This window comes from Seriola dumerili, unplaced genomic scaffold (genome assembly GCF_002260705.1).
Source record: "Seriola dumerili isolate Sdu_G_001 unplaced genomic scaffold, Sdu_1.0 BDQW01001125.1, whole genome shotgun sequence".
Classification (NCBI taxonomy): Eukaryota; Metazoa; Chordata; class Actinopteri; order Carangiformes; family Carangidae; genus Seriola; species Seriola dumerili.
Genome location: NW_019175380.1, coordinates 1,131,642 through 1,201,501, shown reverse-complemented (window position 1 = coordinate 1,201,501; position 69,860 = coordinate 1,131,642). Strand labels below are relative to the sequence as shown.

Genomic DNA, 69,860 nt, shown 5'->3' with positions numbered 1-69,860 from the left:
TCTTAAAGTAAAAGTGCCTAAATCTGACAGTATTCTACACGGTATTAGAAGTATGCAGAAGTAAAGAAGGACTGGCTCTCTACAGCAATGCAGTAACTGTACACAGTGTCTTATTGTTGTGTGTTTTCTTCTGCAGGAGACCAGAAGCTCTTGATTCTTAGAAACCAGAGGGACTTCGTAGAATCGCAGACCGCTCGCTCGGCCTCCCTCTCATTTCCTCCGTGGTCACTTTTTCCATGTGTTGTAATGATCCACTCACTCGACCACAATCACCCAGCAGCGTCCCCTCCTTCCTCTGACCGGCCAGAACAACACAACAGCTCAGGCTACAAAGCTTCCACATTAGGTTCAGAATGGGTTTAATTGAACAGGACAACATGCTGCCTGTAGGTTTTAGTGCTTCACCACCAGGAGATCATGGGATGTAAATCAGTGCTCGTTGCTTTGATGTCTTTTCTCTCAGTGTTTCTGATGCTGCTTCCTCTGTTTATTCCAGACAAACCTCTGAAAACACGAATCTTACATTCCTGTAGAGCAGAGGGTTTCGTTCCAGGAAAGGTGTGTCCGACTTGTGCAGCTGAGGACGTCAAAATATCAGAAAACTCCTCATTAACTGGCAGTTAAGTTCAGATACAAACAGGCAGGACAGATGCATTTAAATAAATGTTGTATGATTCACACCACAGTCTCTGTCCCTGCAGAGAGGCTGCTGTGATGCTGATTACACCGGTTACTGACACACTGTCTGTCAGCCGGGATTTAAACACTGACAAACTGACTCTTACAATGAATTTAGACACACTCACACTTTCACACCTGGTCTGTGTGATTACAACAGGGAGATAAGACGTCTAGACCGGCAGGGTATTAACACGCATTAGTCAGTGTTTGCTGTGTGTTTCACATTATTACTGCTGCTGTGGAAAACTCAGGGTCAAGCTGATGATGTGTGAAGTGTTTTTGTGTACTTGAAGCTGATGTCATCACGTTTCAGTCTGGACAGATAACGCACACACACACACACACACACACACACAGTCGTTGGTTGGAGGCTGAGCTGCAGCAGGTTGACCTCCACACAGACCACAGGGAGGAATTGACTGGTCAGTGTGATTGATCACACAGAGGGCAGAGCGATTGTTGTGGTGTTTGTCCTGACAGAAGGAACAGGAGCGTGTGTGCTGGTTGAACTGTCCGTCAGACACTCACAGGCCTGTTTGTTATAAACGTGTTCGCGCTGCAGGAATGTCACATGATTTAACGAACAGTATTTAAACTTAATGACGAGGTCAGTCCATGTAAAAATCTCTCTCAAAAAAAAGAAAAACGTGTATGACGCGTGGTTTTATGACCCGTACAGAAAAACCACATGAATTTCACATGTGCAAAAAATCACATGTGAAATGTGCGGAACATGTGCAGATGGGAAATGTGGTTTTGGAACTTTTTTTTTTTTTTGGTGTAATGTGTGAAGCCCTTTTAAATTCCCATGTGAAAGCCACACATCAACCTACGTGACATCTGTGGGAATCCCAACATTTCACTTCACATGTTCACGTTCTGTTTCACATGTAGAACTGGCATTCACACACACAGCTAAAAACATGTTGTTTTGAACATGTGAATTTTAATAGACACATGTGAAAAACAAATGTGAAATGTTTCAGATCACATGGGAAATATTGCTCTGTTTGTGTATGTGCACACTGCCTCGTGTGTGTGTGTGTGTGTGTGTGTGTGTGTCTTAATGAGTAACAGTGAAATCAGAAGCACAGGAAGCAACTGCTGCGTCTACACTGCTGCATTTAAAGGTATCTACGCACAAACTCCAGGGCTTCGGTGCCTGTGGTGCTGTCGACAAACAGCTGGCAGGAGTCCCAGATCTTTATGGCAGATTAATTAGGCAGTAATATCAGCCTAGAGTCAGTACTGCTGGATAACCACCATGTGGTTATTGTGCACGTGTGTGTGTGTGGTTGGCTTTTATTATCAGCCTCTGTCTGAGTCTGTGGAGGGAAAATGTGTGTGGTTTAAAGAAAAAAAGAAAAAAGTCTGTCTCATTGGGCTGAAAGAGATCTCTCTTAGTTCTGGCAGACAACCACACACACACACACACACACACACGGAGTGACCACCTGACACCTGTCCCTGTCTAGCTGTAGTTGAGTTGTGTGTTGCTGTGGAGAGGAGACAGAGAGGCGGAGCACCTGACAGGCGGACATGCTGATGAGGCAGATGTAGGAGCGGCCGCTCGGACAGCTGGAGCAGTGATGAAAAGCAAACCTCTGTAAAGAGAGAGGATTACAAGACGATATTTCAGCACATCACACGAGTTCACAGAGAATTGATGGAGCAATCCTTGGTGTTGTGACTGTGAAAAGGTTAGAGGAGTGACCGAAGACAAACACACCAACAATATAGTTTAGACAACATCTTTTTTTATTGAAATTAATACAAAAAATATCATTTGAATGTGTTTTTACACACATAAGCATTTCTTTCAGCCTGCATGTGCTGTCTGTAGTTAAGGTATGTCCCCTCTGAGAATCACCATCCTGTTGTGGTGGGGGTTTGCCTGCCCCTATGACCCTTGGAGCTGTGTTGTCAGGGGCAACAGCTCCTGTTTTGGTGTCCACAATGATTCAAAGACCTCCATGCATCAGTATCTTCAGGAAAGAGCTATATCTTCCAAAGGGCCCCCTCCTGGAGCAAGGCCTGGGGATCTCACTGCCAGCTGGGTGGTGGTTAGAAAGTACCAATTGTATATAGTGGGCTCACATTTAGGGCCTGGGGCTGGACTCCATGAGACCCTGCCGGAGTGCAACACTACTCAGGATCCCCTCATTGTGTCCTGTTTTGCCGGAGCTGTTGGGGTATCTGGAAGTCTTTGAGTGTTGGTCCTCCGGCCTCTGCACAGATCTGCTGGGACACCTGATGTGAACTTGACTTTGGACGCTCACATTCACGCCTGAGGTCAATTTAGAGTCGCCAGTTTACCTGAACTAACATACACTGTAAAAAAACATTTACATTTGTAAAAGAAAAAATTGTAATTGTAAAAAAAAACGGTCAAATGACTGGCAGCAGCAGCTTCAAAACAAAAACTAAAATTAAAGTAAAATATCTTAATTCAGATAAAGTGTAAAAAAAATAAATTTACAGAAAGTTTCATTAATATTTCAACAGAGAAAAACTGTTATTTTACAGATTTCTCCTAAATTATTAAGATCAAACACCATCAATAAAGTAACATACACACCACTATTGACTTTATAACACTTTTATTTAATATATTCAGATGTAAATTTACAATATCAACCAATTATTCACAAATAGTTCTTCAGAGCCCCGGGATGATCTGAAGAACTAAAACTTTCTCCATTGGTCTATCTGGCCTGTTAAGGTTCCTATAATGAGGAGGTGATGATGTCACCTCTGAAAGAGGGGGGGCTGTGGAGCATCTGGAGAGAAAAGAAATAAGAAGTGAGGAATATGAGGTCAGAGCGACGTGTCGGACATGTGACTTGTTGTGTTTTCAGTTGATCAAAGTTAGCTCCTACATGTTGTTTACCTGTAAATGTCTTGTTCTGTGTTCAGTTGTTCTGAAAGACACTCAGAGGAGTCGGTGGTTCAATTATTTCCAGTAAGTACATTTTGTTTTAAGCCTGTTTCTTTGCTAGCCAAAATTAGCTTCCCTGTTAGTATCACAGTTCAGGTGAAGATGCACCTTGCTAACTTTCCTGACACTGATCTGGGACCAGGTCAGCAGGCTAAGCAAGTTAACCCAGACACCTTGCTCCTCCTGGGGGACCCCAAAGTGTTCCCACACCAGACGAGTTATATAATCTCTCTGGTGTGTTCTAGTTGTACCTCCGGGTCTCCTACCTGCTGGACATACCCTGAAAACCTCCAAAGGAAGACGCCCAGAAGGGTTTCTGATCGGGCTGTTGAAGGAGCAGCGTCTCCACTCCGAACTCTCTCTGGATCCTTACCCTCTCCCCAGGAGTGAGCCCAGCCTCCCCAGGGAGGAAACTCATTTCTTGTATCCACAATCTCATTCCTTCTGACACCACCCAGGTCTCATGACCACTGGTGACGTAGATCTACCAGTAAATCGAAAGCTTTGCCTCCTGGCTCAGCTCCCTCTTCACGTCAACAGTTTTGGTAGAACACCCGCATTACTGCTGACAGCAATCTGATGTCATGCCTCATTTTACCCTCACTCGAGAACAAGACCCAGAGATACAGACTGAAGACGAAGCTTTATATTCACCAGGACATCTCTGCTGCAACTCTCCTCGACTGTGGGTAGGAACCAGAGAATGAAATGCAGCCCCGGCTCACTCCATCTGTCCGTGTTACTCCCTGTCACTGCCAGGCAGTTAACGTTTCAACAGATTAACACGTGGAGCCACAGTGGAAAAGTCATTTTGCCAGCTGACACCATTTGCCTGGTTGTTGAATAACTCAGGTGAGCGACGGCTCGAGGCCGAAGTGGAACATTTGTGATAAGAGTCAGTCCAGACGGCCAATTCAGACCCACATACAGTAGATGTGTGTGTGCATGTAATATCAGGCTGATAAAAACCTTTCCACTTCACTTTCACTCGCACATATTTACACACTGAACGGTCGGTGGTACTTTACAAAGTGAAAAATGTAGTGAAACTAAAACGAGTGAAATAAAAAAGGGTTTAATGGCTTTAATGGTTTAATTTACATTCCTCTAAAGTCGAAGAGTTCTGGCCATGACACTCTTTATGAGACAGACAGACGGAGAGCGCTCCATTACTAATGCTGCAGATAGCTGGATCTTCACACTGTCCTGTGATGATCTTACATCAGGCTGAGGACGCGACTGTGGTCAGCGCTCACAACACTTATGATAATGCTGTTGTCCTTGGCGACTGGTAAACACTGCTTTGTTTATGGCCTTGTGTCTGGTGAGTCGTTAGTTACACTAGATGTTTTTAATTCATTCATTAATTTAAGGGGTTTGCTGCATTTTTGTTGTGTGTGTGTGTGTGTGTGTGTGTGTGTGTCTCTGTGTCTCTGTGTGTGTGTGTGTGTGTGTGTCTCTGTGTCTCTGTGTGTGTGTGTGTGTGTGTGTCTCTGTGTCTCTGTGTGTGTGTGTGTGTGTGTGTCTCTGTGTCTCTGTGTGTGTGTGTGTGTGTGTGTCTCTGTGTCTCTGTGTGTGTGTGTGTGTGTGTGTCTCTGTGTCTCTGTGTGTGTGTGTGTGTGTGTGTCTCTGTGTCTCTGTGTGTGTGTGTGTGTGTGTGTCTCTGTGTCTCTGTGTGTGTGTGTGTGTGTGTGTCTCTGTGTCTCTGTGTGTGTGTGTGTGTGTGTGTCTCTGTGTCTCTGTGTGTGTGTGTGTGTGTGTGTCTCTGTGTCTCTGTGTGTGTGTGTGTGTGTGTGTCTCTGTGTCTCTGTGTGTGTGTGTGTGTGTGTGTCTCTGTGTCTCTGTGTGTGTGTGTGTGTGTGTGTCTCTGTGTCTCTGTGTGTGTGTGTGTGTGTGTGTCTCTGTGTCTCTGTGTGTGTGTGTGTGTGTGTGTCTCTGTGTCTCTGTGTGTGTGTGTGTGTGTGTGTCTCTGTGTCTCTGTGTGTGTGTGTGTGTGTGTGTCTCTGTGTCTCTGTGTGTGTGTGTGTGTGTGTGTCTCTGTGTCTCTGTGTGTGTGTGTGTGTGTGTGTCTCTGTGTCTCTGTGTGTGTGTGTGTGTGTGTGTCTCTGTGTCTCTGTGTGTGTGTGTGTGTGTGTGTCTCTGTGTCTCTGTGTGTGTGTGTGTGTGTGTGTCTCTGTGTCTCTGTGTGTGTGTGTGTGTGTGTGTCTCTGTGTCTCTGTGTGTGTGTGTGTGTGTGTGTCTCTGTGTCTCTGTGTGTGTGTGTGTGTGTGTGTCTCTGTGTCTCTGTGTGTGTGTGTGTGTGTGTGTCTCTGTGTCTCTGTGTGTGTGTGTGTGTGTGTGTCTCTGTGTCTCTGTGTGTGTGTGTGTGTGTGTGTCTCTGTGTGTGTCTCTGTGTGTCTCTGTGTGTGTGTGTGGTGATTTATGGGACAGGCAGGGAGACTTCCCCTCTCACGGGGCCCAGTGTTTGTTGAGCAGATGCAGAGAGAGGGACACGCCTGGAGCAGCACGGCTCTAATAGATTCTCTGACCTCCTCTAAACTTGCTGACATTGTCGTTTTCTTCTTCCTCTGCCTCCTTCTGCTGTCGAGCCAAAGTCAGATTAACTGTATTTATATTATTCAAAAATCATAAATAACTTTGCTAATATGTCCTGTACAATATCAGATGCTCAAACTCAAAAGAAAATGGCTCTGACGGGAGAAAGAGGGAGAGTTGTTCTACATCAGCTGCAGTTCAAGTGACTCTGTGCCTCAAACCAATCAGTGCAGAAGCAGCTGACTTCATTGATTAGTTATCCAGAGAGAAATGATTCTCATTGCTCATGGCAAATGTTTCATTCTCCATGAATAAAAACAAGGTTTGGATGGTGGGTCCAGGTGGGCGGGGCTTGGTGACTGCTTTGTTGTGACATCACAAAGTTCCAGAAGTCCTGACGGCTGGTTTTAAGGCTCAGTTTCTGAATACAGGCTGTGTGCATTTCTCTGTGGACTGAGGCTTTGATACTTTCACAGTATTAATATAGAAGCTAGAGCTGATCTATAATCACAATATACACGAGCTTTAAAGTGACATTAACATCAGCACAGGAAGTTTTTCTAAATCAAATGTTATTAGATTAATGAACTTGAAGTTACATGTGGAAACACATGTATATGTCACCAGTGTTGAGACTGTGCTTGTTGAAGGTGTGTGGTGTTTGACCAGTGGTGCAGCCAACAGTCCAGCTCATTGTCACATGACAATATGTTGCACACGCATCAGGCCGCAGAGACCTGTTGCCATGGCTACGGGCTGTGACTGACAGCAGAGAGCTTCCTTCGTGGTCACTGTAAGTTGTTCCGCTCCCTGTGCAGTGAGTCTGTGTGTTCAACAGATGTTGTGTTGATTTGTTTTGCAGGTTTCCCTCTGTCTGTCTCTCTGTCTCTCTCTCTGTCTCTCTCTCTCTCTCTCCCTCTGTCTCTCTCTCTCTGTCTCTCTCTCTCTCTCTCCCTCTGTCTCTCTCTCTCTGTCTCTCTCTCTCTCTCTCCCTCTGTCTCTCTCTCTCTGTCTCTCTCTCTCTCTCTCCCTCTGTCTCTCTCTCTCTGTCTCTCTCTCTCTCTCTCCCTCTGTCTCTCTCTCTCTGTCTCTCTCTCTCTCTCTCCCTCTGTCTCTCTCTCTCTGTCTCTCTCTCTCTCTCTCCCTCTGTCTCTCTCTCTCTGTCTCTCTCTCTCTCTCTCCCTCTGTCTCTCTCTCTCTGTCTCTCTCTCTCTCTCTCCCTCTGTCTCTCTCTCTCTGTCTCTCTCTCTCTCTCTCCACCAGCTGCATTCCTGCAGGTCAGAGATAATATGAGATATTTCAGTTCCACTTTACAGTAAGACTACTTACAAAGGATTTATAAATGGTTTATAATCAGGTTATTAATTAATTAATCAGGTTAAATAATGTTTGGTAAGATCAGGTCAGTGCTTACTACTTAGTCAGTACCGTTTATAAAGGCAGCTTTATTGTGAAGTGTAAAACTCATCACCATGTTTAATTATATCATAATTATAACTGGTAAAAGGAGCCTGATAGTAACTCATTAATAACTGAGTTTTACCCATTATAAATACTAGTAACTCATTAATAAATGTCAAGGTAATCAATACTGTCGAGGCCTTAGAGGATGAATCTGGTCATGTGATATGATCATGTGATCTGTCATGATTTGATCTGCCAAATGAAACTTTCTGACCATTAAGATGCTGACGGTGGTTAATTAATTAGTAACTGAACAAATGTGTGATGAGGCAGCAGCTACAGATGAGGCAGAACAGCACAGATACATGTGGGCTCACTGATGGTCTGTTATCTAATGTGTTATAACAGTTAACGAGCTAATTAATAAACTAATTATAAAGTCTTTCTAAGTGTCGTCTTATTGTGAAGCGGTACTGATACTTCCGCCAGTTCTGTCCTGATGAATGATGAAGAAAGACGAGGTGCCACCAGCACCTTTACTTGTGTTTGTGCTTCTTTTCTCTTTCTCCCCACAAACAGAAACAAGGGTGGAGCTGCAGCCGCCGACCTCGAGCTGCAGCCGCCGACCTCGAGCTGCAGCCGCCGACCTCGAGCTGCAGCCGCCGACCTCGAGCTGCAGCCGCCGACCTCCGAGCTGCAGCGTCCTGCGTCCCGTAACCGCGACCGCAGCCCCGAGGAGAGACGCAGTAATGAGCGTAATGATGATGAACGATGAGTAGTAACAGGTACAGAGGGATTTCTACACTGAATCAGACCTTTATCCTCATCTATTGTGGAAAAAGAGAAACACAACATACAGTTCACCCTTCACCCACACACACATTCCTCCCATCACTTTACCCCTGGAAGACGACACAGTGACGGCGGAGGATTGTCTTTCTTGACCTTTACTCCACTGAGGCCAGGAAGTCCAGCTCAGACCAGGACTCAGACCTGTTTTTGAACAACAAGGGGAAGATGTTTTCTCCCTCCCGCCCTCGACCCCTCCCTGCTTCCCTCCTTAAACGTCATTACCCAGCATTACTGCCTCTGATGATTTCCTCTCCTCTAATAATAGTCTCTAATATTATTTCGCTGCCTAATGAACTGGCAAATTACAAACGCTGGAGAAACACAAATGTGGTTTTGTTGAATAAATGCACTTCTTCAAAGAGAGAGAGAGAGCAGAGTGCTGACGGGTGTTATTAGTGCACTTAGATTAGGTTATTCCTGTGTCTGAGGCTTGATGGGCCTCATTACCTCAACAGTCAGGAAATGCCTCTGTGAATGAGCAGAGTTTCCGCCGCCTGACACGACGCCGCTGTGCTTCTGTTTCTGTGACTCCTAGATGCCACTTACTGTATCTCCTCGACACCAGCTGATCACGCTGCACGCTCACTCACAGATGTTCCAGATGTTGTCAGGAAATCAACACGGACAGTTTGCAGGAAATTCTGTCTGTAACATGAGAAATGTAAAGATCAAAGATTTTGAGGACCATGTGTTGAATCCAACACAAAAAAATCTTGTGTGAGAAAAGAACAGCATATTCTACATCTGAGTGAAATTGTCAAGTAAGAATTTCTGAAAGGAGCTATTTGTAAGTTTTTGCTAGTGCCACATAGCTAACATTAGCATTGGCAGCTGTTTTCTTACCAGTGTAGAAGAAACGTTTTGAGTTCAGCATCAAATTTCATTCCTTTACTCGCCAACACCAACTATATCCAACTTTTCTGCCACTGAAGTTAGCATGCTAACCAGCTAGCCTCGGCCCGTCTCGTCATTTTCCGATAGCGACTCACTGAGGTCTACAGTCTGCCCTGAACCAGTAGCTGCTCAGAGGACGTGTCATAAGCTCTTGACTTGTAAACGTAATAATGGCCGAAGCTCTTGTGTAGCGACGATCACCACCACCTGCTCCACCTTCAGCAGCAGAGAAAACTTACAAACAGACAGAAAACCAGCTACACAACAGATCTATCCATTCTTAAGAGAAACAAACAAAACAGAAATAGATTCCAGCAGCTAAAGGTAAAGGAGCTTGAGAGTTGATCCCAGTTCTTTCAGTGTAGCCGTGGAGGCGTCAGAACAAACTGTAAACAATTAATAATGTTATTGTTGGTAAATATGATGGTTAATTACTCATCAGTGTTCCCTCTCTTTCTTTTAGCTCTGCGTCTCCACCAGCTCCTGAGGGAAATATTTAGCTGCTGAATGCTGCACCGCCGCCGGCTGTCAGCCGCTCAGCAGGTGCAGTAGCTCAGAGCTCTGCCTGTGCCTGGAAACAAAGCTGGTGAGAGTGAACCAAACAATAAAGTTGTTGTTGTTGTCTTTCAGTCAGCTGCTCCACAGCGGTTCATCATCTGCATATTTGATTTGTCAAGGTTTTACTCTTCCTGATGCATCCTGGGAGCCGGAGACTGATCCACGAACCCAGGGATCATCAGTGGCCAACCTGCTCCACCATCTGAACCACGGACCCCCAAACCAAACAGCAAAGTAGCTGGAGGTAAAAACCAAAACAGCAAACTGTATAACACAGTGAAGTGCTTCACAGAGCTGCAGAGTCGGGTCAAAACTCGCTACGAGCAAATTCACATTCTCATATAAAATACTGATGATAGAACGGCCGGAAAAAGGATCTGAAAACTTTCAGATTTCAGCCTCCACCTCCACGCAGGTGTCTGTAGCAAACAAAAGGTTTCACTAGTGCATTGATGAGGTCATGATCCCTCACTGGCTTCCCACTGGCCCACACTGTAAACAACAGCTTGCTTTGTCACCGAGCCAAATGAAACTGGCAGAAATGTTCTGAATGATATTTTTCCTGATGCCAGTGATGTGATCGGCTTTAGTTCAACCAGCTAACACTCATTACTACTGTAGAAAGTCTCACACACCGGAGCAGTGGATTAAAAACAGACCTTCATCAGATCAACATTATAAATAACGTTGTGTGCAGGATTTTTTGGTCCTTTAACATAAAAATGGAAGATATAGCATTAGTTAAATAACACAATGATAAAGTAGCAAGTTTCAAAGTGACTGTAAGATTTAACATCCTCTGCTTTGGCTTGTCGGAGCTACGCTGATATTTTCCATCAGGAATCTGTTACTTCCTGTCACCAGCTGATTTACAACCTTCTCTGTTAAACTTTTCATAATTCACCGTTCATGACAAATATGTTGAGTGGAGTTCAGAGAGGACTGGAAGCGTGCAGCGTCTTGTTGAACTCTGCTACAACTTTCCCTGTGGTTGTTTGTGCTGTGAGGGAGGACGGGGTGACGACGGGATCGGGGGGTGATTCAGTATGTTTTAATTTGACAGTAACTTATCATCCCTCCACTCACAGGACTCAGCTGATGAAAGGTGCATTTGCTAAATCGATTTAGGGACAAATCCTGGAGATCAGTGTTTGGCATGTGGGGTGGGATTCAGGAGCACACACACACACACACACACACACACACACACACACACACACCAGGCAGGAGGCTGAAGTAAACGACCTCAAACACCCCCGTCCTTTGTAAGAGAGAGGACACTGCTCGGCTTGTTCTCACTGCCTGCGTTGGGGCAATAATTACGGTGGGGTGATTTCACTGATGCCCCCTCTGAAGATGAAACAACCCCCCCATCGCTTCAGGCTCTGCAGTTTAGGATAAAGTGGGAGTCTTTGCCCTGAGGCGGCAGCTGAAGGTCGTAACTCTCCAGGTAAATCTAAAGTGTTGACACATGAGACGGTTCATCTCTCTGCCCAGATCACTGCTGTCACTCAGGACGGTGTCACACTCTTCAAGCTCCACATCAGTGTCTTATATTGACGGGTCATTAAATATGATGTGAAAGCTCCGGTGTTTGATTTAAAGATCGTGCTATGTGTGGTTCAAACTCGAGTCACCACTAAAACGTATGCAGTCTAATAAATCCTCCTTCATGAAGGTTAAAATACAACACAACGCAGGAGCTCCGGGGGGGGGGGGGGGGTGAAACACCTTGATCATAATAAGCAGCTTTTCAGCGTTTCTGAACGTACTTTTCCTCCAGTAAATAATCATTCCAAGAGTTAATGTACAGGGGAGGCGGCTACACATGATCTCAAACACACAACGGCTGACACGATCTCTGTATTCCATCCGCCTCTCCATCCGCCAGGTGAGATACGAGCTTTCCCCCTCAGGCTCCAGTTCCCATGGAAAGTCTGGTCACGTGTGAACTCGGCCTTAATGACAGGGTGCTGTCTGCGGCCCAAAGCTAAACCCGGACCCACCTTTCTAACCTGGCCGAGGGGCAGGCAGCACACAGGGGGGGTGGGGGGGGGGGTCACCTCACCACGGGGGGCAAAGAATGCAGGTAGAAAAAAGTAAAAACCCCAGTCTCCGTAGAAAATGCCAGAGGTCGTGTTGAGGGTGAAAGACAGAGACAGGGATGAAAGACAATGGACAGGGACAAGTTTACTGTAGCTGTGAAAAGGAGACAGATAAAGGAAGAGGGAGGAGCTTAGCAGGGTGGAGGAGGGTGGGGGGGGTGAAGAGATAAAACAGGAGGAGAAGTGAAAGCAGGAGGAGGAGGGGTTAGAGAAAACAGCATCTGCTAGAACTTAATTATTAACATCAGCTTTTGTCTGTTAGAATAATGTTTACACAGCGTCTGATGTATTAATATTTAATGTGAGGCATCTGGACAGCGGACACTGACACACACACATATACATATATATAATCATTTTCCATATTCTCCCCATTAATTAATCACATTTACTTTCAAATTTCAATCTGTGAAATGTTTGCTTTGTATTTTTTCATTCTCGGTTCTATCTCTGCATTAACTCGATGTATTTATAAACATCATTATTTATTACACGTGGTTCTATTCGGACATTTTTCTGCCGATTTTCTAAAGCATAACTTGTCATGTCAGTGCAGTGTGATGAGTTATGTTGCTGTGTTCATGGACATTTTTTCTAATGGGAGTAAAGGAAATCGATCCAAACACAAACAGAACATAGTAAAAGCAGGAAAGTGAAATGTAGATTATAGATAACTGCCTCAGCCATGCAAACACATGTGCTAGGTCATTTAACTCTGTGTAAGTCTCTCGCTCATTCTCCTCTGCCCCCCCTCATTTCTCTCCTCATAAAATCAAACTCTGATGTTTGAAATCTGCATGAAAACATGGTTTTCATTCGTTGATGTGGGGTTGAATGACAAGTTCTGTGTGACTGTTGTTGATCAGCTGCATGTGAGGCTCTCTGTTCCCAAAGATGGCCTCGTCAGCCTCTCCCTCTGTAGAGCTCAGCCCCCCCCCTTTAATCCGCCTGTTGGCACCAGCTGCAACAGATAAGTGTGCACCACAGAGACATCTACTGAGAGAAGAGGGAGATCATTGTAGCTGCACTGATGGGAAATGTAGGAGTTAAGAGTAATTAACATTCATTCAACTTAAAGCTAAAGTTAGAAACTAGCTAACATTAGTTAGCTAAACTGTAACTTAAAGCTAAAGTTAGAAACCAGCTAACATTAGCCTCCATCAGTAGGTATTTGACACAATCTAATTCAGAAACTCTGAAGGTAAGAAAGTAAAGTTATTAAACAAGCTACATAGTTAGCTACTGCTACTTGCATTTACCTACAGTACTGAGCAAAGCTTTGAGGATGGAGCCACTGATGGAGTGAGGCAGGCAGACGGGACGTTCAGCTAACATCAATGTTAAGAAATGGTTTGGTCCACTTTAATATAACATCCAGTTTCATCGTTATGCTGATGACATACAACTCTATCTACCAACCAGACCCGGTGATCAGTCCAAGCTAACAACCCTCCACAACTGTCTGAAATAAAATGCTGGATGTGCTACAGAAATAGACTTGTAATGATTATTATCACAATTATAATAATTGTTTGCTATTTAAAAATACAATGTATTGACAGTATAGCACATTATCAATTACAACTGAATCTGATTACCCTGAATGACAGACTGGCTGTGTTGTTGTTGTGCAGTGTGTGGTAGCTGATGCTCATTTAGCCCAAAGCTTGGACAAACAACCCAAGTACCATATCTTTTCAAACAGAATGATGATAGCGAGATATCAGACGCTACGAAACCTCTGAAAAACATCTGACAACTAAAGAAAAGGAATATGTGCATGTCTGACTGTGGATTATTGCCACATATTATTTCTATTATTCACTTTGTCTGTGTTTTATTACTCAAGTTTAGCAGCGTTGCAGGTTTTCCACGTGGCCGTGGCAGAGCGTGAGCAGCGGGACATGAAAAGGGGAAATGTTGGCACATGCTGATGAGAGGTGGTGATAGCACTGGGCTTTGGGCCTGCTGCGTCCACAGCCAGCGTTTAGACACAGCTGCCTCCCTTGGCTTCTCTTAACTCGGCCTCCACTGAGCCTGGCTGAGTCAGACTGGAGGGGTTTATACGAGGAGAGATCGGCGTGCTGTAAGACAACACTTCTAATAAACTGGTTGGCCTCTCTGCTGTGTTGGACGGCCGACAGGAGAAGGAGAAAGAGTTTAATGTATTTGTCAGACAAATGTTTTTAGGAACGGCCTGAACATGAAATAACCTCACTGTGCGATCTGGGTGATCAAAACCAGATAATAACCCGATCTGAATCATGCCTGCCGTCTACGTGGCCGAGTGACCGGAGCACAGACACAGTCTGAGTCAGAGTTCATCAGTGTGAAGTGAGTGTGGTCTTATATTTCCAAACTGATGAGTCACTGCAGAGCAAGTGAAGAGCGACTGTGGTGACTCCATTCAGTTCATCTTAGTGAACATTAATCACGTCTGAGACATTAACTTCTCACAAGGGTCATCTCTAAAAACAAACACAAGAAATCATTTATAAAAATACTTAAAAAATATAGAAGCTGCTGTGAACAAGCCTGATTAATGCAACAAATAACTTCCTTTATGATAACCGTGTGTGTGTGTGTGTGTGTGTGTGTGTGTGTGTGTGTGTGTGTGTGTGTGTGCGCGCGTGCGTGCGTGCGTGCGTGCGTGCGTGCGTGCGTGCGTGTGTGTGTGTGTGCGTGTGCGCACCAGGCAAATCCCAGATGGCCCCGTGCTGTCGTGGCCCTCCTTCCTCTTGTCAGTCCAGGCTGTCTGGTTTCCATCTGTTGCTCTCTCCATTTCCTTCCATTTATCCTTCTGTCTCTCTGCATCTTAATAGCTGCAGATAACCAGCTCCATAATGTATTAAACTAAACCTCAATTTCTGCCCTTTTCCCTCCCACCTCCTCCCACAAGCTGTGAGTGAGCCGTCCACTCAGGGTGGCAGGATCTGAGCTCAGTGCAGTTGCTATAAATTTACACACCCAGCTATCTGCTACTATTGTTTGATCAGTGAAGGCCTTTTAGGAGCAGACTTTAAATGTGCATCCAGTCGAAAGGTCTCTGTCCATGTGTTGTTTGATTATAAAGCAGGTCTAGGTTCTATATTAATACTGTGAAAAAATGAAGGCGCTAACTTTAGCGTTAAGTTACAGATAGAATAACTAATGTTAGCTTGTTTCTAACTCTAGCTTTAAGTTACAGATAGAATAACTAATGTTAGCTAGTTTCTATCTTGAACCTTAAGTTACACTTTAGCTCACTAATGTTTGCTAGTTTGTTACATTACTTTACATGTAGCCTAAATACTTTACTTGTACTTTACTTGACTATTTCCATTTTTTCCTACTTAATACTTTCACTTCTACATTTCAGAGGGAAATATTGTTCTTTCTACTGCACTACATTTATGAGTTAAACAAACACTGTACTGTGTTTCCTTTCACCCTGGAGGAAAAGTGGACCCACTTGATAGTCATGGTATAATTATCACTCTGGTCTGCTCTTCAGGAGTGAGCTACAACTGCCCACAGCAGAAAATACACATTTATCAAAAGAACAGTCTCACCCACTGATGCAAAAGGAGCAGAGGAACTTCCGACTGATGACAGCTGTTACATAACTGTCAGACTTATTCTGTTGTCATAACACCCTGTGTTGTTTTGTCCAGTGTTGAAGTGTTAATCTTTCTTTTCTTTTTTTTTCCAGGATGCACATTCGACCTTGTTTCTTAGTTACAAAATAAGCCAAAAAGTCACGTGTCACATTTTCCCCCTGAAGGAATGAGTCCTTAGAAAACCATGTAGCACCTGCCTGAGCTGCATTCAGCTGCATGAGCGTCAGCAGCAGTAAATTCACTCAGCTCCAACACACTGTTCAGACTTCTCAGGGTGTGTGTGTGTGTGTGTGTGTGTGTGTGTGTGTGTGTGTGTGTGTGTGTGTGTGTGTGTGTGTGATGCATCTGTCTGCTTAACAACAGTGTGACCTCATTCCCAAGGTGGACATGAGGCTCAGTTGCATCATGCTCACACTATTCACAGTCATTTGAAATAATTCTCTGTGTTATTATGTGAAGACACAGATATTATGGTGGGTCGAGGTAACACAGCTGCTCCAGGTCTCAATACTGTCGGTCAGGTCGTAGATGAGTCAGTGTGATAGTGATAATGGAGATCATAATGGATGCGAGTGAGACAGAGGCAGTAATAATGACCTCCATGACAGATGAACCTGCCTGTCATCCCGATCTGAGTGAGTCTGGACTCTGTCACTGACCAGGACTGAGTTCAGAGGTCCTTGCTGCAGGCTGCAAGCACATGCATTAACTCAACATACAGAAAATACCTACTGTCTGCCTGTAAAAGGGCTGAGGTTAAACTCCTCAAAAATCCAATTTAATATAATTTTGGACTCAAACTCTCATTTTCTTTTCATCTCTGAAATCCTTGAACATTTAGAATCTGACAAATTACTATTTCACCTCATATCATACTTCTAATAATCTTTCTGAACTCTTTCTGTCAACAGAAAAACCTTTGACAGGTGCAGATATACTTAATGAATCACATTTGGCAAATTAAACCTAAAGTTCTCTTGACTTTCCTGACTTTAGCCTGAGAGAGGAAATCAGAGCGTACAGAGGGACGCCTCCAGGACACAAGGACAACCTGCAAATGTCCCTCAGACAAAGACAAAGACATTCCAACAGACACACACCTTTAAACATGATAACCATGCTCATATATGTGCAAACATACAGCTAACGTCTACACACAGCTGCAGTCTGTGTATCCTGCACATACAAACTAACATGATCATGCTCACACACATGTGCAGACCAACATGGAAACACACACACACACACTCTCATTAATGTCCTCCTCTCCTCGCTCTGCTGGGACATCTGGACCCCTGTGATGTGAAGACAGGGTGGAAAGCTGAACCTGATATTTGGCTCTGTGTATTTCTGTCTCTTTGTGATGTGGACACACATCTGTGTGTCTCTGCCGGCCTATTCATAGAGCGACCGCTCCGGCGGCCCAGAGGGGGCCTCCCATAGGAATCCGTCTTGATGTAAAGACTGACACATGGTGCAAGATTTAGGATGATTGTCGGGCGATCCAGTCCCGCCTCTGAGGCCTCCTGTTGTCTGTTGCCATCTTATATCTCCTGTGTTCCCTTCTTCTCCTCCCTCCCTCCTCTTCACTTTGTTCTCCCGCCTGACTCCGATGTTCCCACACATCCAGACTGTCCTCTGTCCAACTCTCCTACAGGACCGACCCGCGCTGCCAAAAAGATGCCCACCGCTGCCAGACGGGGGAGGTTGTTTTAGAAGAAAGGTCACCCCCCCTCCTCCCCTGTCCTCAGGGGATCATGTGTTGTATCAACATGGTGTCTCAGATCAGTGCCAGCTGCCCAGCCGGGGGCAGGAACCCTCCAAACACCGAACCCGTGGTGCAGAGCAGCGCAGATAGGTGGACTCACAGTGGGACAGCGCCCACAGCTCCCCTCTGCCAACTGTGGAGAAGAAACAACACGGAGACAGAGTCTCCACGCTCCATGCCAGCTTCCTGCCATCAGATTAACGCACTGGCATGCAGTGATGGTACAGACCGGATCCCCAGGCTGTGAAGAGCAGCCATGCACAGCTGTGAGGGCGGCGCTCTCATGAACACACGAGACTTCTTGTGAAATCAGGACAGATGATCAGTAAGTGACTGAAGGGAAGGAAGTATGATCTCTTCCTTTACATGAAGCTACAGATGTGGAACCACATTAAAGCTCCATGTTTCTTCTTCTTCTGTGTTTTATTTGAAGTGTTGATCCATCAGAAGATATAAAAACCATCTCAGTGTAGTTTTACATCTCCTCTCTCAGGCTTCTCTCTGGAGCTCTAGTAACAACAGGTCGGTGAGCCAATCAGAAGAGAGGAGGCTCTGAGCTTCTCTTTCACAGTATTAATATAGAACCTAGACCTGATCTATAATCACACATGGACAGAGACCTGCAGACTGGAGGAGCTTTGAATGCAACGGCCTGTTTCTCATTGAATTTTGTAGCTGTGCAGTGAAGGAGACAGACAGTAAAATCAAATCACACAAGCAGGTATTGATTTCCTCCAGAGGTGGTGGAGCTGCTGACTGGCTGAATGGGAGAGTTATCAATGACAGCTGGCTCCATCACCACCTCAGCACTTTATTAACTCAGCAACACCAACACACTTCCCTTCTCTACCATCTCCCGCCAAAATTTCAGCTTCCTTTCCAGACCTGAGACCGACATAGAGCTGCGAACACAGGCGGGAAACGAAATGAGATCCACATCAAACTCTAAATTTATTTTTGTCATGGACAAGTGGAATTTGGTACCGAAGAAAAAGACTCACCAAGATAAACGACATGAGGTAGTCCAGGAAGAGGCTGGACGTTCATTCCCTCCCAAGAAAGTAAACTCATACATGCAACAACACACACACTGAAATAGACATTACAAGTCTCTTACCTTCTGTGCTCATTTATCAACCACTCAACAAAGCAGCCACTTATGTAACTTCTGTAGCAACACGGTTCTATTTCCAGAGGTGGAGGGAGACAGGAGGGTGTGACCCCTCCCAGGCCCCGGCAGCAGGTGTGGCTGAAGTAAGGAATTATGTCAGAGGCACCCCTCCGTCTGCTGACCACCAGGGGTCAAAGGTCACCCGCTACGGCGAGATACGCTTCCATATTAGTTCTTTAGCAGCAGGTGCAGACGAACCCGAGGGGCCACAATCAACCGGTTCCCCTCTTTTTTATACTTAAAGAGAAACTCCATTCATTTAGAATAAATGTTTTATAAAGGTTGTTGACAGACTGAAAAAAGAATCTGTGTAAAAGACAAGAGGTCCTGATGTGACAAAGCAGTCACCAAGCCCCGCCCACCTGGACCCACCTGGACCCACCTGGACCCACCTGGACCCACCATCCAAACCTTGCAGGATTTGGTTTCTCTGAGTGTTTTTACCTGAAATCTGCTTTATTTTTATTGGATCACTCAGAAAACAGTCAGCCAATCAGAAGAGAGGCTCAGAGCCTCCTCTCTTCTGATTGGCTCACAGACCTGATGTTACTAGAGCTCCAGAGAGAAGCCTGAGAGAGGAGATGTAAAACTACACTGAGATGGTTTTTATATCTTCTGATGGATCAACACTTCAAATAAAACACAGAAGAAGAAGAAACATGGAGCTTTAACTTCAGGTATCTACTGAAACAACGTGACTGACGCTCAGAGAGGCTAAAGTCAGAAATAAAGAGAGGAGTCACATGTTACTAAAAGAACAATATTTCATATTTTAATTTTGTCTCTGGCATTAGCTGTATTAAATACACATTTTGCTTTCCAGTTTTTTTCCAAGTTTTCAGTTCACATTTAAACCTGTAACCAACTTTACTCCAGTCAGCGAGCGTCAAACCTTAATCTGACCGACCTGTTAAAACCAAGGCAAATAGAATTTGGAACAATTATTATTTACATAAGATACAAAAATATATTTCACAAAAAAAAGAGATACATTTACAATAAGAAGCTCTATAAAATTACAAATATATTTCTATTATAAAAAGCCTTTTCTTTTTTTAAATACTCTTCCAGCTCAAGTTTAGGATGAGGGAGTGCGGCCTGGTCTGGGCTGTGGGGGTTTGTCAATGTTCCAGTGTCTCTTCGTAGCGTATATTCCATGTTGTCATTCCTCACAACTTTTCATGGAGTCCGTCGCCTCGTGGCGGAGGAGTATTCTCGTCCTCGCGATGCTAATTTTGACCTTTCTTGCCGTCCGTGCAGCCGCTGGTCGCCGGGTGGTCTGGAGTTAGCGGAGCGCTGGCGGTTGCGGTGCCATCCAGCTGTATCCTGTTGGGTGTTTCGTGTCATACAGGTGGGTGTTGTTTCGGGTGTGTGTGTGTGTGTGTGTGTGTGTGTTGATTGGGTTGTGTGGTGTGGGGGGGGGGGGGCAGGTGCATGTTCAAGGGGAGTCCAGGCATCCACTCCCTCCCTCGCTCATGGCTACGCTCCAGCACGACTGCCAGCCTCCGTGTCACATGCCTGAGGAGAGACAGAGACAGACCTGATTAGAACAGGACCTCCTGGCTCCTGGGTTGCCGGTTCTATTCTCAGAGCGCCGGACATTCAGTCACACAGACTGATCATCGTAAACACTGGTGGCCCTAATAAACATTCTCCATGGCTAACGGGGGGGGGGGGCTTGCTGGCTGACTGCCTGACTGGCTGACTGAATGTCCAGAGACGCCTGCGAGCTGAAAGACGGACATTCAGTGGCTGAAACACAGAACAGAGCAGGGCGGAGGAAGAAGGAGGAGAAGAAGAAGAAAAACATGGAAATAAGGAGCGAGCTTGGACTCCCACTCCGCTCTCATTCCATTCCTGACATTTACACTTGGAATTTCAGCTCCGGTTCTCACCAGCTCACATTCCTCCTGCTCTGATGCAAGTTCCAACACTCACAGGCCGCTTAGTAAAGACCGGCTCCAGCACACCTCAGCCTGTTACCCATGATGCTCTGGGAGCTGCTCAGGTTACACCGCGTCTCTCATGTGTTATATATACATGAAAGGATGGGACAGAGCAGAAGCCCAGAGTTCACAGTGCGAGCTAATCACGCGCTGTTGGAGGCGCTTTGACTGAAACGCTGCCTTTCCCCCTCGCTGTCACCACGGAGCTCCTCCATCCTCCTGACTCATCACTGATTGTCCGTCAGACACCTAAGGTGGAGCGACGCCACGGGGAGCGAGGGTCGTTAACGTATCTGACAACATGGGACGAACGCGCCCGAGCTAATCCCGAGTAGCGGGCGGCGCCAGCACGTGGGCTAATTCATCAAGGGCTCTGACAGCTAGCTTGCATTAGCACTTACTCTCTAATGTCCTGTCAAGGTCGGCGATGAAGTCCTCCAGTTCTTTGGTGTCGCCCAGTCTGGCTGCAGAGAGAGAGAGAGAGAGAGAGAGTCAGAGACAGAGAGACAGAGAGAGAGAGACAGAGACAGACAGAGAGAGAGAGAGAGAGAGAGAGTCAGAGACAGAGAGAGAGAGAGAGTCAGAGACAGAGAGAGAGAGAGAGAGAGAGAGAGAGAGAGACAGAGACAGAGAGAGAGAGAGAGAGTCAGAGACAGAGAGAGAGAGAGAGAGTCAGAGACAGAGAGAGAGAGTCAGAGACAGAGAGAGAGACAGAGAGAGAGAGAGAGACAGAGACAGAGAGAGAGAGAGTCAGAGACAGAGACAGAGAGAGAGAGAGAGACAGAGACAGAGAGACAGAGAGAGAGAGAGAGAGACTTCAGCGGATAGTGACGACTTCTGTTCCAGGAATCTTTAATCAGACGTCAGACAGCACTGCTCTGTTCTGAATGATTTATACTCTGTGATCACCTGAAGTTAAGATTTCGTTAAAGTAAAAACTGCTGCACAAAATCCCCTTAAGTCTTCTCCTTAAGTCTTTAAGGTTTTCTCTTCTCTTAGTGTTATACTTAAGGAATCACTTAAAGTCAGTTCAGACCTTAGAGACCAAACTAACTGAAGGTTCCTGTGATTGTATCTTAACAACATGTCTGAGTTCATGGTGATAAATGAAGAACGTCTCAACAAGAAACTGATTTATTGATTTCTCTCTATAGATCTGATCGGCATCAGTCTGTGATTGGATCTGATCACTCCTCTTCAGCGCCTCTACAGTTAATGACGCTCTGTGGTTTGATGCTTCGGGATCTTTCCAGTCGATTATCGCTCAAGTATTTCATGTCGATCGATCAGCTGTGTGAGGGTCAGACGCTCTGACCGTCTGCTGAACACTGGGCTGAGGTTTCCATGACAACAACAGGAGGAGGGAGAGAGAGCGCCGCACTTCTTTAATGTTCTTCTTTTAAGACATTTTTTTTTACTTCTGGCAACTTTGTTCACAGGTAGCGCTAATGTTAGCAAACTAACGGTCTCCATGGAAACTGTAGAATTTTACTGCTGTAAAATCTCTTTTGTTGCTGCAAATACCTTAACAAAGGAAACCCTTTAAGAGGTTCTGTACAACAACCTTCAGTAACTCCCTCAGCTAAGGAGAAAGTATGTGTTCAGCGTCAGACTTAAGAAGGAAACTTAAGGGGTTTTGTGCAGCTGGCCTCTGGATCTGATCAATCCTGGATTTTCTTTACAGAAAGTCTGAGTTTGTGTGTGTTGAAGAGTGACGGGTGAGGCTCACGTTTTGGTGACATGAGAGGGGGTGAGGTGGTGGGGGTGGTGGGGGAGAGCACGGTGGGGGAGTTGAGCCGCTCGTCGCTGAAGCTGAAGCTGTTTCTGTTGAGAGACTCTGCACCTGTCAGAGAGAGAGAGAGAGAGAGGGAGGATATACAGATCAGATTAGGGGAGCGCTCACTTTTCCAGACCTGATGTGTGTCAGTGGAGCAGCTTCGGTGTGTTCTCCTCACACACCGACTCCATGCGGCAAAAGTTTCCGCTCCGCTTCACCTCACACACACACCTCACACACACCTCACACCACCTTTAACCAGAAACTCAACGCCGACGTCTCCGCTGCGTTAATCAGTGACAGCGGGAAAACACAGAGTGCTGCTGGGAAGAGAACGCTCTGAAGGCGGGAACTCGGCCCCTGCTCTCGAGGAAGACTCATCTCTGATGCTTTCAGAGTCTATATCGCCCAAATCTACACACAGCTCGTTATGGAAGTGATGTCACATCATTCTGCCACGTCATAAAACATGTTCACTGTTTGTAAGAGAGACAGGATCGTGTGTGTGTGTGTGTGTGTGTGTGTGTGAAGAAGAAGAAGAAGAAGAGAAGGCAGTACTTAGAGCCGCCCTCCTCTCTGCAGAACCACCGCAGACCTCAACAGTGTCTCGGGTGTCGACCATTTACTAACCCTCTCCTCTCTGACCTCCACCACTCCCCCCCCCCCCCCCCCCCCCCGCCCCCCCCCCCCCCCCCCCCCCCCCTCAGCACTGAGCACACACACACACACACACACACACACATCATTCCCGCTCTCTTCTTGTGTCATCAGCTCTCTACCTCCTCCTCCTCCTCCCTCCATCATTTCTCTCTCCTCTTTGTTTCAGTGGTTTATCTCCACCTTCATCAGTCCATCCATCCATCAGGCTGCAGCACAATAGGTCGACAGGCCCCTCTTCATTCCACCGCCATGGAGAGGACGGAGCTTGTGCAGGAATCTGATCCCCTGAGCTCACAGGTTCAAACACCTGATCCCCTCACAACACCTCCGTTTATTAAGCTACAACTAACTGTGCCAGTCACACAAAACAGCTGAAGTTAAGATTTTAAAGTTAAGGTTTCCTCAAAATAAAAACAGTTGCACTCCTTAAAGTTTCCTTCAGATGTTCACTTATGTACTTGAGGTTTTCTCCTTCTCTTAGTCTTATACTTAAGGAATCACTTAAAGTCAGGTCAGACCTTAGAGACCAAACTCAGGTAAAGAATCAAACTCTTAACAACATGTCTGAGTTCATGGAGATAATTGAAGGAGCCTCGATGTGAGGAATTGATTTTTTTGTGAGACGAGCCAGCAAATAGACTGTCTCCATGGAAACAGAAGAATTCTACCGCAGTAAAATCTCTTTCACTGCTGCAAATGCCTTAAGGTTTTTCCTTAACAAAGGAAACCTTTAAAGAGGGTGCAGCACCCTTAAGTAACTCCCTCAGCTAAGGAGAAATTCAACCTTAAGTGTCAGACTTGAGGAGAAAACTTAAGGTGTTTTTGTGCAGCTGGTCCCTGACTCTCTCTCTCTGGAGTCTGTGTCTCCAGTCCGCAGTTAACTGGACATCCTCTCCTCCCTTAAGTGGTTCCACAGACGTCTTCACATCACTGACACGTGATGCTGAAACCATGAGGAAGCTGCCTGGGCCCAGTTCTGCAGGACTGTGTAACCCACTGCATGGTATCATAAGAGTCATAAGAGTAATGGACGCCAGTAAAACTTAAAGAGTCGTAGCCACAATATGCGGCAAGTAGCTGCTTAATCTAAACCCCAAATCTCTGGACCGCCATCAAGGATTTTTCTTTCTCGTTATCTCTGTGTAATTGCATGTGAGAGCACACTCACACACACACACACACACACACACGCTTGCATGCATGCAACAGTTTGCCAGCCGCCCCCGCTGCCCTGCTGATGGCACATGATAAGAGTGGAGGAGGACAGAGTCTGACTCCAGGGGAGAAGCTGAGGCAGAGTTGAGAGCTCCTGGTTCACAGACTGAGATATCAGGGACATCTCTGTGTCCTCTCTGCAGACCTGATCTCCATCCTGGAGTCTCAGGTGTCACTAGTGTTAACTGCACAGTTGAAGACACAGTCTGGAACCTCCCTGCTGTAAGACCTCCACATTTTATCCATATCCACATTCATGTCTCATAATAAACCATCATATTTCTCAACATATTTCTTTTCTAGTGACTTTAACCACGGATTCTCACTCTCTGAGTCGCTGATGCCGCTGTCGCTGACGCTCGCGCTGCTCCTCCTCTTCACGGTCTTCAGGTGCTCGTCGTACCTGAAGTGTCGCTTCTCCACCGGCGACGTGAAGTCTTCGATCACCGCGTCGAACTCGCACAGCACGTCGGTCAGGTCCTCCTCGTTGACGAACTTCGCTGCAGGAGAAGAACGATGTAAATACATGTTTATATTAATGAGAGTGGCCGAGGCGGCAGTGTATACAACCATTCAATAACGGGTCATAATAATCATATTCCCTACAGGGATATTATATTTAAACACAGGGATGTTATTGGAGTTTGAGTCTCTCTTATTATGTCTTAATTATTATGATCACTAATTAAAAAATACAGGTAAACAGGATAAACTCTTACCTTGAGCTTTAAGCTTTGGAGACTTCATGATTCCAGGAGCCGGGTTTGAGATTATCCAGCACCGTCCTGAAAGTTCAGCCTTAAAATGTAGATTTGAATCTTTACGTCCCTCAGTGAGAAAGTCCCGCAGTGAGCAACAGTCCTGCAGCTCTTGAACTAACCCCGCCGCCCCAACACTCCCGCCTTTTAACCAGCCCTGCTCCGTGTGGGCGGGGCCAGAGCTGGGAGGGGTGTGTGTGTGTGTGTGTGTGTGTGTGTGTGTGTGTGTGTGTGTGTGTGTGTGTGTGTGTGTGTGTGTGTGTGTGTGTGTGTGTGTGTGTGTGTGTGTGTGTGTGGGTGTGTGTGTGTGTGTGTGTGTGTGTGTGTGTGTGTGTGTGTGAGACCAATTAAAGTTTTCCCGGTTGAAGTTACACTCCCCTGACGTCTCCCTCATAAAAGTGTGTTTGTAAACAGCTCGTGTGTCTCCCGCCAGGCGGAGGTGTGTAAGGCGGGGTTTATTTATGATCGTGACCCGCTGCTGCTTTTCATAATGTGTCACCGGGCAGATCCTGACAGAACGAGGCCACATCATTTATATATATATATATTTATATATAGGCCTGTATTACTGTTAATGACATGCAGCCGGAAGTGACTCTAACTGCATGTAATATAAAAGTTTAAAACAAATATGGAGTGGAAAGTGACAAAGTACTTTATTAAATACACTTTTAAAGTATCACTACAACCTTTAAATATAGTTTTTAGTCATTATTCGCTTTATTTTATTCACATATTTTATTGTATCTGTTGTAAATTGTATTTTATTGTACTTTGGGTTATTTTATTATTTATTTTCTTCAGTTTTTTGGTTTGCTTGCTGCTGTTTTATAGCTTGTTAAATCTAATGGTTTTCTTATTTGATTTGTCCTTTTTCTCCTCAGCTCATCAGTGGGTGAAGCTCTTTGAACGGTATGAAAAGTGCTGTACAAACACAGTTTGATTGATTCATCATCCTTCTACGTCACTTCAGAAGCAAATATTGAAGAATATTAAATAATTATTTAACCTCATTTTATCAGCACATGTGCACAGCAGTAAATGGAAATATATGTCGGGGATGAGTGTTGTTCCCATGAGCACACTGAGCTGTACCAGGAGGTTGCAGTGAGGCGATGTATTCAAAAAATTAAAATGTAAAAATACTGAAAGTTCATATTTAAAGTCATGAGTGAGAGTTTAAAGCTCAGCGCTGCAGAGTCCTCAGACAGCAGCACTCTGAAAGCTTCCTGTCGACCTCCATCAAACTGAACCTCATCACACGGACATGTTCTGGGCCTGAGCTCTGAGGACGGTGAAGCTGCAGCGACACCTGGTGGTGAGACGTCACAGTTGCACCTGAGGTTCAGGAGCTTCAGAGTGGAGGGATGGATTCATCAAAAACGTTCAGCAACACAAACAGGTTCACTTCACGGTTGATAAAACAAGCTCATAGCTTATCTAAAGGTCCACTTACTTGCTTGTGTTGAGGCTTTCGACTAAATTCACAGTCTTCATCAGCTCCTACCTGTAGATATAACATAGGACCGGGGCCCAACGGTAGGCCGCGATAAATTATAAATATCATCAGCAAAACAATATAACGATTTTGGTGAAAAAGTATATATTTTCGAAGTGCTTAAAAACAAACTCTTTTCATTATGGTCTGTCTGCGATGGGCCGGTGACAGGGGCGTTTCTGTTTTCAGATCATCATATACTTGTTTTCTCTCTTAAAGATCATGTCTACGGCGAAAACTGGAGAATCAAACCAGGAAGAATTAAAAGAGACAGATGTTGAATCGACACGTGATCTCTCCTCTGTCGGTCCGGATTTAAATAAAAAGTTCTCTGAGAACACATTATTCAGCCTCCGTGTTGTTGCCAACATTTTTGAGATTTTCAAGTTGTGAGTTGGAAAACGTTGGGAGCCAGTGGTTCAGGCTCTGCACGGAGCAATGCAGCTCGGTCTGTCTCTCTGTACTTCAGTTCACTTTCACAATATGACTCACATTTAAACTCGTTTCACTGCTACAAACTGCACTTTTCATCCTTCATCCATTTTTCAATCTTAAATTCAAATTCAAGGCAGCGACACAGTTTAGCTTCAGCTTGTGCGGAAGCATCGATCCCACTGTGATTTCTTCTTCTCCTCATTATTCCCTCAGTCAAACCACAAACAGCTGATTCTCATCATTGTTCCCGCCGCCCGTCCCCTGGACAGACACTCGTCCAGTGAAGCTATCTGTGAGTTACAGTTGAGCAGCACGCAGGACACGCCACGCTGGGACTCTCACACCTCCGGCGCTAGGTTTAACGGGAGCAGCAAATGGATAAACACGCCATGTGTTTGCAGCTGCACGTGTCTGTTGACTGTGGAGGCCTGAAGGTGCTGCTTTAACGACGGGCTCAGGTGCTAAAAGTGACACCTTCAAGACGCCCTGAGAAGATTCCAGCGCTCACATACTCATAGATACCAAGACTATCCGTGTCCTGTATGTGGCTGACAGCATCCGCTCATTAATGTGCTCGCACATCGCTGAAAAAATAGGAATGGTAATCATATTTATTTCAGAATAAATTACATGGTCTGTACTTACATACACTCTAAAATATTTTTTAAATGACTGTCAGCAGCGGCTGCTGAAGAAAAACCATAAAATTAAAGTAAAATGTCCTAATTCAGATAAAGTGTAAAAACAATAAATTTACAGAAAGGTTCATTAATATTTCTACGGAGAAAAACTGTTATTTTACAGATTTCTCCTAAATTATTATGATCAAACACCATTAATAAAGTGAAGCCACTAAAGTTTCTGTCAAGAAACTTTTTCCTAATAATAAAATGAAGTGTCACTCAATGAAATATTAACACAAGCTTAATATTGTAAAGTAAACCTTTTGTTTTGGAAGACAAAGTAAAAAATACTGTAAAACAGATTAAAATCATCTCAAACTTCAACTTGCAGTATTTGTGTCAACATTGAATCTTTAAGTGTAAAGTAATGTTAAAACCTGTAGAAGCTCAATCTCAATACAATATTTACTGATTCAGATCAATTTTCTTACATTTCTCATAAAATATGATAAACTGAAGAAATGCAAATTAAAATGTTAAGTCTCTGTATGTAGTCTTTCAACTAAAGTGGGGTTGGAAACTTAATTACAAATAACATACACACCACTATTGACTTTATAAGTGTTTCTGGTTTAAAGCTTAAACCTGGTGATGTATTGTCACTCCTGGTTCTTCAGCAGTATCATGATCTCACAGGTGATGTACTGCTGTGGGTCCTTGGCCGGCCCCAGGTTGATGTCTCAGACCAACATCCAGCTCTTTGAATTGAATCGAGGACTCGGTGGTAAGAGTTTGTCATGAAGCTGTTGGTGTGTTGGAATCTGTTCTGTGATTTATCTTTTAATGAAAGCTGAAAATCCTAAAACAGTCAGTTTGTCTGTGTGTTCAGGTGCTGGCCAGACTCTCCCTTCAGCAAAGGGTCTGTCCTTGGTCCAGGTGGGATAAGGACAGACCTTTAACCTCAATGTCCCGGAGGAGCAGCCTGGGCCCTCCAGCAGGGGTCTGCCTCCTCCTCCTCCTCCTCCTCCTCCTCCTCCAGACGATGAACAGCATGGCCCCTCATCCAGTGTTGTTGGTCCTCCCCTCGCTCCAGCACCACTCCCCTCTTCTGTTCCTCCCCCTCCTCTGCCTGGACTACCTGTACCCAGGACCAGAGCCTACAGGAAGAGGAAGGTGACCTGAAGCTGCTGTGGCAGAGCGGGGGCCGCTGCCTGGAGGAAAAACCCTCCGGCTGCCAACGTCATACATCTGCAGCAAGTGTGTCCAACCCAGAAGGATTGACTCTGACCTCACTCACATTGCAGGTGTGTCACACTGTGACTGTTGGTGGAAAGACTGTGGAGGAGTGGAGGGAAAACGTTTTCTATCTTCATTTCTAACTTTTAATTGACATTATTTATAATTGTTATATTTGATTTGTTGCAGTTGGAGTGGTGTTTGTGTCAGCTGATGTCTCATGATGATCTCAGTATCAGATCTTTATTTCACATTAAAACTGCATTAATTTCAACAATTTACAATCGACTGACAAATTAAAAGTAGAATACAGTTGTGAATGAAGGTGCAGGTGAACTTCACTGACACAAGACAAGTCTGCATCATAAAGAGGTGGATAAATCTTATTTAGTAACAAGTATAAATTATAGTAGAGATGTAAAATAATACTTCATAGCTCAGTGAGGACAGAGCAACAGTCTGACAGCTTGACTGTTGTGTGATAAACCATTGTCCTGCTTTCCTCCCAGTGCATGCTGGGATACATTCCAGTACTTCAAACTTTTTTTGTTTGAAGTTTGAATGTTTGATGTGATGAAGAAAAGTTTGTTGCATTTCATCCAGAATCACAAAGTTTGAATGTAGAAGTCACATAAATATAAAACTAATAAGATTCACCCTGAAATTACAGAGAATCTTTAAATTGTTCGTATGGACATTAACCTTTATATTAACAAGCTACATTTTTAATTACAGATAATTACTGTCATTTTACATAGATTTGTTTGTAATTTAAGAAAGCAGAAAAAATACAGTATAAATAATACAGTAATTTTTCTTTACAGAAATAGGAAATAAATGTAATTGATTATTATTGGCATAATGCTTAAAATACAAGTCTGTTAATTCACAGATCATTTCTGTCATTTTACAGACTTTTGTTCACAATTTAAAAAAGAGAAAATGACTGTTAGAAAACGTATTTTCCGTAAAATTAGGATTTTTTTACAGTGTATTTACATTCATTTACATTCATTTCTGATGAGAAAAATACTACTGTGAGCTTAGAAATGCAACTAGTATTCCAGAAAACACACAAAACTATTGACAAAAAGGTTCTGGTAACTCACAGCTGCTGCTCTTAGTGTCGAGCTGTAACACTTTTCTAAACAGGATATTCACCCACGTATGTATATGATTTGTATAGAGACAAAGGACAAGCTCATTTGCAACGCCCGTCCCTCGACTGGCCTTAAAAATTTATTAAAATCCCACTATTTATGTTGTAAAAGGCTGTATTATTATCTATTTAAAAAGATCATACCAGATCACGATCCATGATCTTGCTCATCATCTGCATTCTGTTCGCGCTCTGATTTTATTCTGAAAGTCCTGACAGGAAGTTGCGATTCCTCTCTTTCTGCTGCTTTGAAGCTTCTTTCAGGACTGATTGACTGAACTTATTTTCTTCATACGGCGCATCGTATGTCCGCTCTGTCAGAGGCTTGTCAGGCAAGCAACAGAACCTTTGGACCTTCCTCTCCAGAACTTTGCAGACACTACACGTGTTTATTGTCTGCATGTAGATGTACGGTTGACCTGACGTGTGATAATATGGTATGGATTTGTGTGTGTGTGTGTGTGTGTGTGTGTGCATCACTCGAAGTCACAGCCCAGCAGCTCTATTCTCATGGTGATGGAGCCCATCCAGTTCCTGGGGACGATCCGGATGAAGCGTGAGAAGATGGGGGGGTAGATGTAGTTCTTCACATGGTCGTTGTTGTTTGTGTTTCCAGAGAACGTCTGGATGTGATGAGAGAGAGGGGAGAGAGACATCGTTTAGACTCGCTCCTGCTCAGGGTTTGTGTCGTTACAGTTTCCATGTGACTCACCTTGAATGCGAGGTCCTCGTCGTCTGTGTACTGGGTCCAGTAGATCCCGTCGTTGCTGTACTGCAAACTGTAGGAGATGACGTACATCTCTTTCCCCAGAGACTTGGCCCCCTGCGTTACTATACCTGTGATCTTCTTGACTTGGGGCAGCTCCACCTGAAGCCACTGGTTCATGTCATTATGCTGTGGAAGAGATGTCAGCCATTAATGAACCACTGGAGAGAGCTCTGTTATCTAAATCCTGTCATGTCAGCACTGGAACTGGTACCTTAGCCTGCCAGGCGTTGATGGTGCCCTGTTTGTTGAGGCGTGCGAGGGAGGGTGTCCAGGGTCCAGAGTACCAGCTGGTGGCTATGGAGCTGGCAGTGATGTGACGGTGTTCTATGAGTCCGCTCTCCATCCCCATAGGCACCGAGCAGCCTGAGGCAGCGGAGAGGAAACGTCACGGTCACAGGAACCCAGACTCAAGTACATACTGCATGTGCACATGAATGTTGGTGTCATTTGGGGGAAAATTTGTAAATCGGGAGAAAAATTCCCCCTTTCCTAAACCTGCAGCTCAGACTGAAATTATGTGATTTGCAGAGTCTTGCAGTGAGACACATGATAAGTTCTGTGTCCGGTGAACGTGAGGTTGACGTGCAGTCACATCTTACCATCGAGCTCGCAGCCGTAGAACTCCATGCGAACTGTGGCCTTGTTGTACCACTTGATGGGGTGGAGCCTGATGAACCGTCCAACCACAGGAGGGAAGAAGGTGTTTGTCTTCGTCTCATAGGCTTCCTGGTTCCCAGTGAACACCTGACGAAGGAGAGAGAGAGACCACAGAGATCACACACTTCGCTCTTAGTTTGTAGCTGATTGCACCGATCACAGAGGTGATCAAACATCCCCACCCACCACCACCCACCACCACCCACCCACCTTCCAGAGGTCCCTGCTGTCGCCCTTATAGAAGATCCACTTCCGGCGGTCGGTGCTGTAGGAGATAAAGTACTTGAGCACATACTGGGACTGGAACATCTGCTTGGCTCCCTGAGTGGCCACCTGGCTGATCACAACTGGCCGCTGGAAGTCCACCTGTCCACAGGTAGCGGATTGTATTACACAACAAGTGCACATATTCAAATATATATGGAGTTATTACGCCTACAACACACACCTGGATCCAGCTGCTGTTCTGATCTGTGCTCCACGCGTTGTATTTACCCTGATTGTTCAGTCTGGCAAGATGAGGCTCCCAGTATCCTTCAAAGACGGAAACACTGTCAGTGCTCTGGTGACGTCTTTACCTACAGAGCTCTACTACAATAGTGAAGCAATAGTTTCATTGTGATTGCAGGAGGACTACAGTGTGTGTGTTGCCACAACAGGACAGGACGGACGTACGGCTACCTCTGGTGACGAAGGCTGTGATCTGGTCATCCTTCACACTGCCTGACTGTAGACCCAGTGGACGGGAGCACTCTGAGAGGAGACGTGCAAGTAACATCTCAGTATTAAAGCACAGCATAACAGTATGTCAGTACAGTTAGAAAACTACAATCACCGCCTCGTGGTCGTATCCCTCCGCCACTCAGACTAGTTCCAGGTAACATCCCTGTTTATCCAGAGTCAGAGAAGATATGAACCATCTGTGTGAAATTTTGTCGTAATTGCTGTGTGAAGTCTTTAGTTTGTGAGGTCACACTGACTTTTAATCTTTGACCTTTGACCCCCAAAATTGAATCTGTTTTTCCTTGAGTCCTAGTGGACATTTCTGCCAAATTTGAAGGAGTTCTGTCGAGGAGTTACTGAGATATGGCGTGTGGTTTTTTATGAAGTCCTGGTTGACATTTCTGACAAATTTGAAGAAATTTCGGCGTTACTGAGGCGCGGAGGAACAATCAACCTCTCTGACTGTTCGTACCGTTATCCAGAACCAGGAAGAGAGTCTGCATCCCCTTCTGCTGGTTGAAACCAACTTCTGTCTCCAGCTGCCACAGGCCGGGTCTGGACGGATACATATCCAGAGTAGCAAAGCCCCCTGCAACGGTAAATAAGTTGAAGCATCGTCAAACATCGGCAGCAGCTCGACCAAGAGAAGTTCATCTGAATTCACTTGACAGACGTCGCGGCACTAACCGGGCAGCAGCGGGTAGACCGCCTGTCTGTAGCTGTCAATCTTCTTGTGGAGGAACGTCTGGCCGTGGAAGTGGACGCTCTGAAAGTCTTTGGGAGCACCCATGTTGATGAGGTGCCAGCGCGCGAGCTGGTTGGTGTACATCCTCAGGCCCTTCAGGTTGTATATGATGCCGTTGATGGCTGGGGAAACAACAGGAGGATTTATTTTATAGTTCTGACACAACGATATATCATCAACAGTCAACTTGTTGTTTAAAGTAATCAGTGGTTTATATATATATATATATATTATATTTGAAAGGCTTTGGGTGGGGGATCATTTTGAATGTACATCATGCATTACAGTGGAACTTGAGGTTCTCCTTGAAGTTGGGGCCCAGAGTTCTCCTTTGCATCTTCTTCTGAATCAGCTCGCGGTTCGTCTCGTAGTACCAGCTCTGCGACTCGTCGAAGGTCTTGAAAAGCAGCATGAACTCCCTCATGTTCTGCAGGTTTCTGCTCAGGGTGCCCTCTCGACACACCAGCAGAGGCCCGATCAACCCGGAGTGGATGTCCCTCTCCTGAGAGACGGAGCACAGACCAGGTTTAATGTTAGTTTTAAAAACCTCAGCACAAACATGTGATGTCTAGAATCTGGATGTATATATAACTTTCAGCCCATCCTTGTGTCCCACAGTGTCGATGTGGCCAGAGTCAGACATTCAAATTAACTTTACTTTGTATATTATATTACATATATTAATATATTATTTATATTTAGTTAAAAAATATCTACAAAGTACTCACGGGATTAACGCCTGAGTAGTAGGTCCACGTCCGACAGTCCTGGTCATCGGCCTGTGGCCCGGCGTTAATATCGACCTTCCATAAATACGTGAATGTGTGGTTGGGTTGAATGGCGTTGTCTAATTTGTACCAATACTTGGAGCCGTCTTCATAGGACAGACCCTCCGTCTGTTTGGCGTAGGAAACCCCATTTGGGTGAATGGAGTACGGGCGGTTGGCGTTGTTCTTGAACACCACCTGCAGGTCAAGTAGACACGGTCACACACTTACTCATTTGCATGCTGGGAGTTGGATATAAAGATCAGTACAACTGTCAAGATTAGGCCGGTGGCTGGTTAGCTTAGCTTAGCACAAAGACCGGAAACGTCATGTCTAGCCCTGCATCTGGTCTTTTCACACACTTCCTGTTTTATTTTGATATCACCAACCCACTCTCCTCTCGTTTCAGTTTCACTTCCCGCCCTCCCCTGTTTCCCGCCGATGTGATTGTCTGCCCATGCCCTGATGTGTTGCACCTGTGTCCTGTTGTCTCCCCTCTCCTGGTTTAGTCAGTCCTCCCTTTGTCTTCGTCCCTCGTGTCAGGTGTTCCAGCCGTCTCTCCTAGTGTAGTGGTTTTCTGGTGTATGACCACTGTTCTGTTGTTGACCTCGCCTCAGTCTACCCCTTTTTGGATTTGTTTGATTACCTGTGTACCAAACCTTTGCCAGTTAAGACTTGTCGGATCCTCGCCTGTGTCAGAGTTGTGCTTTTGAGTGCTCATCTTGTGGTTTCAGTGCATGACACCGGGAGTTAGGACTAAGATATAGTCTGGCACAGAACCGCCATGAATCACTCAATAACTGAGCTTTAGAGAAAGACTGTTCTACATTTGGACCAGTTGTGGTCTTGTCCTGCTGCTTTTCATTTAAACATACAGACATAAAGCAACTACTAATTTTCTCTTTAATTTACACATTTAAATACAAAATTAACATAAAAATGAAAAGGTATCAGTCTTACCATGATGCTCTGTCCAACCTCTGCTTTGATGACGGGTCCCAGGATGCCGAGATGCTCTTCCATCTCTCCGCGGATGTCAGGTGTTCTGAAGTTACTGTCCACGTAACTCCGGAAAATCACCTTGGTGAACTTAGTTTCTCTGCTGTTTGGTATCGACTTGTCTTGCCTCCTGTGGTGGTGACACATCCTTATTTTTAGCTTTTTAAGTGTATGGATGTTGTACAGGTTTCCCATAACCCTGAATGGTCTTTACAAACGCCACACGAGCATCTCTTACTTCAACCTCTGAGCTTACCTCTGTCCGTAGCCGCCATAGTCCCACTTGACCTCCTCTGCAGCGATGAAATACAACTTTACATTCGGGCCTGAGAATTTTAAGTAGTATTTGGTGGTGTCATCCGGCTGGAGATTCTTGATGTCTTCATGACTGCTGTAGGGATCTTTGAAGGACACATACTCATATTCATCTGCACGCACGTCCTGCTCGTTCAGCCCTAGATGGTCTGGCTCGTTCCCAGGAACATAGAGCTCGTAGTCACTGAAGTCAGGCCGGGGCAGGCCGATGACCACAGGCATGTTGATGAGCTGCTCCTCATCAGAGAAAGGCTGTGGTGCGTTGGGTCGTGACCCGCGCGGCGTCATGGCTGGATTGAATCCACGGGGAGAGAACGCTAAACTGTTCGGTAAACCGCTCCTGATCACCGGCTTGTATTCCTTCCTCTTCTTTGTTTTCATGCCTTCGCCCCTCTGGGGCCTCTGTCGGAAGGTCACTTTCTTCTTCTTCTTCTTTGGTGTTGGCGTCGTTTGAGGGGTCTCTTTCTCAAAATATTTCACCATGTGGTCAGGAATATCCATGGGCTCCACCTGGTGCGTTCCCTCATATGTCCAGTTGTGGCCCTGTGTTTTAACAGAGGTGGTTTTAATCACCTCTCTGTCGTTTTCTTTAAGGTAGATAAACACTTCTTCGCTGCTCTCGGAGGCACTTAGCACCTCATAACCTCCCTTTCCCACTGCACCACTGGAGGGGGACACGTTATCTGGATCCACGGTCTCATTGGAGGAAGGTTCTGCAGAAGACGTTTGGTTCAACTCACCAACAAAAGCCGTGATGTTCTCCCTACTCCCCGAACGAACCTCCCCCGATGCATTTGATGTATCTGGATGTTTGATATTCACTGTGCCATTTTGTAAGGGCTCAGTTTCAAGCAAAATCTGTGTCACATTTTCAGAAGAATCCGTTTGAAGTCCATGCTCCAGCTCTGCGACTGCGCCATCGTCACCGGGTTTGTCGTCCGTGCTGCTCGCGTTAACCTCGCCAACGCCATCCGCTGGAACAGACGGCGAATGGTTTGTTGTGTCCGCTGACACGTTAACGCGGTTCGTCGCTGTGTTATTCTCATCTTCCCTTTGCGATAGATTGATAACAGACACTTGGTGGTCTGGTGCGCCGTGGAGACTGTTGCTGCCGGAAGTGGACAGAGGCACAGAGTAAGAGAAGACATCCCCTCTGGTGAGTCTCTCCTCTGAGTCCTCTGCCGGGACCACAGTGGTCTGGTTTTTACCGGTCAGGGTGTCGTTAATTCTTTCAGTCTCCAAGAGGGAACTAACATTTCCAGGTAATGATACAGTAAGATTGGTAGTTTCTGGTAATGTTACCGTCAGATTGGTAATCTCTGTAGATACATTTCCAGCCACTGATGACGCCGTATCGTTGTGAATTGTTGTGTTGTTCGTGTCGGACACAGCATCACTATCACGGTCTGAGACGGCTAGAGAGACGCTGCTATTTATAGTTGCACTGTCATTCTGTAGTAAATCATTGGGGCTATAAACGACGGTTGAGTTCTCTGTTTTCAACGTGGAATTGCCAAACACTGACGCATCACTTGTGTTCTGTATATGTGTTGTATTCTCACTGATGCTTTGGTTCAGCAAATTGACCACTGTTAGGTTTACTCCATCAACCTCTGCCCGATTTAGAAATAATGTCTGATTGAGTGTATTTGGCTGTGGAAGAGAGGTGTCGTTGTAACTCTTTGTCTCTGTGAAAGTAAAGGTGTCGTTGGTATCTCCGCCAGGCACATCATAGTCGAGGAAAGAGAGATCCAGCTGCTCCACATTTGAATCTTTAGTTTGGTTCTTCAGAGACCTGAGACCTAATTCTTCTGCAAACGAATCTGTGTAATCATCCATCACTTCAGGTTCTTTTACGTCTTCTATGGGTACCGGTATCTCCTCTTCCTTCTTGAGCTCATCCAAACTGGGAGGCTTCCACTCACTAAATTCTTTATCATCATAGTACTCATACTGGGAGTCACGGAAGCACTCGACATCCCGGAACTTCACGCGCATTCCTTTGGTTGTCTCATGGGAATTCAGGGAAGCCAGGAGCCAGATACCTGGTGCGAGAGAAAAATCGTCCATGAAAGATTAAAAAAAAACATGAAAAAGTTTCACATGGTGGCGTCAACTATCAACAGAACAGAGAGGTTCAGAAGATCCTTTGTTCCCACTGCCATCAGGCTGGACGACCCCTCAGCCAAAGGAAGTGGACTAATTTTATTATTATTTATTATTAACTGTTATTAATATTATTATTATTATTATTATTACTACCAATAAGCTACTGGACACATAAATATCCCCTAGCGGATAAATAAAGTATCTATCTATCTAGTCTGTGTGGACTCATGGATATCACGCTGTATAAAATATATCCACTATATTGTTTCTACTGCCATAATATTTTTTCAAGTTAAATGAATCTTGAGAATACTTGGATAGACAGTACTCATAAACATGACATGACATAAAAAGGTATCGTAAGCCCTGACTGACCAATGTTGGCCATGCTCATAGTGATGGTTTCTCCGGTCATGGGGTAGAGGCTGAGAAAGTCCTCCATCCGCTCATTCAGTTCGAAGACGTGGCCATAGAACGTGGCTGTCTGGATGTAGTCCTGCGCTCCAATGCTAGACACGTGCCACGTTGCAACCTCACCGTTGCAGAAGCCCAGGAGCGGGCCGCTCTCAAACACGTAACCGTTAATCGCTGTGAGGACACGGACATGAATATTAGACGTCCGATTTCACGATGAGCTTTTTGTTAGCTTCAGTCTGATTATTGCAAAACTTACTGTGCATGACGTTGGACTCATAAAAGTCCTTGTCTTCCTTGTTGACTTTAGTTCCATCAGTATAGTGGCCAATGTTGTGATCCAGGTACCAGCTCTTGTTTTCATCAAACACAGCAAACATGGCGTGCTGCTCCTTGTCTGCTTTCAGCTGTACAAACAAAAACCTTTATTTACCCATTTACATGAATCCACTTACATTTATAGAACATTTCTGATGATTAAATTTGACTCTTTGTGTCTCAACATACTGAACCTAGCACTGGAGGAATGTGCACATTTGACAATGACATTGACAAATCAATAGTCTTTAAAGTGTAATACAGAATCAATATAGTTAGCTAACTTTAGTTTTATAGCCTTGTGAAACATTTTGCTCCTCTTTCATCAGGTTACAAAACCATTAAACGTCAGTCATCATAGATGCAACAAGACATTGCTCATTAGCACAAAACTGTAGAAAACAGAAATAAATAACATTAAAAATAATGTAATTAACAAATAAACTTTATGTTAATCTACAAATGCAACAATGTTGTAATTATAACCAATCCTCTGAGGATCATGATGCATCAAATAGTTACTGAAATAATTTCAGCCTGGACCAACCGACCAATCAACAGACTGACGTTGCCTTCCCTTGAACCGTGGCGCTCTTTACCTGCACGTTCCTGACGTTGAGGGACTGACTCTTGCAGATGAGGATGGGTCCAATCAGTCCCGAGGCGATGTCTCGTGTCGTGTCCACCGCACTGTGGTACATCCGTGTCAGACACCGGGGGTCTCCGGGCAAAGGCTCATCCTCCTCGACCACTCTCCAGACATAGGTGTGTGTCTCACCTGGCTGAACACCGTGAGACTGGTTTCCTGGCAACCACACCACAAAGCGCCCCATCAGATATATTGAAACCATTTCATATGATCAAACCAGAGTGGACAGTCCAGCTTACAAAGTGTTGAATCCATCAGTTTTATGGTGAGGACAGACTCAGTACCTCCTGCTGGGTAGTTGACTCCCTCGTCTGACTTCTCTATTGTCAGTCCATGTGGATAGATGCTGTAGGGCCTGGACGCCATGTTCTTAAAAACAATCTGTGAAAGGACGGGAGGACGTGTGAGGACACACTGTGTGCAAACAATGTTAAATGATGCTCTGTGATCACAGCCATTTATCTGAAACACTATGATTGTGAGGTTAAAGTGCCGAATTTACAGCTTTAACTCGATAGTGATCATGTCCGCAGCAGATGAACAGCGTGGAGATAAAGCAGCAACCTCCAGACTGAAACATGAAGCAGCAACAGTGAAGAACCAGAAGCTGCAGTTCCTCTAACGACCACTAGAGTCTGGCTCCAACAGTGAGTCAGTCCCCACAGACTCCCATGTTAAAATGTCCAACTTTACAGCAGAAAATAGGCAGTTAGTGGAGCCTAGAGCTTTCAGCCTCTGTGCTGCCCCCTGCTGGAACCAGCTCCCAGTGGATCAAATCAGATCTGCCCAAACTTTAAGTGACTTTAAAAAGAAGCTAAACACTGCTCTGTTCTCCACTGACATCTTGTAATCATGCACTTTAATTAGGTATTATCTGTTCTACAACCTGTGTTTTAATACTGTTTTCTTATTAGGCTTTTTACTTCTATTTTCATGCTTCTTTTATTTCTGTTAAGTGATAATGAGCATTTACAGACACACTGTGTTGTAATGTTAATCACTTTGAATTTTAATTTTGCCATCCAACTGATTGGATTTTTTAAAAAAACGAACGCGCTCTCACCTTGATGACGTCTCTGATCTGCGCTCTGATCACCGGGCCCAGGATGCCGCGCTCATTCATCCTCTGCTTGTACTCCAGCCGCTCGGTGAACGACTCGTTGATGTACTGAGAGTACACCACCTTCTTGTACTTCCGACCGATCCGTGTCGGAGACTGTTTCAAGTACTGGAGCATGAAGTCCCTGCACAAAAAAAAAGATAAGAGGTTTGACACATGGATATAAGAAGACACGGCGTGTCCAGTCTCTTCAGAATGAATTAGGAAGTACGTGTGGTGCCACAGAGGGACGTCTGATTAGTTTGCATGCTGCTTACTCATCCACATGTTCCTGCACAGTGGGCGCATAGTCCCACACGATCTCCTCAGCTGCGATGTAGTATGTCCACTCCGTGCTCTGCTTTTTCTGCTTGATAGTCATCCGTCGCAGCGGCGCTTTGAAGCCACCGCACATCTCCACATCCACGAAGCCGTGCATCCCGGCTGCAGCAGGAGAAGCATTTTAAATGTGGTCACGTGGGTAAAGTCCGTGGTGGATGGATGACGCAGAGGAACACTTACCGTCCATGTGCTTGTTGGTGTGCGAGGAGAGCATCCAGCGGCCCGCGTAGAGAGCCACCATGCTGGCGGTGGCGGTGGAGCCGCTGATCAGCCCCACGGACGACACTTTATGTCCGGTCTGCTGCAGCACCTGCCCGTGCATGTGCACGGAGAACACCTCCGGCTGTGAGCTCATGCCCACCAGGTGCAGGCTCACAGAGGCATGAGCACACACTCTGACATCTGGACAGGGAGAAGAAGAAACCATCCATCACTTTGTGTGTCCTAACTTTGGATTATTACCCTGAGGGCGGGGTCTCTCATCCATCCACCATACATCTGTACATATCAGCAGGAGCACAGTACTGTCCCACATCACAAGCAAAGTTCCTCTGTTCCACAGAGAAATGCACACAGCCTGTATTCAGAAACTGAGCCTTAAAACCAGCCGTCAGGACTTCTGGAACTTTGTGATGTCACAACAAAGCAGCCACCAAGCCCCGCCCACCTGGACCCACCATCCAAACCTTGCAGGATTTGCTTTCTCTGAGTGTTTTGAATCATCAACACTGTTGTTATGGTTACTTGCTGTTTAACATACTTGGCGTCCTGACTTAGAGCAGAGGTTTAACTATTAACCAGAACTGAATCTGAGGTGTCACATGTTCACCTGCCAGGAAGCAAGTCTTCTCCATGATGTACTTTTTATGTTCTAGATCCAAACGGTGCGATAGTGATGTCAACAACAACAATAATCTACTGTCTAAAAATCCAACAAACATTATAATTCAACATGATTCGTAGATAAATATTAGAGAGTAAGAAATAAAGTCAAAAATCTGTTTCCCTCTGAAATATAGTTGAGGAAATGTTGCGGAAAATAGAAAAAGTTGATGTTGACGTGGGAGAAAGTCAAAGTTTTCCTTCGATGTAACGAGGATACCAAGGATCAGCTGGCTGACAGAGTTTGTCTGACTGTCTAAGTGTCTGACTGACCAGGTAGCGATCCCTTTGTGTATCCGTTGATGGTGTACTTGACGTGGTCGTCTGAGGTGTGGTCGCTCGGTGTGTACTTGCTCTCTCTCTCGTCAAAGACCCCAAACAGGAAGACGTACTCCTGGTGGATGCCGATCTGCCTCCCCGACTCATCCAGACTTTCTGGGAACAAAACGGAGAGACAGAGAGAGAGAAATTAACAGTTTGTGCTTCTCCCCTCCGTGAAACTAAAGGTGAGACAGGGCCAGGTTTTACTGCTCACTGGGTTTGCAGATGAGCAGAGCCCCGATGAGGCCTGAGTTGTAATCCTCCACGACCTTCCGGTGGGAGATGTAGGTGTAGGTGAGACAGGTGGGGTCAGCTGGCTGTGGAGAAACCTCTGACGTCACCTCCCAGTAGTAAACGTGCTCCCCGTTCGGGTGCACGACGTCATCCTCTTTCTCCTTCTGTGACGTGTTGTCGAAGTAGTTGGCTCCTGCAAGAAAAATACATTCAGTTTGAATAAGAGCAAAAAAGAAAAGGTGAAATGAATTAAATACAGTTGCTGTGCAGGGGTCTGAGGAGATTATTGACTTCCTTCAAATTACATTTTGCTTAAATCCCAAACTTAATGAAGATTTAATGAAGAGCTTCCTGTGAGCTTCCTTTCATTTTTAAAACCTCTGCTCATGAGGACACAGAGAGATTTGGACTTCAGTACTTTGATAATCTGCCTGTCCTGGTTAATATTTTAGAAAAAGACAAACAAAGTTGTTTGTTGTGTTGGCCAATCTTGTGTAATTATTAGAATGAGTAACGTCCTGATCACACACTGTGACCCGAGCAGACACTGTGAGTTACTGCTCGTCTTCAGGTTTTCCACAGCTGTCAGTCAGACGGGAATCGTCTGGGTTACCGTCACCCACCCTCCGACTGTTTCCCGTAAGCGACCCCGTGTGGGTGAATGCTGTGCGCTCCGGTCGCCATGTTTCTGAAAGTGACGACAATCGTCTCCCCCTCCTCGGCCCTCAGCGTGGGTCCGAGCAGACCTGTGGAGAAACAACACACTGAGGCAGCAGAACAAGCACCGACAGTTCACCATGACTCGTCTCTGTCTCTCTGTTATTACTGATTCACTGACCAGCAAATACAGTGTAATCACTGGCCTCTGAATTTTAATTTGCCTCATACATATATATGTTTTATCTTCCTGATAATACTTTGTGTTTCCACAGAAAGGAGTTTATATTTCTTTGGTGCTAGTCAGAGGGAAAATATTCAGCTGGGACAGATGTTAGTTAGAAAACTGACAGCTGTTTATTTATGTCATACTGTGCAGGTACAGGTAGGTCAGCTTTAATATCTCAACACAGTCCAGGCCAAATATCACAATATATCATATTATTGTTTTATATATTTCAGGTTTAAGTGATGCTGCCACTAATCAGCAGTTCAAAGTTTTATTTATCACATATTAAGGTTGAATGTTCAGTAAGAAAAGCAGTGAAATGAGGGTCAGGAAAACTGATGTGATGTACAAACTGATTCCTTCCTGGGAAATTACTGTGAAATTGACATGAAGTGAACTAGAAGACAGGAAGTGGATTTCTTCATAATTAGAGCCAGACAGACAGACAGATGAGTTTACCTAACCAGGAGGGATGAGTCTTAGCCTGTCTGAAGTCTTCCTCATACTCCCGAAAGACCACTTTCTTATAGGTGGGACCAGATCTACGGAGAGGTGGAAAAACACACGACATGAATCAGCGCACAAGAAAAACAAATGTGCAGAGAAATGAAAATAAACAAGATACGAAGATATGAAGACACAAGTTTTCTTCTGCATTATTACTGCAATTATGGTTGACCTAGCATGTGTCTTAATATGTGTGTGTGTGTGTGTGTGTGTGTCGTAGATAACAGTAACAAGCTGACAAAGACAAACTGGACTCTTTTTACAATGTCCAAACAGCTTCAGTAACAGAATACTGGTTTATTCTTTAAAATAAATAAATACATAATAATATCACAAAAATACAATATAAAATAACAAATATTGGAAACATTAAATCAAAAATAGTGTTTATGTAATTCTTATGATTTAATATCAAGGGTCCCACCTGTGTGTGTCATTGCCAGAGTACTTCCAGTCTATCTCGACAGCAGCGATGTAGTAGTGTCTCTTCCTGGGTTGGTGCTGGTCCGCGTTGACATGGAGGACAGTCAGGAGAACCAGGACGGGCAGGAGACGCCGAGCTCCGGCCCAGACACAGAGCCTCATATCTGGGATCAATCCTCCAGGTGAAACTGGTCTGTTCAGCAAGTGAAGAAGCTGTGATCTGACAGAGAGGTCCGCTCTGTGTTTTATCTGTCACTGACACACACACACACACACACACACACACACACACACACACACGTTTAAACATTATGTCCCAGGGCAATGAACTGTGTCTCTGCACATTTTTTTTCCTCTGTTGTAATGAAAACCTCATGTGTTTTGCTGTGAATCATCCACAGGGGTGTGCTCATTCCTTCAGCTCTCAAAACCATGGTAAATTTCTCTGACCTCAAAATGTCCCAGAACCGTAAAGACAAAAACACGTCATAATTCAAGCGTAAAACATTAATGTGTGTGTGTAACAGACGGAGACGACGCCCGTCCCAAACTCAGTTTATTTATGTTTGTGGAGGAGAAAATGTCGAAAGATGTGTATTTGTGTCGTTAATTTTAGTTTCATTTTTAATCATTATAACTGTATTGTACCTAAACAAAATAATTATTAACTTAATTTCTTTCTCGAGCCTGTGCAGTGCTCTGTAAATATATTTAGTTATTTTCCACCAGTCGATAAATAAATGAGCTCAATACGCTCCATTCAGCCTTATCCAAGACATAATTAAATATGGAGTGGTGATTGATTCATGAAGAAATAACAGAGTGTCATTCGTCTGATTTAGACTTCTGGATAATATGTGTGGACACATACAAAACAATTCAATGAAACATGAAAACTAATCAGAAAACATAACAACAGTAGAGAAAACATGACGTTAAAGAACATGATGCACCGCAGCAAAGATAACTACATTTAAGGAAACATATTATATTAATAATAAATACTACTAAAACCACTGACAGTTTCATTATTAGCATGTACAACCTGTGTTTGTGCATGTACAACCTTTTAAATGCAAAAATTTCCAATGATGTATTTTTCCCCTCAGGGCCACCGTATCATCTGTCCGATCTGTAAAGCACTAACCTGTGGGAAAGGTGTGGTCATTTTGTCTCTTTGTTGTTATTTTATATCTCTTTGTTTTTATTTTGTGTCTCTTTGGTGTTATTTTAGATCTATTTGTTGTTATTTTGTGTCTTTGTTGTTATTTTGTGTCTCTTTGTGGTTTGGTTTTGGTTTCATTATGAAATGTTAACAGTCACTTCATACAGAGACTCTGGTCCAGGAGTCCAGGCCTGCAGGCTACACCTGTGAAATCCATGATACTAACAAACTAGTTACCCTCTGACTCGGGGCAACAGGGGATTAGTCAGATTGCCCCCCCCCCCTACCCGCCCCTGCCGTATTTAGCCTCACACGTCATTGAATAAAAGCGTGCGAGCTAAAAGTAAAAACCTAGATGACTGTGTTTGAAACAGACCTCCATCTTGCTGCCAGGTGAGGACAGTCTGAAGTCAGAGGATCACACGATTCACACGGACCTGCGCTGCGTGTGGGATGACGTCAGCACGACACCTGTGGTCAATACGCGTGCGCCGACTAACCAGGAAGCGCGAGGGCTGCCGACAGTACGATGCTCCGGCTCGCGGATGTTTTCTTCAGCTATGTGGTTGGAACAGAGGAGAATAACAAGCGAGTCTCGGTAAGATTTAACGTCTCTTCGGTGACGTAGAAACATTCGACCGAACATGAAGAGCAGAAGAAGAGCGTGTCGTTTTCGCGGGAGTTGTTTTGTGTGTGATGCGGACGATGCTAACTCTGAGCTCACACACCTCGTCCGGTTCGGTTTCGCTTTAATTTAGTGAGTAAACACGTTAAACCTGCAGCTGCGACTCAATCTAAGATGTTGTGGTGATTAATGTGAGCATGTTAGAACAACCGGAAGAGAGTTAAATGATGTGTAAGGCTGCAGCTATCGATTACTGTCACACACATATATTGATTATTCCTTTGGTCTGTTGTGTACTGAATATAACAGTGTTGTACTGTTGTCGTACCGCTGTTATATTACTCTGTTATGCTGCTGTGAACATCAGACTTTTACAACTTACAAAGGCATGTTTGCACATATTGACTTGTACAGATAGTACATATGTTTATTTTATTTCTCTATATAACTCTATTAAACATATGAACCAGTGCCTTTCCAGATACTGTTATTTTAATTCTCCTTTTTAATTCTGCTTTTTAAGTGATGGCAATGTAGAGGAACTGCAAACTAATCTCATTGCAGTGGAACCTGTTGCTCTGTGACAATAAAGTTTCTGAATCTTCAAACGAGTGAAAAAATGTTCAATTACAACATCCATGGCCATATTTTCAAAAATAGTTGCTATTAGTATAGTGAGGAAATAAAATAATGTCATGAATAGTTTTTATTGATCAGTAAATCTCCTATAAAATGCCATAAACTGAAAAAAATAAAATCAGTATTTGTCTTTAAAACAACTTTAAAAATTCAAACCACATGATCAGGATTTTCTGGAGATATTAACTGCTCCTGATTCGCCTTCTCATAAAACCCTACAGTGAAAATCCAGTTTTAACATTTCTCTACACAGCTAATACAGCATAATCCAAGTGATATTTAGTCACATGAATTGCCCTGTTGTTTTCACAGCTCCATATTTGCCTCATTTTCGAATATATTTTCTTCACTCGTTCAGCTGCTGATCTCTGACTGGAGACGTTTTGCAGTTTTCTGACTGAGAGCGTTCGAGCTGTTGAAAACGACCATGTTGGTCTCGGTGTACAAGCCCTCACAGTTTCTCTGTGAAGCTGAAACTCTGGGCTCCTGAGACGCCGAGAGCCGGGGCTGATACCAGCTCTGTGTCTGTTTCTTAATGTGATCCAGCAGGTTTGACTGCATCCAGCTCCAGTCCCAGTCCCAGCCATGGTGTGCTGCCACTCCGGCCCCAGACTCTGCTCCCGCTCGTCGGCCTACACTCTAGCCCTCGGCCTGGGCTTCGTAACCCTGGGGACCAGTCGCATCCTGCTGCTCAAATTCTCTGCCAACGCTGGTGACTGACAATGACACAGATATTACTGCTTTTCCACACAGAGATTAACATATTTGATTAGCTTCTCTTCAAGTCTAAAACCATGTTAAATAGTTTTAATATCTATTCCCCTGAGGGGTTGGTGTCTGGTTGACTGTGTCTCTTTTATTTTGTAGAGAACAAGTATGACTTCCTCCCTGCGTCCGTCAATCTGCTGGCTGAGGCGCTCAAACTGCTCTTCTGCCTGGTTATGTCAGTCAGGGTCATAGTCCGAGGTGAACAGCTGTCTGTCGTATTGAATTTGTTGACGAGGTGTGTTTGTTTTGTGTTTTTAAACTCTTCTTCTCTGTTCTGTCAGAGGGTCGATCCTGCAGAGACCTGGGCTTCTCCTCCAGCTCGTCCTTCCTCAACTCCCTGAAGTGGGCCATCCCTGCTTTCCTCTACTTCCTGGACAACCTCATCATCTTCTATGTGATGACCTACCTTCAGCCTGTTAGTGAAGACTTAAATACGCTCTATGACCCCCAGCAGAAGGAAATATTCTGGCTTCTTTTTGTTGCATAAATTCCACTTATTCCGCTCCCAAATAACATGATAAGAAAAGCAGAGAAACATTATCTAAAAGCAGATTTCACCGTCTCATATCACACCGGCTTTTATAAAACGTCCAGTCCAAACTGTCTGTGTTAGATACAGTCGTTGTGTTTTATCTCTCTGCTTCCTGTCCTCCCTCTCGTCTCCAGGCCATGGCGGTGTTGTTCTCCAACTTCGTCATCCTGACCACAGCCGTACTCTTTAGAATTGTTTTGAAGTAAGTGGCAGAGTGAACCACTCTGAGATGTTCTGTTCTTCAGTAGGACATTGATGCATCTTTATCTTATTTTCTCTTTTCAGGCTGTTCTTGTTTTTTTGTTTTGTTAATGAGGCATTTAACATTTTAATCAAAAGTTTCATAGTTTTTCTTTTTTTAAAAATCCCTTCACTAATAGTCTTTTCTACTGTGCAGGACAATATCTCTGTATTATATATAAATTAGACCACAGACCGGCGACAGTCAGAGCAGCAGCCATGTTGTTTTCAAGGATCAACTGATGAGATTTTAGTGGTAAAAGGTCAAGGTCATAGTGACCTCACAAAACACGTTTTTAGCCATTCCTCAAGACTTCACACAGAGATTATGACACAATTTGACAATAATGTTTAATATGTTATCTGACTCTGGATAAACAGGGATGTAACCTGAAACTAGTTTGAGTGGCGGAGGGATACGACCACGAGGAGGTGACTCTAGCTGCTTTTAGATGTTTTATTACAGAAAGTGTTTAAACCCATGACCTAAATATTCACACATTCTGCCATTGTGTTGGATGGTGTTAAATGATTCCCCTTTTTACTGGGGACCACCAGGAACCTGTGCAAGGACCCATGAGGGTCCCTGGACCCCACTTTGAGAACCACTGCTGAAAGAAATAGCAAGATGTAACTTTTTTATCACTTTTTTTATCAGTGTCATGAAATGAGGCGTCTTGTGTTGTGTGTGATTCTGTGTATTTGACTCCAGTGGAAACCTCAGACTAAACTTAACTTTGTGTTTCCCTCCTTCTTCCTGCAGGAGGCGTCTGTCCTGGGTTCAGTGGGCAGCGTTGGTCATCCTCTTTTTGTCCATCGTTTCCTTGACGACGGGATCAGGAGGCAGCCAGAACTCCATCGCGGTCCCGGGTCTCCACGCGAACCCCCTCTCCACCCCCTCCAACGCCTGTGTGCTCTACACTCAGCTGCTGGAGCAGATGAGGAACAGCAGGTGACGTGATGGATTCAGGAACAGATGAATGATTGAAGATTATTTACTACATGGGATAAAATATCTATTATTATTTTGTGATGCAGGTGTAAATTACAGCTTTATTATTATATAACGTGTCAGGAGGATGTAGCCTGATGTAGCCTGAACACTTAAGAAATGAGGGATGAAAGACGTTCTGCTGATGTTGTAATTGATGTTGATTCTTTCATCACAGTGCCAGTGAATCCTGGGCGTCGTCCCTGCCCGGACAGGCCTGGAGGGACAAGGTGGTGGAGAAGCTCCGGTCTCTGGGCGTGGGTCACGTCCTGCTGATTCTCCAGTGCTTCATCTCCGCCATGGCCAACATCTACAACGAGAAGATCCTCAAGGAAGGAAACCAGATCACTGAGAGCATCTTCATCCAGAACAGTAAACTGTGAGAGGCAGCCGGTCAGGACAGTAATAAGACAGAGGACAGGTGGTTAGCTTCAGTTCTAATCTGAGCCCTCTCCCGCTGCTGCTGCAGGTATGCCTTTGGCGTGGTGTTCAACGCTCTGACCCTCGGGCTCGGCAGCGAGGCGCGAGGCCTCACCGTGCACTGTGGCCTCCTGCATGGACACAACTTCTACTCCCTGGGTCTGGTGCTGGTCACTGGTGAGTGATGGTGGAGAAATGATGAGATATGTGAGCAACTAAAACCAGTTAATAGTTTAACTTTTTGGAAATACACTTATTTCCTTGCTATGCTAAGCTAAACTAACCATCTGGATGTAGCTTATAGGAGCTATTTGTGCGTTTTTTTGCTATTGCTACATAGCTAACGTTAGCATTAGCAGCTGTTTACTTACCAGTCTAGAAGAAACGTTGTGAGTTCGGCATCAAACTTCATTCCTTTACTCACCAACATCTGTCTCCAGAGGTGGAATGCAACCCTTTTGTTTTGCTTCTATTTCTATCACTTATTTTCTTGTATTGAAGTTAGCATGCTAACCTGCTAGCGCTGGTCTGCCTCGTCACTGTAGCTCCAGTCTGCCCTGAAGAAGTAGCTGCTCAGAGGACGTATTATAACCTCTTGTCTTGTAAATGCAACGATGGCTGAAGCTCTTGGTAAGACTGGTAAATAAACAGCTATTAATGCTAACATTAGCTATGTAGCAATAGCAAAACTTAGAAATAGCTCCTTTGATATTTAATAGTAAAATATGAGAGTGGTATTCATCCTCTCATCTTCCTCCTGGAAAGAAAGGTAATACGTGTAATTCCCCAAACTGTTTTCTACATCAGTGATCTGAAATGTAACAGAGGTTTTATGTGTTCATCTACAGAAGTCTCTGTTTCACCAAATTACACGTGGTTAACATGAAGTTATCTTTTCAAAATAAGAAACCGGACAAGTAAAGTAGCTCAGTGGAGCGGTGATCCAACAGAAAGGTCTGGCTAAACCATTACCTACTCCTTCCCAAACCCTTACTGTATGTCTGAATGACTGTATGACCCAGACTGTATGCTAAGATCAGCTAAGCTAAGGCTGTAGCTTCATTACAAACTACACTGAGATGGTTTTTGGTTCTTAAAACCACAAATATTTCTTCCTATGGATCAACACTTCAAATAAAACACAGGAGAAGAAGAAAACATGGAGGTTAAATGTCGGAGAGGCCGCAGACTCTCGTCTGGTCTGACGGTTTCCCACAAGCAGCAACCTCAGACTTTTTGCTGTGACGTGACTGAAAGTTAGTTTCCGCCCTTGTTACTGAATATAAACTCAGACCACATAAACATGAGCAGTGCCGTGGTTTTTCTCGACAGCTCAGTCATTGTTTGCAAGAGTTCGCTTGTCAGGGAAATGCATTTTAAGCTTTGGAAGAAATCACCAGCAAAGTCACTGGAAAACTGTCTCCAGATAAACTTATTAACATCAATAAAGAACATTAAAGCTCGGTGAGTTGTAAGGTAACGACCTCTCTCTCCTCTGTCTCCCCAGCTGCCCTCGGTTTATCTGTGGCTTTCATCTTGAAGTTCAGAGACAACATGTTCCACGTGCTGACGGGCCAGATCACCACTGTTCTGGTCACCACCCTCTCCCTCTTCCTCTTCGACTTCCGCCCCTCGCTGGACTTCTTCCTCCAGGCTCCCGTGGTCCTGCTGGCCATCTTTATCTACAACGCCAGCCGGCCCAAGGACCTGGAGTACACCCTGCAGCAGGAAAAGCTGCGGGTCATCAACGGAGAGGTGTTCGAGAGGTCCAGAGGGGTAGGAAGCCAACCGCAAATCTTCAACACAGCATCCCTCACCTAACCCCCACGTGAAGCCCCTCCCGCTCCTCCCACACACATACCTCGCTCTCTGTAGGAAACTTGGCTCTCGTTCCTCTATAATGTGATTTCAGGAAACCCGACCCCTCGCTATGAAAACAGCGTTCAGGCTCACGCTGGGGCCGTGCCTCACGTAATTTCATTAGGTCAATGCGGTCTATTGGATTTTAAAAGAGGAAGTTATTAAACAGACCAGATCTCCTCGGGGGCCTTGTGAGGACACCGTCCTGGACTGAGCAGGACTCGGAGGTGGTTTCCATGACTGAGGAGAACCTCTGTTGTGTGTTAATAACAGTCCTCAGACGTAACCTTTGTTTCTTTGGTGGAGCACTAACAAAAACTGGTTGCTGGTTAATAGCTGCGGCTTTAAAACGCAAAGTATTGCCCCTCTGAGCCAGTAAATCCTGCTCTGCACCGTCTTAAAAACAACCTGGGAAGTTGTTGTTTGGTGATGATACTGAGATAGAGACGAGAAATACCTTGTGTCTGCAGGTTTGTCCACCATGTTCCACCTCCTGATCTGCTGTGTGTGTGTGTTCTGTCGCAGGACGGCGAGGAGCTGGAGCTGCTGACCAAGCCCAACACGGACAGTGAGTCTGAGGACTCTCTGTAGCGCCACAGCCTCTTCACTGCTGCTAATATCCCACTGCACAATAGACTCGTACCCCTGAACGCAGCACAGTCACAGGCTCTGTCTGTTGAAGCGTTTACTTCACTGACGTCAGGTAAACAGAGAATGACAGTGTTGATTTATTGTGTGTATGTTTTGAAATGTGTGATTTGTACAGTGAGAGAGGGACACCAGCGTTAAGCTGTATATATGCTGGATAATTATAACACTGCATTTGCCAGTTGGGATCATTAGGAGCTTCTGTTATTGTCTCCTCTGATGATTCCTGTTGTGTGTGCAGCTATTTCACTGACTGCAGGTGAGTGATAAGTTTAATTAATGAGCAGCTGTTTAATGAATGTAACTAAAGCTTTACACTATTTTTAATTATTGCTGGCGCGGTGTTGATTCTTTGAGGCTGCATGGAAACAATCTACAAACTACAGCTTCAAAAATAATCACAGCATTAGAAAATATTAATTACAAGAAATATACACACCACGAGCGAGCGAGCGACACACACACACACACACACACACACACACACACACACAGAGGACTGTTTATTCCATTACTACGGCCGAGTATTAGGGCCAGTGAGGAAATAAAATCAGAAAGTTCAAGAATGAATATTAAGAGAATAAAGTGGTAATTTCAGGTAACATGTTGTTTTACAGGAGAAATATCTTCAAATAAGGAAATTGAAATATTAGGACTTTATTCTTCTAGTATTACAACTTTTTTTTGTAATAGTACTACTTGTTTTCTTGAAATATTAAAACTTTATTCTCAAAAATGTTTTTCCTCAGTGTGGCCCTAATACTCTGTCGTACATTACAGTGTTCAGGGGTTTCTATTTTTCTTCTTATAGCTGAACCAGAACCATGAGCACACACGTGATCGACCACTGAAGTGTGAATTTCTAAAAGCACAATGCAGCTGACCCTTGGTTCTTTTACTCAGCCTTTTCTTTTGTGTATATGTATCGCAGCTGTGAAATACCATGAAATGTTATTTCTTTTAAGATTCCTGTTTGTGCCATAAACATTTTTAACATGTATGAATTCCATTTGTTCTGAAATAAACTGCAAGTAAAGTAAACTGCTTTAATTCTGTCTAAGTTATAGGAACAGTAGTGGAAGTTAAAGTAGAACTATCATTTTATTCCCTGTTTTCTATCTTAAAGCTTTTCTAAAATCAATATCATGTTTCACCTTCACGTATTAAATAGATGTAGAACTTAATACTTACAAGGTCTCCTGCTGCACTGAAGCTTCAGTGCTGTTTTGGATAAAAGCATCTGACACATGAGTAAATGTAAATGTTTAGTGAAATATTGCAATATTAAGACCTAAAAGCAGCTGCACCATTACACAAAATAAGTTCAAGATGTCCTGTGCACAATCTTATACATATTAAAGCTGAATTTAACATGTTTTACGTTTAGAATAAAACATGAGTTTATAATGTGTTTGACCTGCTGAAGACAACATGAGGTTGAGGAGATTTTTTAATTTACAAATGTGTTTCCTTCATCATGAAATGTCCAGGACAATATGACAGAAAAGTATTTGTATTTCCACTCGTCCTTTTATTCGGCCACTAGGGGGAGATGTAGCTCTAAAGATTCTTCCACTGACTCCGACACTGCACAGAAACCAAGTCAGAGAGCATCACTGGTAGTAAACAAATGTTTATTTTTCATATAGGACAATAGAGTATAAATAAGAACATTGTATAGCAACAGAAACTTTACAAAAGAGAAATAACGTGACAGCTTCTTCTTCATAACTGCACCTCGAAAGCAACAGATGTCCAATAAATACACATGTCTTATCTTTAGCCCATTATCTACAAAATAAAGGTCTGTGCTGATACTGAACGTGATTAGGTAAATTTGACCTGGAAGGCAAGTGAAGGAAACGTAACGTAACGACGTGCAAAACACTCAAAATAAAACATCAAAACTAAAGTAGACGACAGATCCCTGAAGCTCCAGGACCATCTGCGCGGTTACTGACTAACCAGCTCTGAGTAAAGCCCCGTTACTTGCAGCAGTCTATCTATATACTGTATATCGAAGAGCTGTGATTGGTGGAAGCCACGGCTTGGAAGCTTCCACTAAGTGCTACGAAACATTCACGGACCACAGCCCTGCAGAGGATGGCTAGGAAAGATTAAAGAAGGTCATGAGGTCATGACCAGCTGCAGGGCAGAGGGAGAAGTTAACTCGTTGGTTAGCACACACAACACAGACACTCATACACACACACACACACACACACACACACACACACACACACACACACACACACACACACACACACACACACCCAGTTAGTAACCGTAACCCTGGTGATAGCCGTCCTGGTAACCGTGTTCGTATCCGTGTTGATGGTAGCCGTAGCCGCCGTACTCGTCCTCGGGGCAGCGCATGCCCAGTGACTGCTGGATGGCCATTTCCTGTCTGCGCAGCTGCATAGAGTCCACCAGGTCGTAGATGATGGCCATGGACCACATGGGCGACGGGTACCAGGACTTCACGTTGCCGTCCTTCCCCACCAGCAGCATGGAGAAGTACTCCGGGCTGACCTGGAAGTAGTTCCTCATGTCCTTCACCAGGGTGGCGGACAGACCCTCGCGCTCCACCGTAGCAGTTCCTGGATGGAGCAGAGGCGGGAGGAGTCAAGTGTTTAAAGACGGGATTTATATTTTTACAGCCGTGTTTTCCTGCGCAGACCTTCACTGAGAGAAGCACAAACCACTTCAGACCTCTGGCAGCAGCTCTGGTTTCTACAGTCTTGCCCAAGCCTGACTCACATTTCTTTTTCTTTCTTCAGCACAAACTTTATTCCCTGTTTGTTCAAAAAACAAACAAAAAAACCTAAACTGTCTTTGTTAACAAGAAACCTCTGAGGTTCCTCTGGGGACATGGTGGAATAGCAAGTTCACTGAATCCTGATGAGAGGTGGGACACAGAAACGCGTAGGGCGGGGCCTGGGCGAAGACCTCTGACTTGGAGCGTGAGGGAAGACGTGCTGTTGGGAGGGAGCGTGTGCATAATGGTTCTTACCGTTGATAGGATAGAGTTCCAAGACTCCGCCCATATCCGGCGTCTCCGTGCCGACCAACTTCAGGACTGCGATGTGCCTCAGACCTACGTCGCCATGGCAACGACAGACACACAAGAGAGAGAAGCAAATGTCTTAGACAAGATAGAAGCAAACAGGGACACAGTGTCCGTCAGTCCACACTGATTCCACTGTGGTGGATTGGTGTTTATTATTGGGGCCGTCCTGAGCGCCGGCCTGGAGGTGCGGCGTGGAGATCGTGGTGGTCCGGAGGAGTCCTGCCAAAAGGCCTGTTTCCTCTGAAGCGAGAAAGCCCACATTAAACACAGGAGAACGCTGGCTTTACTCGGTGAGAGCCAAGTCCTGAATACCAGGATCAGACCTCTCAGGCCTTCAGCCCAGTCAGCAGGGACAGGCCTTTGTCTGGGCCGAGGGAGGGGGGGAGGCGAGGGAGGGGGGGGGGGGAGGGAGGAGGGAGGCAGGCCCTGGTGCCAACCGGCCAAGAGGCAACACATGAGTGCGGGGAAAAAAAGTCCTCATGGACCCTGGTGTGGGTTTGCTGATAAGTGAGACAAGCCCCCCCCCCCCCCCGACTCACTCATATGGAAAAACAGTCCACAGGCTGACGTCAGCCATGTTTGAATAAAACATATTTCATAAGAGACGTTCAGCACATGCTATAACTAAGAAACCATTTGTAAAGGTTCACAGATTAAAGCTCAGGCGACCCCTCCCTCTGACGGTCTGACCTCTCACGTCTTTATTTACTCTTTATTCCACGTTTTCATTTCATCTGACAGAATGAGCTTTTATCCACGCCGCGGGAGGATCAAGTCTTCGAGTGGCCCGAGGCAGCAGGTGCATGAGGTAAAACACCTTTATGTTTTTATTTCTTTTATTTTAATAACTATTTAAAGAGGCTCCTCTCTTCTGATTGGCTCACCGACCTGTTGTTACTAGAAACATGGAGCTTTAAATGAAAACACTTAAAATAAAATAGGTGATGTCTCCTCAGGAAAGTATTAAATCATTTCCTCAGTTATTGTCTTGATTATTTTTTGAGTAAGATTTTAGTCAGTGACAAGTTCTCACAGCCCAAATGTTCTGTTAGAGTTAAAGATGTTAATATTTAAAGACTGAGCTTTAAATAGTAAAAAACTGTCTTAGTTTTACTTTTTCAAAGTCATTACTGATCTTTAAAGCATGATGAATCATCTATCAGCCATTAATAAAGCCACTAGTTTCAACCTACAGTGTGTCTGATGAGAAAGAGGCACTTGAGAGCAGCAGCAGAATAAGTGGCAATAACTCCAGTACGGTCTGAAATCTTCTCGAGCTGTTCCTCATAAGAGGCGAATGGAGAGCAGCGCAGGAGTCAGAGTCATAACTGTGACAAACAGATGGAAGTTAAGAGCCAGAGAGAAACGTCAGAATCCTTCAACTCGTATAAACAAGACGGGAACATGAGGTCCAGCCCGGGAAGACGCTCCTGATGACAGCATTTATTTGCCTTTCCTGAGAAGCGAAGAGCCATTTAACGTTTACATTAATCTTACATAAGTCTGACAGACACGTCAGGTTGTTGAGATTTACACGGTTTAGATAAATGTGTCTTTTTAAAATTTTTAAAGATATACAGTAATAACACTTTAGTAACTGTGGAAAAGTTGACGAACAGGCGGCTGAACAGGCCGTCGTCGTCAGGGAGGGAGAACAGGACAGAACAGCTCTCTGCCAGCTCTGTCATCTGGCATCCCTCTGCACACACACACACACACACACACACACACACACACACACAAACACAGATGCTGATAATATCTGGAGGCTTCCAGTAAACAAAAACATTCCATGTAATCAGTTTGCTCATGTGATGGACATATTCATGAGTGGTCTGACTAAGACTTTGGCAGGCGGAGGAGGACACATGTCTGGGTAACTTTAGGTCACCGTGAAACATCGGGAATCTGCTTAAAAAGCATAAAGAAATCGTTATCACAAAGACTGAGGAGAGATTAGATTCTGTGCAGATGCATTCCTGCAAACTGGTTGTTTTCTGTTGTAGATATACAGGTTAATATGTGTGCTGCGATAACAACTCCAGACATTTTCAGTGGGCTCAACATCCCTGATTAACACACAGATGACTCAGCCTGCGGTCGCTGCAGTAAAGCTTTAACAGGTCTGTCCTGTTTGTTTCTGGCTGCAGCCACAGGAAATGGGAGAAAGGACAGAAGACAGCAGCAGGAAATCTCAGACCGCTCACTCATCAGCAAAAACTGCATCACAGTGTCTCATTTTGAAGCACTTTAAAGGACGAGTTCACTCAAATCACATAATTTAGCTCTGCGGGTTTCTAACCTTGTAGACTGCTTCAGTGTTACTAATAGAATAATATGATTTAATGTGTAGTGGTCAAAGTGATTTGAAGCTCCTCCAGTGTAAAGTCTCTGTCCATGTTCTATATATTCTATATTTCTATATTAATACTGTGAAAGTATCGAAGCCTCAGTCCACAGAGAAATGCACAGATTTGATGTAAGATTTTCCTGAGTTAACGTTTCCTTTAAATGTCACCGCCCTCAGCCATGCCCCACCCTAAGCCCCGCCCACCTGGACCCACCATCCAACACTTGCAGGATTTGGTTTCGCTGAGTGTTTACATAAAACCTGCTGTATTTTAATACTTATATTTCATATTTGAAAGTTGAGAGATGACAGGAAGTAAGGGACGGAGATGCCACAAGCTCCCCACTGCTTTGTTGTTGTTGTTGTTGTTGTTGTTGTTGTTGTTATTTGAGTGGCCCTTTAAAGCTCAGGGAGGTGACGTGGGTTAGGTAAAGAGTGACGGAGCCGATGGCTGATTTCAGGTGACTCACCCAGGTTGCAGGCCTGGCTGGTGAGGGCGTAGAGCTGCTGCTGATAGGCCCACTCCTCGTCGCTGGGGGCGGAGATGATGAACAGGCGACGTCTCCAGCGGAACCTGCAATCACAGTAAATTTTTAGCCTGGATTTAAGTGGCACTTTGGTGCAGCAGTGAACGCTCCAACATATCGCCATACTCTCCCTGCCAGGAGGATCACAGGCCCAAATTATGGTCATAAAAAAAAAAAACCTGCCAGATCTCAGCGCTGTGATCTGGAGCTGGAGGATCCAGGTCTCCATGGTAACAAAAGACATCTCGGGGGGGAATGTGACTGCAATGATTCAGCCTTGAGGAACGGCAGGAGCTCGTGTTACTTTTAATATCCGTGGAACACACACAAACAGGCTGCCGCAGTCTGCCAAACGCTGCTTATAAACGCTATAAATTGTGGTCCAGCTGATTACTGAGCACAGCAACAGATGTTTGACGGAAGCGGGAACAGTCTGCTGGGGCCACCCAATAATTCTGACAACCAATACCTCAGGAAAGACAATATCTCCAATTCAAAGACCTGCAGCTTTTCTGTCCAACAGCTAAATATAAATGAAGCCCAGATATTCACATACAGTGCAGTCTGCTCTTTCAGGTGGTTGGTAGAAACTAGAACCTCCTCCTCGTGGTCGTATCCCTCCGCCACTCAGACTAGTTTCAGGTTATATCCCTGTTTATCCTGTGTGAAGTTTTGTCATAATTGACCTTTGACCCCCAAAGTCCAGGTGAATGTCCTGTCAAGGTGTTACCGAGATGTCGTGTCCACATGAGACAGACGGACGGAGAACCTGAAGACAACACGGCCTCCTGCTCTGACTGTCGTCGGGCGGAGGGATAAAAACACCACATGGCTTTAGTGATACTTTACACAATAATGTGCCTCCAGCTTTGTGGCAACACTTTCAGGAAATCATCAAACACAACAGTGCAGCAGTCAGGTGCCACAAAGAAATGTCTTTTCCTTGGGTGTGGTGTGGAAGATCCCTGACCTCAGCCCCACCCTGTATCTTTTAGATGCTATGCTACAGATCTTGTGTCTTAACGGAAAGAAAATCTCGATCCCAAAGGTGTGACGTTTGGGGTGTCCACATACTTTCGTCCACGTTGTGTGTTTGAATCCTACCTGGAGAGGAAGTTCTCCAGCGATCTGGGCTTGTCCTCCTTCTTACAGGCGACGCCGTCTCTCTTCTGCTGCTCCATCTCTCGGATGCGGGACGAGAAGGTGTCGATGTAGTCGAACACGGCCTTCATGGCGATGGGAACCTCGTAGGATTGCTGACAAAAGAACATCAACAAGAACCGGTCACGCTCTGCCAACTGAAAACCTGGGCGAAGCCACAGAATAAACACATCAATACACGTGTGGAAGGAAATCTGGAAACGACACAGTCCCACTGCTTCAAACAATGGAGGGACCTGTTCCCAATAAAGTGATGACGTGAAGTGTTTGAACGTGTTCGTGGTGTGACCTTTGCTGCGGCTACAGAAATCCTTTGTAATAACTTCTGGAGAGACACAACACAGCAGCGTCCCCGTCTCACTTCCCGAATGCTCCGAAACCTCAGCGTGAGCGTCTGACACATGCGAGAAAATGCACCACAGACACATACACACCCTCACAGCTTCCTCGGGGTGTGTCGACGCCGCTGCACAGCTCTTTCACACCTCCCTGCACTGCGCTCTTTCTGCCTCGTACCCAACACCCACATCCTCACACACTCACAGACTTCCCTGTCTCTGCCTCTGTCAGCACAGAGGTGAACACTGGCCTCTTTGATGAATCTGTCCAAAAACAGCCTGGTGATTTATCCTGGCACACACACACACACACACACACACACACACACACACAGGTGTTGGGCAAATGTCATGTTGTGTGAATTAAAACAGTGTTTCAGTGAAGGCAGCGTGTTGGCAGTGTGAGGACGGGTCAGTCCGCCTTCAAAGAGAGAGAGAGGATGAAAGTGTTGGGCAGATGTGCGGTGGAAGTGTAAATACACGAGCGTAAGACCAACAGCAGCGCTTTGAATACAGCAGAAAAACAGGCTTAGAGGGAAAATGTGATTCAAAACATGTTCAGATTGTTAAAATATCACGCCACACTCGGAGCTCTGTCTCGGTGTAGAGGCTGGATCCTTCACAGGACGTGGCCCCTGAAGCCTGGAACCTCAGGGAAGTGTAAAGAATCCAGAGACACTCACCCTCACCCTCACCCTCACCCTCACCCTCACCCTGTCATCAGGTCGATGGAAGGAAACATCCATAAAGATTCAATTTTCAAGTGAGAGTTCATGTCTGCTTTCATTTAATCTATTATCCTGAACAGTTTCAGTGTTTACAGTGTTTCTATTGTTTAGTGTTTCTATTGTTTACAGTATTTACAGTATTAACAGTATTTACAGTGTTTACAGTATTAACAGTATTTACAGTGTTTACAGTGTTTCTATTGTTTACAGTATTTACAGTGTTTACAGTATTAACAGTATTAACAGTGTTTACAGTGTCAGTGGTGGATGACCACTCAAGTGCAAACACTTGGTAGAGACTCTCTGAGGCTGCACAGTGACGCGCTGAGCTAAATGCTAATGTCAGCGTGCTAAGATGTAATGTTCACTGACTGTGAACTATTCATATGTAAATGTGTATGAGAACACATGTATCTCTCCTGTCTGCTAATATATTAATGTAAATATTTATTTCTTCTTGTTTTTTTTTATTCAACTTTTATTTATTTTGTCTGTTTTTTCTTCTCTGTGGCATTTTGTGATTATTTCTGTTTTCTCACTAAATTGGGGATTAAAATGGACAAAATTAAAGTTGAATAAAGTGTATATTTAAAAAAAAAAGTTTTTAGCCAGGTAAACAGCGTTAACAGATGTTGCTAAACGTTATTTTTCTTAAATAAACATTTTATTCAACCTTAATTTTGTCCATAATAAGCTGGTCACCTAATATTTCCTGGCTTTACAAATTTACAGAGGTTTCCTGAATGCAGTAGACGGAGGGAGGACACACCAGCTCGGTCCAGGTCCAGGCAGAACATACAGAACCTGGACGGGCTTCAGAGGATCCAGCCTCTATGTTTGAGCCACAGGTGCAGAGGGCGAGTCTCTACCTTGACTCTCATGTCGGTGTCGGTGAGGATCATGTAGAAGTCGTCGTGCGTCATGCTGAACTCCTTCCTCAGCTCTGTGATCAGATCCTGGTTCACCAGGTCCTCCTGACGAAGACCCTTCATGGGTTTGTCGTTCTCTGGAGACGAGAAGAGGCAGAGGTCAGAGTCTGAGAGACAGTGTTTGTTTATTTACTGTAAATTCTGTTGAGGAGTAAAAGTTTATACGTCTCCGATTTTACTTTGATATTTTGCTCCACAAAACATCTGACACCCTTTATTGTTCACGAGCCTCCGACTGTGTGACAGATAAAAGCTCTTAGACAAACTGTAGGAAACGTGACTGTCAGACGTCTTTAATGTGAAATGATGAACAATCGTGGCGATAAGATTTTTCCATCAAACAAACCACAGTAACACAAACACAGTGTGAGCGTTCGGTCTCAGACATCAGCAGTAAAAATGCGTTTTCCACTGTGAAACTCAAAACAATGTTCCTTTGAAAGACGTGTTTGAGGAGACGCTGCAGCAGAATGGAAACACGCAGAGTGAATCCGGGACAAGTCGACAAAGAGCAGCTTTTATTCGCTGAGATCTGGCGGGGTCGGATGACTTCGAAATTTACTGTAGCTGGCGTTTACACAGGCCAGAGCGAAAGCCTTTAATCACCACTCTCTCCGTGCATGCATGTGCACAACACACACACGCACGCACGCACGCACACACACACACACACACACACACACAGACCACAGAGCTGTGTGTTTTGGTGGTGGTTTCACCCACTCTGTGATGTGTAATGTGCATGAGCAATCACATCAGGAAAACCCCAGCAGCATTCTGGGAGACAGGAGACACGCCACATGTTACTGACCAAACACTGTGAAGTCACACTAAAATGAGGGAGGGGCGACACTGAAAGAGCCAGTTGTTTGTATACAGTATATGCTCACACACACACACACACACACTGACCCTCCGGCTGGTCGATGGAACAAAAGTGTAAGTATAGGTGGGGGCGGGCGACGTCACCTCAGCTCTTTTTCCAGCATTCCTTCTGGATAAAACTTCGTCGTCATGTGGAGCGACACACACTCGTAAAGTTTTTACAAAGTGGGTTTACACGTTAACACACACTAACCGAAGCCTCGGGTTCGAGACGGCTGTAAAACGTCTCAAAATATGACACAGCACCTCTCGTAAAAACACTGCCGGTTCATTTCCTTTCAGTTTGAAAAAAGGGGGGCGGATTTTTAAAAGCTTAAGTCATAATTGCATTGAGAGTGTGTGTGTGTGTGTGTGTGTGGGTGTGATGATGTAACTGTCTCTGGCTGTCCAGCTCCAGATAAGAGGAGGCAGACTTGCCCTCTTGTACAGGAGGATGATACACGAGGAAGGTATGTTTTCTGGAAGATGCCCCCCCCCTCCTCCCCTGATACGTGTGATGCTTCAACAGCTGCTGAACTCATCTGACACAACCACTCTCTTCACTAAAAATACGACTCCAAAGTAATGTAAAAGTTACTGAGAGAGTGAAGTCAAGATCATGGGAATCAGAAGTGTCACCTGCACAGACGAGGACTCAGGCTTTGGCAGAGTCACTGTACGTCCTGACTGTTAAAGCAGGAGCAGAGATCGCTCCAGTCTGACACCATGTGAGGAAGGTAAAACAAGGACAGGACAGAGGACGTGGCAGCAGACACCTCTCTCAGCCTCAGTCTTCATATTGTCAACCTTTGCATAGTAAAACTTTCCCTGAACGCAGAGTGGACAAATGTCCAATATACTGTGGTGAGAATGCAGTTGTGTAATTCTATAGAAATAAATTATAATATTCTTGAAATAATGCAAATAATTTCCATTGAATTACTGAAGTTATACCAGATATTTTACAGTGTAGGAAGACGGCAGAATACCTTACACTGTTAATGTCAGTCTTTAAAGGTCCCATATTGTATAAAGGTAGATATAGACTTGTAGACTTGTAGGCATATGTAAATATGTATGATATATTAATGTTGCATTTTGTGATTATTTTTGGTTAATACACTTCTCATCATAGTACATAAAACAGTTAAAGCTCCTCCAGTGTAAAGGTCTGTGTCCATGTGTAGTGTGATTATAGATCAGCTCTAGCTTCTATATTAATACTGTGAAAGTATCAAAGCCTCAGTCCACAGAGAAATGCACACAGCCTGTATTCAGAAACTGAGCCTTAAAACCAGCCGTCAGGACTTCTGGAACTTTGTGATGTCACAACAAAGCAGTCACCAAGCCCCGCCCACCTGGACCCAGCATCCAAACCTTGCAGGATTTGTGTTTTTACCTGAAATCTGCTATATTTTTATTGGATCAGTCAGAAAACAGTCAGCCAATCTGAAGAGAGGCTCAGAGCCTCCTCTCTTCTGATTGGCTCACCGACCTGTTGTTACTAGAGCTCCAGAGAGAAGCCTGAGAGAGGAGATGTAAAACTACACTGAGATGCTTTTTGGTTCTTAAAACCACAAATATATCTTCTTATAGATCAACACTTCAAATAAAATACAGAACAAAATAAGGAGCTTTAAATTATCAACCAAAACAACAGGACCCACTACTGTAGTTAGAGACATCAGAAAACCATGTCTGTCAAAAGTAGGAGCTCTTAAATGTTCAATTAAAGTCCAATAAAAGGAGGGAAAATGGGAAGTTTGTGTCTCATGTATCTGTAGATATTAACATGAGAAAAAAGAGACAGAAAATCAGTTGTCCATGGACATAAAGACCAGTTGTGTGAGACCTGACATTTTGATTATGTATGAGTTTCATATATGTGAGACTTTTACTGGCTGCTCACTAAACCGAACAACAGCTCTCTTCTTCCCTGTGAGATTAAAATGTGGAAAACATCCACAGAGACTTTGGCTTCTCATAAACAATTATTCACAGTGGGAGCGTGACTCAGCAAAGGATGCACTTGCCCAAACAGATTGTAACCCATGGTTAACCACCGGCTCTCTTTCAGCCACTCCCGAACATCTGCAGGCCAGGTGACTTCCCTTTGACCTCACACCGCATGCTAGCTGGTTAGTGTGACAACTTAAACAACTGTGGAGAATTTTTTTCCCCCTCTCAACATCTTTTGCTAACCGTCCGACGCTCGGCGGTGAGTTATATAAATGCACAACGTTGTGGGATGTCTCTTAAATAGTTCCCGCTAGCTTAACCGTTAGCATTAGCACTTTGTGATGAAATGACTTTAGTCTCGCTAGCATAACGGTTAGCATTAGCGCGTTGTGATAAAATGACTGTAGTCCCGCTAGCATAACGGTTAGTATTAGCACTTTGTGATGAAATGACTGTAGTCCCGCTAGCATAACGGTTAGTATTAGCGCGTTGTGATCAAATGACTGTAGTCCCGCTAGCATAACGGTTAGCATTAGCACGTTGTGATGAAATGACTTTAGTCTCGCTAGCATAACGGTTAGCATTAGCGCGTTGTGATGAAATGACTGTAGTCCCGCTAGCATAACGGTTAGTATTAGCACTTTGTGATGAAATGACTGTAGTCCCGCTAGCATAACGGTTAGTATTAGCGCGTTGTGATCAAATGACTTTAGTCCCGCTAGCATAACGGTTAGCATTAGCGCGTTGTGATGAAATGACTGTAGTCCCGCTAGCATAACGGTTAGCATTAGCACGTTGTGATGAAATTATTTAGTCTAGCTAACAATGTAGAACTCCCATAGGGAAATTGACAATTTAAGGAGTGGTTCTAAGTGAATGCAAAACTATGAAACTGGGATAGGGCTTTTATTTTTAGCCCTGTGTATTTCTGGTCTGTTTTTGTTTTTGTTTTGTAACTTATCACAATCACAATTATACACAATTATAATTCAAATGAGCAATTACCTTTCATCAAAGTTTGAGAATCACAACATGTTTAACACACAGATTAAAAACTGGAAGTTCTAACTTTTGTTGTGGCTTTTTTATGGGTCAGATTTCTTATAGAATCACTGGTCTGGATCGTGATGGCAACAATCATCATCATCATCCACCTTTGATGGCAAGCTACCCTGGATAAAGAAAATGAACCTCGGTTCCACAATGTGGTAGGACAAGGCACATGAACTCAATTCCACAGTAAGTGGTAAAATGAACTGATTTTCACAGCCTGGACTGCGTTATCATTTTTTCCCCTTTCCTTGCAATTTTGCATATTGGAAAACTAATGGAAGTGGCCATATTTTTGGTTTCTGTGTTTTTGTTTTTTTACAAAAAATTTATATATATAATATATCTATAAATATATATATATATATATATTTTACAACATAAAATATTGTTTTGAACTTACCTGTGTCTCCTGCTTGTGGTGTTCATGCAAACTGGGCTCCTAAATGAGCCTGAAATCTGTGCCTTGATTTAGCCGACAATCAAAAATATTTAGAAAATCCAACTTGCTACAAGATGGAAGAGCTGGATGCCTGAGAGAGAACTGCCAATCACCTGTACCTATCTGTGAATACCTGAAGTTTTCTTTGTCACAAGTTGAACTGGGAGCTACTAACCCAGCTGGTAGTGGTCGATCTTCATGGTGGAGTTGGTCAGGGAGCCAAAGATGGTGATGATGGAGACTTTCCTGATGGCCATTTCACACACAGACTCCAGGTACTCATCCCTCTGCTGAACATACATACTGTTTTCCTCACTGGGGGACGTAATCAGCTGCAGGGAGGGAGGTAGAGGTTAGCGTGTCAGGTACATGCAATGAACCACACACATGCACACACATTACACACAGTGTGCTGCAGAGGTGGTGTTTACATTAACCTGCAACTTTCACAGGCTGCTCACAGCACTGCAGTGATAAGAATCTATACTCGCTGCAGAACAGAGACACACAGTCTGTCAGCATACAGATGTGCAGCCTCTCAGATTGCTGGAGGATGGCTGCTCCACGTAGTCTGTTCCTATTTATATACTACATGCTGCATTGTAGAATATAAAAAGGGGGGAACAAGTGAACGATTTGCTGCCTCGAAGCATGGGAGGAATTTTCTGGTTTGTAAAAATTAATGAAAAATAGTTTAGTTATCCAGATGTTAAAATATTTGGCTTTGAGAATGAACTTTCCAGTTCTGTTTTGGAAAACAAACTCCCTCTGATTGGAGCATTTCTTGTAAAATGATGCAGGATGGTGACGACTGTACGTCCAGCTTCACATCTCTGACAAGAAAAACTCAACACAAAGCAGCTTTGTCAAAGATTTATGACTGTGATTTTTAATGGTTTCTGTTGAATCACTTCTCTGATTAGCTCTGTTACTTCTCTGGCTTAGAGCCTCTTATTGTGAAAAAATAATCACGTGTAATTGGTGGAAGAGAAAAAGACTTTTGTTAAAAGCTCCAGTCTCTTCTGATGTAGAAAAGGCTGAAAATTTACAAGGAAAAGTTTGACATTTTGGGAAATAGACTTATTTGCTTTAAGTGCTGTGAGAGTTAGACTTGAAGATTGATACCACTTTCAAGTCTGTAGCCAGCAGCCAGTTAGCTTAGCATAAAGACTTGAAACAGGGCTAGCTAGGCTCTGTTCAAAGGTAACAAAACCCACTTCTTAGCAATGCTAATGCTAACTAATTAGCATGTTGCATGTGTTGTTGCATTTGTGAGAATTTAAAAACAACAGCATAGTCACTTCCTGGTTATCTGGCAGGAAGTGGCTGTGCCTTGCAAGCTAAAATGTTTTAATGAATTAGCTGTTTCCCCCCTGTTTCCAGCTTTATATGCTAAGCTAGGCTAACAAGCTGTTAAATTGAACAGATATTAGAGAAGTATTAATTTTCTCATCTAACTGTTTGAGAGGCAGCAAAAAAGCTAAAACGTGAAATTGATCAAACCTTTAAAGGTGGTGTGTGCGTGTGTGTGCGTGTGTGTGCGTGTGTGTGTGTGCGCGTGTGTGTGTGTGTGGTTTCATAATGCTACTGTATCTGAGGACAAATATTTCCCTCTGGCTGGAGCCTGAAACAGGAGCTTTGCCAGGCAACAGAGTAAGTGAGCCTTTTATGAACTGACTGTTATGTCATGCTCTCACCAGCAGCCGCCTCCTGTTCTCAAAGTAGTCCAGGAAGGAGGTCAAAGATCCCTTCGGAGGGGGCGTTGGCCTCTTAGTGGGTTTCGGGTAGTCCTCTTTCTCGGGGTACTTCAACAGCTTCTTTCCATTTTTCTTTCCCCCGATCTTCCCCTCTTTTCCCGCCTTTCCTCTCCTCTCTGCCTTCTTGGCCGCCTTGTCGGTCTTCTTCTTCTTCTTGTCATGCTTATTGTGCTTGCCCTTGACCTTCTTCGTGGGACTACTGTCAGTGAAGGTTTCGGTCTCATCTGGATCCCCCACCGTCGGCTTGCTGGGTTCGTACTTGTCCTCGTACTCGTTAGTCAACACCTGCATAGATAAAGATACATACACTGTTAATTGATTTCCAAAGCATAACGACCCCAAAAAAGGGATGTTTTAGCACCAAAGTTGTAACAGATAAAAGGGAATTCAGCTGGATCAATTATTAAAGCTCCATCCAGAATCAGAAGAGAGGCTCAGAGCCTCCTCTCTTCTGATTGGCTCACCGACCTGTTGTTACTAGAGCTCCAGAGAGAAGCCTGAGAGAGGAGATGTAAAACTACACTGAGATGGTTTTTATATCTTCTGATGGATCAACACTTCAAAATAAAACAGGAGAGGAGGAAAATATGGATTTCCACTTTCACCAAATCACCTTCTCTCCTCCGTTCTTCTTCTTGGTGGGTTTGATCTTGGAGGGCCTGTGTGTGGCGGGCACCAGCTTGCGGCTGTGGGGGTCTCTGTTGTCCTTGTCGGTGCGGTTGTCTCCGGCCGGCGTGGTTTTAGCCGGGTACCTCTCCCTCTCTCTGCGGCTGTCGTAGTAAGGGTCAGCAGTGGTTCTGGGGGCCGGGAGCCACAGGGCCGTGGTGTGGGCTCTGGTCGGTCTCTGGGTGGTGGTGGTGGTGGGTCTTCTCGTGGTGGTGGTGGTGGTTCTTCTGGTAGTGGTAGTGGTGGGTTTGGTTGTTGTTGTTGTGGCTCTGGTTGTGGTGGTGGTGGGCCGGGTTGTAGTCGTGGTGGTTGTAGTCGTTGTGGTTGGTCGTGTAGTCGTGGTAGCTGTGGTGGTGGTTGTTGTTGTGTGTATGGGCTTCCTTAGGATCTTTTTCCCTGGTTTTCTTTCTATAGGTGTGTCTAATGGTACACACACACACACACACACACACACACACACACACACACACACACACACAGAAATCAGGTAAAAGGTTTCATTACATGAGACAATGAGACAAATTACTAGAAATGTAAACTTTTACATTGCTGTAAATTCTACTATAAATATTTATTTTAGAATGAATCTTTTTCCTCATTATTGATAAAGCTTCAGATCATGTGTTAAATATATTTCCTCACTTGTTATTAGATATCTACTCTGAGTCTTTTACCCCCAGTACAGTGGAAATAGATGACATTTTGTTTGTGCTGCTCGTTTCTTTCTCCTCAACTCTGGATTACCCAAAAAACACTCTGTCATAGTTTTTCACTGGAACTACTTTCTGGTGATGAGATAGTCCCTGAGAGTGTTTCTGTGGCAGCAGCAGAGTGATGAGGAAACACAGAGCTTCCTGGAGGGAGATGTCGATGCTGATGTGACTCTTTATTGCAGTGAAAACCACAAACAACATTTCCCTGCATTGCACTTGTGAAAACACAACTCCCTCCTCTCACCTGTGAGCGTGCCCTGCTCCACCTGACCCTCCACACCTGCTCCTCTACACTTCTGGACGAAGCCTTTCTGCCGGAGCTTCTCCAGCTTCCTCATGGGCGCCTGGTCGATCACCTCGTACATGGCCTCCAGCCTCACGGGGTAGGGGTACCTCTCCTCCACCTGCAGGGTCTTCTTCAGCAGCACCATCCCAAACTTACCTGAGGGTCACAACACAGGATATAGATATGATCAGGTACTTTGTCACGTGCTTACCCAGATGTTGAAGCTCAGGCTGGTCACCACAACAGGAAACATGTTGACTACTGTCACCCTCCTCTAACCCCCCCCTCACCTTTCTCCAGTTTGAGGAAGCTCATGAGTCTGGGGATGAGAGCTGTGTCCAGCGGCTCCTCCATCACCTTCCCCTCCGTGGTGATCCTCCTCACCTTGCCCCCCATCTCTCCCTCCTGGTGAAACATCACGATCTGGTGGACGTGTCGCTCGGCCAGTTCGCAGTACACATCCGGTTTGAGGAGTGACATCATGAGCCTGTAGTAGCCGTCCGAGTCGTGAGGAGCTGAGATCACCAAGACGCGGTTCTTCCCCGCGAAACTGGCCAGCAGGTTCGGTGACCCGGAGCTGCTGGGCATCCTCGCGACCCTGGCCCTCGCCCCCGGCGCGCCCTCATCCTGTTGCATGTCCGGCTGACTGGGCAGGCCGATCCGCCCGGCCGCCCCTCTCCTTGGCACCACTGCCCTCCTGCCCTGCGCGGCTACTGGAACACCCTCATCGGCCTCTACATCTCCCCCGTTTGCGGGGCTGTGTACCGAGATAGCCGAACTGAACCCGGGGCGCAAACGTCCGACCAGGCGCTCCCTGTTCGATGAGCCCACCTGGGCATGTCCCGGTCTGACGCGTCGGTGCAGCTGCCCCCGCTTGAGATGAGTCTGTTTGTCGGCTTCTCCTGTCCAGGTCAGCAGATACACGAGAGCCACGCCGAGAACAACAGCCCTCATCCTGGCGAGGTGTCAGAGAAACAAGGTTCAACACTCAGTGAGGGGCAGATAAAGATCCAGAGGTGGACCGAGATCCCGGCGCGTCTTTAGCGCATTTGAGGTCGTTAATCAATTAATTCCAGATGGAGGCGCACAGCGTGCACGCGACAGGCTGCTCTGACAGCGATCTCTCTCAGAGCATGCCTCCTGATACTGGGGTGGGGGTGGGGGGGTGGGGGTCCACTTCACTGACTGCTCTTTACTTCACACACACGGCGGAGGAGAGAAGAAGTTCGATGTTAAATCCAGAGCTTCATCTCAGCAGCAGCAGCAGCAGCAGCACTTCCGTCTTCACGTATAATCCCCGGAGATGAGGAGCAGAGATCATCTCTGACACACGCGCATCCAAAAACTCTCCAGTGATTCCTCCCCCTCCGGAGAAAATGATTGAAGTCTGTCGAAAAGTTTTGGACCACGTCACATCTCCAAAAATCACGCGCTTTCACTCTAATGACTCATTAACTCCTCCAATTAATCCTCGGTCATTGTTTTTATTCCCGCTGTAAACTGAGAGTCGATCCTCCGGGAGCAGGAAGGAGAGACCTTCCGACTTCACGCAGCAGATTAGATCTGAACCTCTGTGGAAACCTGCGCTCAGTCTGCCCAGGAAAACGCGCCTCTTCCTCTTCTTCTCCTCCTTCTTCCTCCTCTTCTTCTTCTTCCTCCCAGGTTCTCCTTGGCAAATCTGAGCTTTTGGAGGTTTTCCCAGAAATGTCCACACAAAACCTCAAGCCTCCGGACTCTTGGCGACGCAGTGGCAGGACCTGCCCCGGGACTGACGGGTTGCCAGTTCAGTCTGCAAACACCCCCCCCCCTCTTTCACTAGAAAATGCCTTTGTACCAAAACTCTCTCTCTCTCTCTCTCTCACTCTTTCTCTCTCTCTCTCTCTCTCTCTCTCTCTCTCTCTCTCTCTCTCTCTCTGTGCCCGCGCGCTGAGCTGAGCTGGTTTTAGGTTTCACTGAAGTATAGCACATGAAGAAAAGTACATTTAAAGACAGTTAAACACTCTGCCCCCCCGCTGGACACAAGAAGAGAAGAAGAAATGACCATAATCAGCCTCAGTGTCAAGTTCCTCCTTTAAAGCCAAGAGAGAAACGCCCCCTAAACCCCATCCCTCCCCACCATGATATCCTCCAAGTGGACCACATTTTCCCATCCACCTCCAGA

At 44.9% G+C, this 69,860-nt stretch overlaps 4 protein-coding genes across 8 annotated transcripts; 1 reads left to right on the top strand and 3 right to left on the bottom strand.

Moving 5' to 3' along the window:
• Positions 1–19,911: 19,911 nt before the first annotated feature.
• Positions 19,912–24,961, bottom strand: LOC111237982 (regulator of cell cycle RGCC-like). 2 transcript variants are annotated; one of them, XM_022767320.1, is made up of 5 exons: positions 24,823–24,961; positions 24,430–24,603; positions 22,181–22,294; positions 20,853–20,915; positions 19,912–20,023 (listed from the first exon to the last, which is right to left on the bottom strand). In XM_022767320.1, the coding sequence occupies exons 1-5, from the start codon at positions 24,848–24,850 to the stop codon at positions 20,016–20,018; spliced, it is 387 nt and encodes a 128-aa protein (XP_022623041.1). In that variant the 5' UTR covers positions 24,851–24,961; the 3' UTR covers positions 19,912–20,015. The 2 variants fall into 2 exon arrangements, with proteins under 2 accessions (XP_022623041.1, XP_022623040.1); XM_022767319.1 differs by lacking the exon at positions 19,912–20,023 and having other exon boundaries at positions 20,842–20,915.
• A 4,952-nt stretch (positions 24,962–29,913) lies between these two features.
• On the bottom strand, positions 29,914–43,192 carry f5 (coagulation factor V). The gene is made up of 25 exons (XM_022767282.1): positions 42,973–43,192; positions 42,501–42,583; positions 41,779–41,901; positions 41,136–41,348; positions 40,874–41,035; positions 39,899–40,120; positions 39,655–39,820; positions 39,341–39,521; positions 38,562–38,658; positions 38,228–38,433; positions 37,570–37,717; positions 37,272–37,484; positions 34,729–36,832; positions 34,434–34,602; positions 33,435–33,671; positions 32,992–33,208; positions 32,649–32,828; positions 32,434–32,550; positions 31,920–31,991; positions 31,687–31,772; positions 31,449–31,604; positions 31,181–31,325; positions 30,793–30,944; positions 30,525–30,707; positions 29,914–30,435 (listed from the first exon to the last, which is right to left on the bottom strand). Exons 1-25 carry the CDS (start codon positions 43,131–43,133, stop codon positions 30,289–30,291), a joined length of 5,940 nt encoding a protein of 1,979 aa, XP_022623003.1. The 5' UTR covers positions 43,134–43,192; the 3' UTR covers positions 29,914–30,288.
• A 1,452-nt stretch (positions 43,193–44,644) lies between these two features.
• Positions 44,645–51,886, top strand: slc35a5 (solute carrier family 35 member A5). Of its 4 annotated transcripts, XR_002665798.1 has the most exons (11): positions 44,651–44,734; positions 45,950–46,112; positions 46,268–46,366; positions 46,450–46,583; positions 46,835–46,902; positions 47,704–47,892; positions 48,110–48,310; positions 48,401–48,528; positions 49,859–50,127; positions 50,737–50,914; positions 51,671–51,886. XR_002665798.1 is itself a non-coding variant. In XM_022767294.1 (10 exons), the coding sequence occupies exons 2-10, from the start codon at positions 45,986–45,988 to the stop codon at positions 50,800–50,802; spliced, it is 1,281 nt and encodes a 426-aa protein (XP_022623015.1). In that variant the 5' UTR covers positions 44,645–44,734; positions 45,947–45,985; the 3' UTR covers positions 50,803–51,292. The 4 variants fall into 4 exon arrangements, 3 of the variants coding, with proteins under 3 accessions (XP_022623015.1, XP_022623016.1, XP_022623014.1); XM_022767294.1 differs by lacking the exon at positions 51,671–51,886 and having other exon boundaries at positions 44,645–44,734; positions 45,947–46,112; positions 50,737–51,292; XM_022767295.1 differs by lacking the exon at positions 51,671–51,886 and having other exon boundaries at positions 46,450–46,562; positions 50,737–51,292.
• A 601-nt stretch (positions 51,887–52,487) lies between these two features.
• On the bottom strand, positions 52,488–68,815 carry LOC111237996 (coiled-coil domain-containing protein 80-like). The gene is made up of 10 exons (XM_022767349.1): positions 67,990–68,815; positions 67,658–67,855; positions 66,648–67,120; positions 65,975–66,319; positions 64,453–64,609; positions 59,903–60,039; positions 57,911–58,062; positions 56,750–56,853; positions 53,873–53,956; positions 52,488–53,459 (listed from the first exon to the last, which is right to left on the bottom strand). The coding sequence occupies exons 1-10, from the start codon at positions 68,651–68,653 to the stop codon at positions 53,137–53,139; spliced, it is 2,637 nt and encodes an 878-aa protein (XP_022623070.1). The 5' UTR covers positions 68,654–68,815; the 3' UTR covers positions 52,488–53,136.
• Between the last annotated feature and the right edge of the window lie 1,045 nt (positions 68,816–69,860).

Coding starts and splice junctions, on each gene's coding strand:
- slc35a5 (XM_022767294.1), top strand. CDS start 45,986: ATGGTGTGCTGCCACTCCGGCCCCAGACTCTGCTCCCGCTCGTCGGCC. Junction 46,367..46,449: donor AGTCAGGGTCATAGTCCGAG/GTGAACAGCTGT, acceptor CTGTTCTGTCAG/AGGGTCGATCCTGCAGAGAC. Junction 48,311..48,400: donor TTCATCCAGAACAGTAAACT/GTGAGAGGCAGC, acceptor CTGCTGCTGCAG/GTATGCCTTTGGCGTGGTGT.
- f5 (XM_022767282.1), bottom strand. CDS start 43,133: ATGAGGCTCTGTGTCTGGGCCGGAGCTCGGCGTCTCCTGCCCGTCCTG. Junction 39,522..39,654: donor GTGCAGGAACATGTGGATGA/GTAAGCAGCATG, acceptor TTTTTTGTGCAG/GGACTTCATGCTCCAGTACT. Junction 32,551..32,648: donor GGTCTACCCGCTGCTGCCCG/GTTAGTGCCGCG, acceptor TTACCGTTGCAG/GGGGCTTTGCTACTCTGGAT.
- LOC111237996 (XM_022767349.1), bottom strand. CDS start 68,653: ATGAGGGCTGTTGTTCTCGGCGTGGCTCTCGTGTATCTGCTGACCTGG. Junction 58,063..59,902: donor ACACCGACATGAGAGTCAAG/GTAGAGACTCGC, acceptor TTCTTTTGTCAG/CAATCCTACGAGGTTCCCAT. Junction 56,854..57,910: donor CTGGAGAACTTCCTCTCCAG/GTAGGATTCAAA, acceptor CTGTGATTGCAG/GTTCCGCTGGAGACGTCGCC.
- LOC111237982 (XM_022767319.1), bottom strand. CDS start 24,850: ATGAAGTCTCCAAAGCTTAAAGCTCAAG. Junction 22,295..24,429: donor CGGCATCAGCGACTCAGAGA/GTGAGAATCCGT, acceptor TCTCTCTGACAG/GTGCAGAGTCTCTCAACAGA. Junction 20,916..22,180: donor CCCTCTCATGTCACCAAAAC/GTGAGCCTCACC, acceptor CTCTCTCTGCAG/CCAGACTGGGCGACACCAAA.